Source organism: Cupressus sempervirens, chromosome 10, assembly GCF_028749045.1.
Source record: "Cupressus sempervirens isolate cs-2001-9-10 chromosome 10, ASM2874904v1, whole genome shotgun sequence".
NCBI classification, from domain to species: domain Eukaryota; kingdom Viridiplantae; phylum Streptophyta; class Pinopsida; order Cupressales; family Cupressaceae; genus Cupressus; species Cupressus sempervirens.
In genome coordinates, this window is record NC_143127.1 from 380,767,228 (window position 1) to 380,839,316 (window position 72,089).

A 72,089-nucleotide genomic window follows, 5' to 3' on the forward strand; every position below is an offset into this window, starting at 1 on the left:
TTTTAGTAGTTGTTAAAAAAATGAATGTTGGATCAATGTGGTTTTCGGTTTACCATTAAACCAGAATCATATTGCTCTAAGTGTGTTGTAATATTTTCAGTGGAATCATATCCCCCTGTAGGGAGGAAAAGGGTTCTATGGGACCCGCATAGTGAGTATCTTGATTTTGTCATTCTTGTAGGCTTCCGGGAGTAAGCCTAATCCCAAGGGGGGTGGATGTAGTGCATGCCCCTGGATTGCATTTTGTTATCATTGCTGAACTCTTTTAGAGTTAGTTTTATGTTGTTGGTTAGCAGCATTCTTTTGAGATTATCAGATGTTGTGCTATGGATTCAGTTTATTATGTGATGGGATTACTTAGACTCTACATTTCATGTATGTATGATGATTATTACATAATTTCAATTTTTGAGTTGACTAGTGATGACCAGTCCTAGGTTGTTACCAAAGGCTCAGGGGTTATGAGATGTGATGGCATGTTGATTTTATTTGGTCTCGATCTTTATAAACCCAACCATGGTAATGTGATCGTATGCTCTATGAGATGTTTGTATTTACTGATTGTTTTTGTTCATCAGTCTTCATGTTTGAAGCTGAGATGTATGTGTATGAGACACTTGAGCTAATCATTTTTGAGTCATCGATCAGTTATCCTTGGATTATTTTCTAGTCGCCATGATGGGACTGAAATGTTGATTTATTTCTTGATGATGTCATGTTGTCACATTTTTTGACTCAACCATTTTGGAGTCTTCGATCAGTATGATTTTTGAGATATTATTGGTTGCTTTGTTGAGAACCAATGGATATGGTGATTTATTTTGAGATATATTTGGGTTATTGAGAACCAATGGATACTTATGATTATCAGTGATGCCTTCAGTTGCCAATAGAGAACTGTTGTGGTCATGATTTTCTATGGATGTTTTTCAGATGCTCATGGAGATTTGATGATTCTTATCTTGAAGATCTGATGATTGTTATGGATATTTGATGCTTCTATGCATATTTGATGATTTTATTATGGATTATCTTTTGTGATTTTTGAGATTTATGATTCCATGAGCTTAGGGTAGGTTATCTACTTGTAGTGTCAAGAAGTGGCTTGCAATGGGGGCTGGGGCCCTAAGTGGCTACCAAGGTAACTCATTGTAAGTTTGGTTAATAAGTGATAACATTTACACACTAAATGGGGATTAAATGAACCTAAAAAGATAATTGTTGGTATTCTCGCCCATGTCTTGAGTGCTTGTACAGGCTAGGATGGGAGTAGAGAGAATGAATGGTTGCGACCGTGCATTCCGTAGTATGTCTCGTCAGTATGAAAGGATACTAGTGGCCGCATGAGATCAGTATGGACCCATGGAGTTTAGCTAACTGTCAGGGTAACTTGTACGCGATAAATGCGATGACACTTTTCCGCTTGCATAGTAGGTTTCCTACATGTCATTGTGTGCCTCTGGGAACTAGATGTCGGTTTTGTGATTGGAACCTTTGAATTAGTATACTTTTAGGATTCCTGAACTTAAAAAGTGATTATACTTTGTGGATTTGATAGCTTGTTTGGGACTTGAGATTATCTCCTCAGCACAGTGGGAGTGGACCACTTAGGTTCCACGCGGTCGAGTGGTAGTGTTTTTTCACTCTTATCATTTGAGATCCGTCCGAGACACCGCGGCTGGAGTATTCTTGGTTGGTATTTACCTTCATTATGTTCTTGGATCATTATGATTGATAATATACCCTATGATGGATGTATTTACTGGTATGTTTCTTATATTGATGATTTGCATATGTTAGATGACGTTATCTTATGCTTTGCATGTTGGATTACTTTCTGCATATGATGTAGTATGTTTTAGGAGTGACATTCCTACTATATAAATAGTCGATGATTTCTTCGATGCTTTGGAATGTTACGCACGGAGGGATGGTTAAAATCCACGATGGTCTAATGATGCTATTTACGGTTGGGAGGAATCGTGCACTTAGTTATTTATGTTTGTGGTTTATGGTTATCTTTTATGATGGATGTTTATATCTTTTGTGATGATGTATCATGTATGATATGTGGATTCATTATGTTATTTCATCAGGGATTAATATTGGATGATGATATACTTTATTTACATGGATGTTTATTCTTTTAAGCTTTTCATACCCTGTGATATGTATGGTGGATGATTGAGCAATCTGAAAATATAATTTATAAACATTGGATGTTTCATTGCTAAGCATGTGATGTTAGAGGAATAGTTAATTTAAATGTAATTCAACGTTAAGGGATCTTTAAAAAATGTAACCTGTTATATATGTTATGTTTACTTTCATTTGAATTGTTGTTATTGCTTCCGTTACTATGTATAAGTTGTGAATGATTTATCTTTCATGTTTTAAAAAAAAAAAAATTGTTTGACAAACTTAGTGAAATTCTTTGGATCCCTTGGCGGGGCATTACATTAAAAAAGTCATCCTAAGGTTTCGTTCAATTCATACGAGTATGATTTGAAAATAAGCTTGTTCCCAATTGCATATCATCTGTGTTTTCTTTAGTTAGTGGTTTTAAATGATCGAAAAGAATTTGAGTCAACATAAATTTCTAATACATATCTGAGTATGATCAGAACACAGTGTGTCTGGAAAATTTCAAATTGCACATTGATCTGCCTGTAAGATACTAATGATGTGATGTGAGAAAAAATGACTCCAGTCTGGCCGCTGCTTATTTGCTAACACAGTGGCCAGAAGAAAAGAAAAAAGTATGAACAAGACAGGAATGTGCATTTAGGGAACTATGAAGTCATCGAATAAAGATAACATTGAAGAAATACAGCGCTCCAATTAGACAAAGAAACAGGCAGCCAAGCTACCAAAATGATTCATTCATGAAAAAATAGCAAATTTTATTCTACAGTGAAGACTATGATATCACTCATCATAAAGGAAAAGTTTAAGCAAAATCCACATAAATAAATTAGGTCTGGTAGTGTTGAACGCAATTACTAAAGTCTTTTGAGTTTTTATAGCCTGAAGGAGATGTAGCAAAAGTTCTCCTAAAAAAGTAAGGGAGAGAATTAGGATGAGAAAGGCAAGCGAATGCCTCATGTTTCCACAAGCCTTTCTCATCGTCAAGCTTTCATGGAAAGGAAGCCAACCATGCAAGAGGGGTCTGAAAAAATATATTGAAGTACTTGTTTGGGATTTCCATACCTGCTGCAGATGATCAATAGAGTGCAATTAAGTAAACATAAGACTGTGCAGTCAGATACAGTCAACAGCACTTGCAAAATCTAAGGCAGTATAAAGAAGTAAATGGAATAGCATGTATTCAAAAGATTAGAAAGGAAACCCTTATGGAGATAACCCACCACCAAAAGACATTCAGAGTTATATTATTCAAAATTAACCAAGATTCAGTACAAGAACTTTTATCAACCAATCAAGGGCATTAGTCTTTTGCAGTCACTCTAATGTTTCACACCAAAGAATGTTCATGTTGTCTAACCTTGCCGCCTTCACAAGAGATGTTACGTATAGATGGAAACATGGGACACACCAACCATCTAATCAACCAACCAACCCAAAAATGCCTAGAGTCACGTGTCACGTGTATCACCGAGTTAGATGCCTCCATGTAAATAGCCACCTTGTGTACATAACCGCTACTGCACTCTATAAATCAATAATTACAACCTTAATTCTATTGTGCAACCATTTTTCTTATATAGCTGCGACAACCATCTCCTTGCTTGCAATTGCACATAAAAACATAATTGTGCTCCATGAACTTGTGCTCTGAATGATTGTTCATGCTTCTTTTCATGTATGGTTTCAGTTCTTCCAAATGATTTGCAGTTGTTGTCACAACACTACAGCATGTGAACAATCCATAAATGTTGCACCACAACTTACTGCTAAAGCATCACCACATGTACATAATGCAATACAAACAGTCCCCGTCTTTCACCACATTGTACTCTGCAGTCAAATTCTTTATACAAGGATCCTCCACAACTGAATATAATCAGAAGTCCCAACAAAAAGCTGAAGAACAAATGAAACAAAAACACATGCATAGAAGCAATAGAGGTAAACCTACACTTAAAGCATCGTGCAAAATTAGGAGACAATATTATGATGCTTCCAAATAGAGCACTAACATGTAAATTTTCAGAGATTCAATTCTCTCTTGACAATCTATATGAATTGAAACAAAAAAAACAAGAAGACAACATATTGGCAATTATGTTTTACACCACAAGAGATGCCATCAAGAGAACTAGTTAAGATTTTATTGTAAGCATTAGTTTGAGTTCTAGAGAAAGCCTGTTTTTGGAAGTGCTGGGACTTTCCTGGGTATTCAATATATAATCAGGTCCTACAAGAAGAAGATGGGTGCTGCCAATTATGCAAGGATCTTTGTAGATATGGAACTAAAGCATCCTTCTTCAAGAAAGCATTACACTGGGAAAAATGTTACATGCCAGAATTTGACTATGCATCACATTGGAACAAAAAGAACCAACTGCATAGTGGAAGCAAGTTGAGTGGAAGAAGGTGCTGATACCAATGCAATTGATGAGCCAAGTATGGATAAGTGGGATATCCTTTACAAAGAAAATGATGACAAGATCCTCATGGAGACCTGGCAGGAATAACAAGGTTCATGTTGCAGGTGCAATCATCTTCCAAGTTACCAGAACTATTTGGTTTGATGATCAATGATCTTGAGAGTGCTCTTTTTGAGGGGTTTTTTGCTACCCTCTCCCAGGAAATCCTTTGTACCATGTGTGGCAACTTTGCAACAAGCTACAATCAATCTTTGTGAGAAAATGAAACATCTGTGTCTTAGCGGCTAGTGCATCCAAGGATGCAAATGGTACAAGTTCATTGAATGATGAGGACTATGAAGTTGCTGTAGGACTTGTCATTGAAGGTCAATGCTTTGGGTTTGTCCTTCAACTAATGTATGTGGCCCTATTGCTCAAGCTGCAATGAAGGGGTCCTACTCTTCCTCATTGACTAAGGAGTTTCTCCTGAAAGTATCTCCCCACCCCCCAAACCCCCAGACCAATGTTGTATGATGCAGATTACATTCCTGTCCAATTATGGAGGGGCAAATGCACACAATTGCCATACTTGACTCTCTCATCAATTGATTGGCTGCTTGGCTTAAGAACTTGATTGTTGTAAGATTTTGTGGTAATTATCCCAAAATTGATGTTAGAAAGATGGGCTGTTTGAAAATAGAAACTAAGAGGTCGTGGAAGTTACTCTATTGAATAAAAGCCAGAAGATTGCTCTAAAAAAATTCTGGAAGGTTATTAGTTTTTGTGGTAGAATGGCCTCTATCCCAAAAATCGGTCTCGAACTTCAATCCAATAAAAAATATGATCATCAAATTTCCAGTTTAGGTTAGATTTTTAGGGCTGTCCTTGAAATATTAGTATGAATAGATTTGTTATGAGCATTGCCAATACTTTTGGGTAGTATATTGCAATAATTATGCTCACAAAATTCAAGAAACACTTGTTTGTTAGAAATTGCTTTCTAATTGAGGATTCAAGGTTAGATAATAGGACTCAATGTGGCCATATTGATCTTCCTAGTTTCAAAAGGAGATTAGAGAAGATGGGGTTTAGCACTAAGAAGAAGATTGTTGTGGTGAAACAAAAATCAGTGGAGCAATTTGGCTTCAAACCAACTTTTGGTTGGTCATCTGTCAAGAATAATATTGCCCCTTTGTTAAACTGTTTTTAGTTGCGTTTTTTACTGGTTTCACATGGCTGTACTTAAGTTTGATGAGCTTTTTAATACTCAAATACTTGTAGTTTCACATGGCCCTTTCAAAAGCAAGCATTTACACTACAAGGAATTGAGTATGAATAATATTCCTTCCATTATTGAGCAAATCATAGGTATGGCTGAGTGCTCACCTATCCCAGATCACCAACATTCTCTTACAAGAACCAAAAAGCATAAAAAAGCAAGAAAGTTAAAATGCACAACAGTAAATAGGGTTTACAGAAACTTTACAAAAATATAGTTAAAAACAAAGCAAATCAAATGGAAGGAACAGAAATGAAAATTATTGAAAGAGAGACTTCACCAAAAAGTGAAGGAAAGTCTTAGATACGAAAGTTAAACATATCATATGAAACTGACTACAAAGCAAGGTCATCATAGAAGATGGGGAGAAAGCTAACAACAGCTCTTTCAGCAATCAAATAATACGAAAAAAATGAATGATACTTAAATGGAAACACACAGATTCTAGAGAAGTACAAAGAACAGTAAAATCCAAGGCTAAGAAGAAAAGTTGAGGTACAATTAAGGGAAAAAAGGCAGAACATCCAGAGATCAGTTTTTGCTCTAGTGAAAGTAAAATCCAATGTATGATTACAAAGAACAACCCAATAAAGTTCAAGGGAAGAAACAATGCTTGAGAAAACCTTAAAAAAATACTGAGGCTTAGCTCGCTTCTTGATATAAAAAATGTTTTCTACGTGATTTCAGAAAGTATAATGTTATAAAGACTTAATTTGGTAGATACCATTGGGGAAAAAAGCAACAAATCAACAGTCTGATTTTTGAAGCTTGGGAATGTAATGTCCACTGACATACCTCAACAAAAACTTACACTCTTTTATAGACAAATTAACAAACAATTTGCTTGGACCTCCATTCTCAGAAATTTGATTAAATAAGAAAATTTAAAACAGCTTAATAAACTCAGAAGATAAAAAACAGGGATATTTACTCAACCAGCTTAAGGAAAATAAAAGATCACAATAGAGAAGTGGACAATAGAATTTCTGAGCTTTAGTAGCACCCTAGCATACTCAAGAGTGTATTTTCTTATTTCAGTTCCCATGTTGAAACTTTAAAAAATATCACCAATGTCTGTGATGGCAGGCCCAGTAATGACAGCCACTTTGCATCTAATATTTGGACCCAGCTTACTCAAGCTCCAATTCCTTACAAATCACTAGCTTCCCTGGTGATTTTCAACACTATCACTTGCAGAAGTGACGTCAATCCTGGTGTTTCGGTTTGCTAGAGCAACATGATCTCAGACCTGAGAAGATATGCGTGGTAAAAGGTCTCCATCCCTAACTCTGTTGCCTTGGGATGATGTAATTGTAGCTGGGCTTGTGGACCTATTATTTAAATCAGTAACCCAAATAATGGAGGCAAAATGCAAATGGATCCACGAGTTGCACATAGGTCCTCATTAAGGAAAAGTTCGCCACAAGTTACATATGGGACCGGCCTAAAGACGGAGCCAAAATAAAGGGGCATGACACTGGAGTACAAAACAATCTAAGATTGCAAGGAGAACACAAATGAAAAATCTACAGTGGGACATAATGGTTGTGTTAGCCCCTAGTTACCTGATAATCTCATTTTAATATTGTTAAGAAAATATGCAAATGATCTAAAAGTAGCTAGGATTCAGAATATTCAGTAGGATAAGATCTTCTAGTCAGACAACTGCAACTTTTCATGAAAATTAACAAAATTTTGACTTCAAATACTTCCCCTTGATCAAATTACATTGGAAACTCTCAAATGACTCCCCCATTCAATGCAACCAAGGCCATTGCTGGGAAATAACAAGAAATCTCTTCAACAACCTGAATCATGCTATTATAAATGTCTTTGACTTTACTATTATGACCCAACTCTTCAAACAATCTTGTTCATTTCACAAAAGATTGTTACAAATAATCACGAAGCTCACCACTGATCCAAAAAGCGCATATGTGGATGATCTTGTGAACCCCAACTTCAAAATGCATGTTGGTTAGTTGTGCCATTAATACAACATTCAAAATTAGATTGCTCTCTAGTCTTACCTACGTCCACTATGTCTACTTTTGGACTTGTTCTTATTATATTGAAAATTGCTGCCATGGCATTGATACTGAGTGCCATAATGTGTTGCAGGCACCTGCACATGTGACTGAGAACTTGGAAATCGAGGTTGCGTAATGGGGCATCGGAATTCTGTGGCTCTCTGGGTTCGATTATAGCTTTGAACTAATGGATACACTGTGTGACTTGGGTTATAACTTGGCTGAGGGGGTGCATGCTGAAAGTTATAACCACCATGCATGTGCCATCGATCTTGTCCATCATTTATATAACCTTCCAACTGGTGTGGGGGAAAGTTTGAATCAACGGCATTTCTACAATACATATTGTTGCTGGTATAAAAGCCATTTTTATGTCCCTGGTCTGCTTCGAACTGTCTTCCTGGGAAATAAGAAGCTTGGCTGCCACCATAACTACTTTTTGGGGCATGACTGGAAGTCCAGCGATTGGAATTCAAATGAGAGTTTGCTCTAAAATGAACGGGCTTATTATGATGACCTTTATCTCCATATCTAAAACCATTGTGATCATGAAATTTTCTACCTGTTACTGTATAAGGCTTGTTGCCACGATGATCTTCATCAGTTTGTGCAGCCATTGCCTTGTTCTCTACTTCCATGCCAGGAACTGAAGATTGATTGGTGCTAGTAGCTAGACCATCTCTGCTCCTCTTTTTCCGCTTGCCACTCCGCGAACTTGACTCTGACTGTTGTCCACTGCCACAACGATCTTTATCAGTTTGTGTAGCCATTGCCTTGTCCTTGTTCTTGATTGCCTTTTCCACAATGATGACACTGTTCTCTTCTTCCATACCAGAAACTGAAGATTGATTGGTGCTAAAAGCTAGACCATCTCTGTGCCTCTTTTTCCGCTTGCCACTCCGCGAGCCTGATTCTGACTGATGTCTGTTGCCCGACAGTAAATTCTCTTTTCTATTTTCTAAACTCTCTTCCATATTGGACATTGCCACATTGGCAATACTGTTCTCTTCTTCCTTACCGGGAACTGAATATTCTTCGGTCCTAGTACCTAGACGATCTTTGTGCTTCTTTTTCCACTTGTCACTCCGTGAGCTTGATTCTGACTGTCGTCCATTGCCAGACTGTAAATTCACTTTTCTATTTTCCAAAGATATACTCTTTTCCATATCAAGCATTGCCATGTTGACCATGACGTTCTCTTCTTCCATATCAGGAACTGAAGATTGATTTGTGCTCCTAGTTAGATGAGCTTTGTGCCTCTTTTTTCGCCTGCCACTCCGCGAGCTTGATTCTGACTGTTGTCCATTGCCAGACTGTAAATTTATTTCTCTATTTTCCAAAGTTCTATTCTTTTCCATATTGAGCATTGCCACATTCACTACACCATTTTCTTCTTCCATACAAGGACCAGAAGATTGATCAGTGCTAGCAACTGGACGATTTCTACGCTTCTTTTTACGCTTGCCATTGCATGTGCTCGATTCTGAATGTTGTCCATTGCCAGTGTGTAAGCCAGCTTCACTATTTCCTAAAGATATACTCCTTTCCAAATTGGGAGTTGCTGCATTGACCATGTCATTCTCTTCCTCTTCCTTGTAAGTAGCTGAATCTCCCATGGGTAAGAGAATATTTCTGAAGAAACTCCAATGTCGACTTCCTTTGCCGATTGGTAGCTGTCCAAATGTGTGATGCTTCACATAATGCTGAACACTTGAAGCAGATGCAAGCCCTTCCAAATATTTCCGCAGTGCCCCGCCTACATAGAAAAATATAGATTTTCAGGTTAAAACAAGAAAGAAGCTGAGTCGGGATTGTTTTGATTTTCATCTTTACGGACTTAAGTTATAATTGGATAAATTGTAAATACCTTGTTGACAAGAAATACTGACCTAAACTGTCATCAAATTTGTTGGAAACCTTATATGGATCAGGAAACACTGCAGTATATGGCTGTTAGAATATAAGACCAACATGAAGAAAACCCCCACAGATTAGATGATACACAAAACATAACAAAAATGCTATAGTGGAAAGTTTAGGAGCCCTAACATGCAAAGGATGTCTGAAATTTACTATGCAATTACTGTTCTGAAAGATTTTGAAATTTGAACTCACAGGATTGCGCAAAGCTTTGTAAGGGGAATCATCAATTAGTAAGGTGTTAGATGGTCCATATTCTCCTTTTTCCCATGGAAGATCCGGCTTCACATTATTCCATAATTTGGATAATTCTTTTAAAAACACGGGCTTAAATCTATTTCCTGGAACTTTCAATCCTGTATCTGTGCAATCAGCTTGATGCTACACAAAGGAAATAAACCACTGGCGATCAACAAATGGAGTGTGTATATATATATATATATATATAGACACACAGACATAATGAAAAAGATAGTTGTAGCCTTTAGTGATAAACTGGCATATATATTCAGGATAGTTTCATGAAACAATTTTAATTGTAAATTTGTAACAGGTACCAAATCTATTTAGCAATGTATTGGTTCTTTAACAAGCACATGTTTTAAACTTTTTGGATATCATTATGCTTATTTGAAAACAGTAATAAAGCTAAAGATTGAGTTACATTTTTTAATTACTCTGATCCACATATTGATGTCTCAAGTGTCCCCTTTTTAATTGAAACTGTAAATTTGATTGAGTAGACTAGCAGCAGGGATGTAGCAGTTAGTTAGAATGATAGTTAATTTCAAGATGGAAACTTGAATAATGGAATAAGGCAGCTGAGTGTCTCACACATATCTGTTAATATTTTGGCAATTGAGGTGTGATATTGTCTGTTAACTTCTGTCAATTGAGGTTGGAGGTCATTATCAGTTAACTGCCATGAATTGAAGTATAATAAACTGCCACTAATTGGGGAAGTATAGAAAGCACTAGGAGGAAAAGAAAAAGGTACTTCTCAAAATAAAAAATAAAAAACAATTTCATAATTCATTCCCAAGAGCAGGAAGGCAACCATCCTACATGACAATCAGCACATTTTGAGGATGCAAACCCTCAACAAGCAGTTGGTCAATGGTGTGCAGATTTCAATGCTGTGTCTTCCCAATAAATTGTATCAGATTGGAAGATTCCAATTGAATATTCAAAAAGTACTAAAAATAACAATAAAATTAAATTATTGCTGAAGAATTCTGTATCTGTTATTTGTGTAAAAGTCGGGGTTTTTTAAGAGGAATAAGAGCTCAGATCTAGCCATCATGGGGAAAAGTGTGTGTTCGTGTGTGTGTTACTTCATTTCAGTGAGTGATAGAGAAATCAAATACCAAATTAGCTTAAAAAGAAATCAGAATGTCAATTGCAGATAAGAGAAGGAATTTTTCAATGGGATGGAGATCCTTAAAGAATAAGCTGCAATAAGCTCATTTGTTTCTTTGTCCAGAATATTTAGGGTAAGGGAACCAAACCATGCCAGTGTGCTCCAAGTAATGGAGCTGACAAGAAATCTACAGCTTCAAAAGCAAACCAAAAAGCCCCATTTAAATCAGTCACTACTAGTCAACTACAGTGACTACCAAGGGTCATTTTCTTGCAGGAAACAGCCATCTTACAGAAAGAGAATATGGATGACCAACAGAAGGAGAGCTAGGAAGCTCCACAAGCTGAGTTTAAATGGGTGCAAAGGTGGACGCAATCATTTTAAAAACCCTGCTTTAGCTCCTTTAGCATTAATCAATTTAAATGGGTGCAAAGATACATACAATCAATTTAAATCTGTGAAAACAAGGACACATCCCTCCCCCCAAAGCCCCTAGTTTCCAGTACAATGATGTCCCATGGACTTTCGTACAGGTACTTGGTATACCCCACCGCCACTCAACCTCCACCAAAGTGCAGGCACACCCAGGAGTCCCCTGAGCATCTTGTGGATATCCAGGAAGTCTCCTGTACCAAGATATTTAAAAAGCATATTTTCTTAAATTCTTTTTTAATATATTTGCAAGCAAATCAGATATATACATATAATTTTGGTTGGTTTAAGGACAATTTAAGATCATTTGCAAATAAAATATGGGCAGTTTCTGAGGATTTGTAGCTGCTATTACAAACATTATTTCTAGTTATGCTGGCAACCCTAAATAAAAATCAGAACATAAGTTTCTATTTTGATGTCCCTATGTTTGCAATTCATGTGGTGCTACTGACATATTTTTGATATAACTCTTCCATTTGCAGATTCAACAATTTTATTTAGTATTCTAAGTTCTAATAGTAACTAGTAATTCAGTATTCAATATATAAAACTTCAAGTGTCCGGTAGTCTGTATTTAATATTTGGCATTTGCTATTTTATTTCTTACACTGCTATGCATCTTTAAATGACTGGCAGTTCGGTGATTGAAGTTTGTACAATTGTATGGATTCATATCGTGCTCAACAGCCATTGAACTTGCTTAAAAGTTCAACAGAAAGGCACAAGCGAACAATGAACAAAACTAAAAACTCAACAATTTAATATTCAGAACCTTTAAAACTCAATCAACAACAAAACTCAGATGACAACCTTCTGCTCACCGATGACCATTTTCAAATGTCAACAGCAAATGTTTTGACATCATTAATTTGACCTCTCAAACCCCCAACCTTTTTTTCAACACAATGATTACTGTAACAAGGCATGATATATTTTGTTTGTTGATCTCAAGCTTGCACCTTGCAAATTCCATTTCAAGCCCTAATTTTCTCTAAAGAAGTTGCTTCTTTCTTTATGGTATAACTTTGGCAGACTATGTTAGGTTTTTGCAAACAAAATATCATCAAGAAGTTGATTCTGCATACTTTCTAGTGTGGGTAACATCATCAAATTTGTTATCAATATATTTTATAGCCCATTGAAATCATTTTATCACTTTCTAATAACAAGCTCACAATGTTTTTCTCGTGTCTCCATTTTCTTGTGATTTTTGAAACATTGGAAAAATATTTTAGAGCTCTTTAAATCTGTCCATGCGTCTTTTGAGAATTTGCCCCAAGAACTTTTTATTGAACCTGTCATTATTTCCCATTGTATTCAAAACATCTTGGCACTTAAAAATATTATGTTTGCATAAGCTGACTTTATTTAGGCTACTTACATGCATTAAGGTTATTGGTCACTAGCTTATCATTTATGAAGGTACCATTGGTTTTTTGTTCATTCTCTTGTGGCAATCTTTAAAAGCAGATGTCTGTCAGTCATGACAAAATCCTAATACATCTCTGATGATTCCATCTATTTCCTAATCTTTAAGGACTCGTATCCTGAACTAGATAGAACAAGAATTAGATCAACATGGTAACATCATTGACTATGTTGTAAGATTGTTTTGTTTTATTGTTGATCATGACACTATGTGATGTATTAGACATTGATTGCCCCCACAAGTATTGAACTAGAAATTGGAAGATCCACGGAATCCCTCGTATCTCACTATTTCCAGAAGATCCACGTTCAGATTGTTAAATCCCTTTTGATTATGCAAATCACGTATGCATGGTAATGATAATTCAGAGGAGTCTGACATATCACAGGTTTTGCACATTTTGATGGTTCAAAAGACTTATCTTCTTGTTCCCACGCTTCATATCATGGATGTTGTTTTTCTAAAGCAGTGGAGAGCTTTTGATGATTTTTTCAGTATGGAACTCAACACTGCATCAAGGGTTTGTTGATTTTTCCACAAAATTTTAGTGTCGTTTTACAACAGCTTTTCACAATGTTTGGCAAAATCGCGAATTTCAAAATATTTTGCCAAATTTTTATCAACAAAATCAGATTTTTTTGAAGCTGATCTTGGTTTCTGTGTCTCTAGATAAAGGGACAGATGGCTTGCTTATCCAACATCAAGTTGGAAGGCACTCAGCTTGTTCCTGATCTTGGTTGATCAGAAGTCCAGTCAGAGAGGATCTCAATTCTTATAGCCTTGCATCCGGAGGTGGATTTCGTGATAGGGTGTCTCTGGCTTTTGAATCTGACAAATACAATTTGGAGATTTCATTATTAGGTAATCTTAGAGCAGGTTTTCATTGAAAGTAGAATGGGCATACCAAAAAAGAGTGTCCGGGGTTAAAAAGGAAAAATGAAAATGCTTTGTTTAGCTCTCAGAAGATGTACTCTTCAGAGTATCTGTCTAAGCCTTGTGAAGGAAATAAAAAGCAGGGAGAGGAAGCAACACATGTTGCTATTAATTCTAATGAGGCTAACCCTAATAGCATAAATTGGAATTCTAATTCAGAAAGCGAGGGTAGAAAATTTGTCACACTTGCTAATCATTTTTTCGAGGAAGATTTTGATGTCATCCCAGCTTCTGGGAAAGAAGGTAATCCATCCATTGACCTAGCTAGCACTTTACCAGGCAATGCTAATCATACAGAGTCCGAGGTTACCCCACAGAGCAGAAAAAATCTTCAGCAAATAGCCTTAGAAATCATTAAAGAAAGGGCTGAATTACTAAAAAAGACCAATTCCAATTCCTTGTCTCACCCAAGATCCTCACTTGGAACCCTTTCTTCCATCTTGGTTAAGGATTCTAATACTTATACAGCTGTTGGCAGTTCTAGTGTGATACAGGGTGATGGTCAAGAGCCGTTTATTGATGTTGTCAGTAAAGCTCAACTAGAAAAGAGAAACTATGGATAAACAAGTTCAGTCTGCTAATAATGGTAGTTGCAAACAAAACAACTCAGATATTCCCGATTGTTTTAATAGACTTTACAAGAATCAGAAATCTCCTTCTAAATAATTAACCCCTAATTATAAACATTCATAGTTGGAATATACAGGGGTTGGAGATGTCTGATAGAAAATACATTGTTAGAAGATGGTGTAATGGGCTGAGGAATAAAGACATTGTTTGTTTGCAAGAAATTAAAGTTATAGGATATAATGCATTTAACACTCTGAAGTTTCTTTGGGAATCTGCTACTTGTCTTTTTTCAGGTCATGATAAAGGAAAAGGGAGGGTTGCAATGTTAATTAACCCTAATTGGGCTGATAGGATTATTGATAATGCGGTATCACCTTAAAATCAAGCTTTGTGGACTTCTTTCAAATTTGAAAAATCAGTGATAGGTATTTGCAGTCTTTATGCTTCAAATCTAAGTTGCTGGTTTGGATTCCGGCATGGATGCGAGTTCAAGATTCAAGTTCAAAATTCATCTAAAACTTTTTGGGCTTAGCTTCAGATTCGTTGTGTGTTCCATTTGTACAAAAAATAAGTTTTTTAAAAATATGTATATGTGTGTGTATGTATGCAACATAAAATAAATCCATACTTGAAACAGCTAATAGTAAAGGAACGTAGCAAAATACACCACCAAATCTATGCTTTCAGTTCAATAGGACATTAATTGCATCATTTAGCAATACATACAACTTGATACACTAGCTTGGTCACATGCATGGAACATATTTCCATATCATGGGCAGAGTTCGAGAATGAAAGGAATTGTCAAAAGACAAGTGCAGTTATCAGAATTTTTATTTTGTATTGGTTAGAGCATTTCTAACCAGGCTATATCAAAAGGTGAGGAACACATTTGAATTCCTGGATTCAAAGATATCATATCTTTTTTAAGAAATTCCTCTATAATCATCAATTTAGATGTCACCTATTGTCAATTTGGATTTCCTTTGTAAGCAAGTTTTCATTTTCATACACAAATGCATACATGACATATAAACATCTTTTTTGGTCTTTTTAGCGGTCACAATAGGGTTGAGAGACCCAAAAACCACTTTAAAAAGTCTTAAAAAATGTTCTCAGAAAAAATTCAGCCCAGGTCTAGACAGCAAATTCTTCAAAATTCGCTGCAAATTCTGCCTGGGTTCCTCTGACAGAATTTGAAACAAATTCGTAGCTCTGCAAGAGAATTTGGAGAGAATCTGACAAGGACCAGACTGTGTACAGAACTGAACCAGACTCTGAGGGTTGCTGGAGAGAATCTGGCAACTTAGCTTCAAATGATTACGGAGAAAGGGCTCAATTGTGGGATTGGCTAACTGATAATCAACCTAATGTTAATTGGATCTTCGCAGGGGATTTTAACATGATAGAGTACCCTGAAGACAAAAGTGGAAGATATAAACATGCCTGGAAAGGTAATGAACGGTTTCTCTGGTTAGGTTCAACAGGAAGTTCAAATTGCTTGACCCTCTCTAAAGGAGTTAAAAAGACTAACAATATTTGGTTCAGATGGTACAACAATTAGTTGGGTAGTCATAGGGTCTACTGCAGACTGGATAGGTTTTATGTAGATGGATCTATTTTCTCTTTTTCTGCTCACAATGGTCAGGCCCCCATTGATATACATCCCACCAGTATGTCTGATCATTACCTCATTTCTGCCTCCATCATCAAGCATGACATGTTGTACTATGTCAAAGGAAGTAGGCAACAAAGTGTTTTCAAACTGAATTTTTCTCTTCTAAAAGATCCTGATACTAATGATGCCATTAGGAGTGTAGGGGAAAAAGATGCCAAAGATGGACACAAGGAATAAGAATACCTTCAAAGTCAGCTGAATGATATAGAATTGACTATTCAGAGGCATGGTAATTCTGATATTTGGAAAGATTACTTTCACTCACAAAAAATGAGCTGAGGAGGATCCAAAACTATAAAATTAAGGGCCAGAGGATAAGAGCTAAAATGAATTGAATCAAGGAGGGTGACAAAGGTTCTAAATACTTTTTTAATATCATTAGGGCTAAGCATAAGAAGGAGCTTATTGAAGAAATCCAAATAAACAATGTTAACACAAGATTGCAGAGTTATCAAAACGCTTTCTTCTTTTTTTATAGGTATCCAAAATGCTTTCTTTGAATTTTATAAGAATTTATTTTCTTCAGAATTTGATGACAATAAAGATCAAGCTTTAAAGCAATGCCTGAAACTGGTACCTCATAAGATCTCTTTTGAAGATTATAAAGCCCTAGATGTTGTGATAAGTACGGAGAAAATTGTGAATTCGATTGGATCAATGGCCAATTGGAAATCACCTAGAATAGAGGGAATTCCGGTTGAGTTTGACAAAGTCAATTGTGATTGGATATGTGATCTATTGCATGACTTATATTTGGATGCATATGATCAAGGCTCACTAGAGAGAAATATTAACAAAGGTATTATTAGGCTGTTGCCAAAAAGTGGGGACAGGACTCTAGTTTATTACAAAGTAATTGGTAAAATACATGTTTCTTATTAACAATGATCAATAGATCAATATATATAGAAAGAACGAATGATGTTTCTTTAGGAAACGATCATAAAGAATAGAAGCATTCTATTCTAGCTTACAGAAAACTAATGGTTAACTATTGGCTAACTAAATGTTAGAAACATTCTAATATTTACAATACATTACAAATAGATAACCATTAAATAATAATGGATAATAATAGAAGCTATCTAATATCGTAATACCCTCCCTTAATGGTTAATCTATCCACAACACCAAGTTGTCCTCTGAATTTGACAAACTTATCAAGACCAAGAGGCTTGGTGAGAATGTCTGCAGTCTAATATATCCCAAAGCCTATAACCAAATTCATCAATATCATATCCAACAAATATACATTTATTGGTTCTATTTTCAGAATCTATATGTGTAAAAGTTTCACAACCAAAGGTGTTGAGAAAAGAATAACTCACCTTCTTACCAGTCCATGCTTCCTCTGGAATAACAAAACCCAAAGGAGTAGAGGAACCTCTATTAATCAAATATGTAGCAGTATTGACAACCTTCACCCACATGTTTAAGGGCAGCCCAGCATACGACCTCATGCTCCTTACCTGCTCCATTATTGTCTTGTTCATGTGTTCAGCCACTCCATTTTCTTGTGGAGTCCTTGGAACAATTTTCTATTTGTGAATACCATTAGTGGAGCAATAATCTTCAAATTCATAACTACAATATTCACTACTATTATCAAATTTGAGACATTTTAATCTTTTACCATTCTCATTTTCAAACAAGCATTTCCATTTCTTAAAAGTTTGAAATACAACACAAATTTGTGTTTAAGGAAATAAACAATGTAATGTAATAATGATACCTGAGTTGGTCCCAATACATCTGTATGCACAAGCTCTAATTTCTCATTTTTCTTTTCCTTCCCACTTTTCACAAATCTCACTCTCTTTTGTTTTCCATACACAACTTTCACAGAAATCCATATTGACACATTTTAGACCTACTAAAACTTTCTTTGAATGAAGTAATTTCATATCTTTCTTATTCATGTGCCCAAGTCTGTAGCGCCATAGTGTTGTATCAGAATCTACAACAACTGTTTGTTCTCCTTGCTCAACTACAGCAACTATTCCTGAACATTCATTTTTCTCTAAAACAATTAAAGTAGAAGGAACAATATGACATGTACAAAGATATAAGGTGCCTACTTTCACACCTTTTGCTACTACAAGGGAACCTTTTGAAACCTTCCAATTTTTGTCATTAAAAGTAACTACACAACCCTCATCACCCAATTGCCCTACTAAAATTAAATTCATACTCATCCTTGGAACATATCTTACCACTTGCAATAGCCAATAATTCCCATTCTACAACTTAATTTTTTTCTTTCCAACAATTTGATAGGTTTCATTATCACCTAAATAAACAAGCCCAAATTCCCCTTGGACATAATCTAGGAGATACTTCTATGGGGAGTAGCATGAAAGGTAGCCCCTGAATCTAAAACCCATGAATCATCAACACTTTCTAAAGAAAGAAGCAAAGCATTCACTTCGGATTTATTACTTACCACATTTGCCTCCTTGTTACTTTCTTGTTTGTCTCCTTCATTGTTCTTTCGAGTCCAACAATCTTTCATGTGCCCTGGTTTTTCATAGTACCAGCAATCTTTTGGTCCTCTTCATTGAGACCTCCTCCCTTTTGATTTTCTTCTTGATTTCCCACGTTTTCCAGAATTGTTTCCTCTCTCAATCATTTTGCCTCTGATTTGTGCATTCAAAACACTTCCCGATGTAGATCCAATTGGGCTTTTTCTACGAGTTTCCTCACTCAAAATAACATCAATCACATCATCAAATTTTAGGGTATTAGACACAAAAAAATAATTACTCATGGCCATGACCAAACCATTTCAACTTTCAGGCAAAGAACACAAAATCAAGAGAGCCCTAATTTCTTCATCAAAATTAACATTCACAGAAGATAACTAACTAGTAACCGTATTAAACTCATTTAAATAATCTGCAACAGATCTACATTCTGACATCTTTATATTAAATAAATGCTTCATGAGAAATACCTTGTTTGAAGTGGAGGGCTTTTCGTACAATTTCACTAGGGTTTGCATCAACTCTTCGGCCGTATTTGTTTTTGTAATATTAAACATCACCAATTGCACCAGGCATAAACGAATACTTCCAAGTGCCTTTTTGTCCAAAATCTCCTAATCCTCATCTGTCATAACGGTTTGTTTCTTAGTTTTTCCTTATAATGGCCATCATAAATCGTTCTAATAAAGATAGTCCTCCACTTGCATCTTCAATAACTGAAAGTTTTGCCCATTAAACTTCTCAATCTTCAACTTACCCTCATTTGCCATCGCTACCACTCAACCGTGAGACTTTCCTACACAGGATAATTAAAACAACTAGGCTCTAATACCACTTGTTAGGATTTAAAGAGATGGAAATAACAATTACATGCAAATATAACCAATATCATAAAATAATAAATCACACAAAAGAGAACACAAGACATAGATTTAACGTGGTTCACCGAGTCCCTAGGCTATCTCCACCAACAGCGAGTCCAATATTTTATTAGCCAGTGATTACAGCATGATTACAATCTGTAATCCCTTACAACTCAATACCGTTGCAATAAGCTATTATCGCATTACACATGAAATCCCTAACCCTAAGCCATTTTATACAAGTATTTTTGTCGCTTTAGGGTTAAAATTAGTTACAACATGTTGGCTGAAAAATGCCAATAAAATAGCCCCCCAAAAAAATTCTCAAGGATGTAGGCCAGCCCCCAAACCCCTACTCGAGGCCTAACCCGGCCCTGAACTCCACCGAGGAATTATGGAGTATGTACAATACTTCACTCATCAATCACCACAAACTAACATGAAGCTATCTCTCCCTTTTGTACCTCTCATTTGAAGGACACAACTTTTCCATTCATGTCACTTGACCTTTTGCTTAACATAATTAATATTTAATTATTTTAATATCATTCTTTTATATTTTTAATTTAATTATTATTGTCTATTATTTAATCCTATTTTGAGGAGACATGACAGGTATATCCTTTCCAAGATTGTTTTTCCTCAATCAATCATAATTTCGAATGGTTTTATCAGAGAAACACGTTAGTTATGAACCAGACATGTATCAAACACATAAAAATATGAAGCACACACGGATATATGCAAACATGTAGCATTCCCAAAATAGACATATGAATATAACTAGGCACAATGCATATGCATGACAAAACAAAGCATAAATATGTATATATGTAGACATAGTCCACTTGCCCAACATGAGGTAGGAATGTCCAATTGGGACCAGATTCATCTCTTGGGGCAATTAATTCATCATAATGCCCCTCAAGCTGGAAGGAACATGCTTTGATACCACTTGTAATGTCCCCTAATCTTAAATTCCATCAAAATGAGAATTGTAGGATGGCTATAAAATGCATTTTAACAAGGTAAACTAGGATATAGGTCTTTTGAACACTAAATAAGGAATAAGTATACAAAAACTGACTATATTGTTAGTCTAATATAATCTGCTTATATGGTTAAGGATTCTGACAAAAAATCTTCCATATGCATACTAACTATATTGTTAGTGTAATATAATTTGTCTATATGGTTATGGATTCCAAATAATGCCTTTGTATAATGTAACTCATGCCCATTTCACTGCAGGCCTTATTCCTTTGCCTTTGCATGATGTAGCTCATGTTCATTCTACCGCACGACTCTTGCTTTTTGATGATGTAACCCGGTCCATTTCACTCCAAGCCTTATTCCCTTGTCTTTGTATGATGTACTGCATGCCTGTTCCACAATAGGGCTCTTCCCTGTGTATGATGTAGCATGACCCATTTCACCACATAACTATCCCTTGCCTTCATATGATGCAACGTGGTCCTTTCCACTGTAGGATTTACCTATCTCGCAAGGTCTAAATTCCAATTTTCAATGTTGTCTTTGAGAATAATATATCATTCTCCCACTTGTTCTTCCATTTTTTATTTCTTCATATGGAACCTTCTCCTTAATATCTCCTTTGAGTGTAGAGTCACACACTTTCTTTTGCTAATGTTGTTATGAAAGGGTCACACACTTAAGTTATAAAAAGATACATTTGTTTGACAACAACTATTGCCCTTTTCACTCCATATTTAATCTTCACCTATCTCTCACCAATCAAATCTATCTTTACTACTTTTCAAATCACCACATATCCCATTTAAGATCTGCATATTCTCTTCTTGTTATCTTCTTCCTTCTCAAGTCTTATTTCATATCCCTCATACTTCTGCTCTAAACCTGCATTAGATCTCCTCTACTCCTTTCTTTCCCATTTTATTTGATGTATGCCTTTTAGCAAGAGTCACAATCCTTCGTGATCATAACCCTTTCAAAGATTCAAAACCTTTATAATTATAACCATTTCAAAGAGTCACAGCCCTTACAAATAGTCTGAATCTTTCACCTTTTGATGTCACTTCCTTAATTTCTTCCTTTCCTTTCTTTTAATACCTCCTTCATTCATATGCTCCACTCTTTCTTCCTCCTTCCCTTATTTTCCTCTAATGAAGTTCTCATCTCTCCCTTTTGTACCTCTCATTTGAAGGAGATGCAACTTTTCAATTCATGCCCTTTAATTATTTGTTTAACTTAGCTACTATTTAATTTCTTTTGTACTTTTTAATTTAATTAATATTGTTTATTATTTAATCCTATTTCAAGAAGTTGACATGACTTGTGCATGGTCAAGTTGGAATCGTACAGCCTTGTCCAAGTTGAGATCAAATCCCCACCTCTTCTTGGACAAGTTCCAAGTCTTTACCATTCAGATTCTTAACCTTATTTTTCTTAAAATTTCCCTCTTTTGCATCATTCTCTTACAAATGTAAGAGTCTAGGCAAATTGTTTTAATTTATGAAATGAAGGACGACAAGTATGGTAAGGGCTAGTGTATGTGTCAAGCCCTGGTCAAATTTCAACCAAGCATCATTCACTCATGATCAAAGCCAAGGCAATGTTTTAAGTTTCGAAATGAAGGACAACAAGTATGGGAAGGGCTGGTGTATGTGTCCAAGCCCTAGTCAAGTTTTGACCAAGCCTAGGTCAGAACTGACCTGAGGTTGGTCAGAATTGACCTGAGATTGGACAACATCTAAAGTTACCATTGCTCAAAGAACTCACTTTCTCACTTCGTCTTTTATGCTCACCTTTTACAACTCAATCCTACATGGGCAAAATTTGGAGGTTGGATTCTTTGGACATTTAGTCCAAGTTGGCATGTGTGTCTGTCGTCATGGTGGAACATAAAATACAAAATTTAAGAATAAGTCCTTATACTTCAAATTATATTTAATGTATATACTATGAAGATGTTTAAGAGTGGTTTCAAAATTCTAGGAGTTATTATGGAGAATCTAGATTTTGGGAGATCCTAAAAAAATGCAGGCAGCCAAATTTCAGTAATCAGCAGACTTCCATCAGTGTTATTTTTGAGGTTAAAACTTTGTCTCTTCTTAATTTGCATCCTTGATCCTTTTACACTTTGGACAATTCATTTCATCACAAGTCTCTTGAATTCAATTCCACATTCTTGACTAGCTTGGCTCTGCTCTCACTCATATCCATGATTGACTTTACTCCCTAACAAGCCAAAGTTACTCAAACTCATCTCTTAGACTGAGAGACTTGAAATTTGCCACCAAACTTGAACTACCTGGGATAAATATGTCACTACTAAACAAAAAGAGGAAGTACCTATTTGAAATGGGGCAATGGTGTGAAACACTCACAAAAAGACCTTGCATTATTGTTTTAGACCAGTCTCTGTATGTGGATATAGAGTATTTGCAATTGTTGTAGTGAGTTGTAAATTATTACGTCAATTTTTATTGTTTATGATTAAATATACATTTGTCAGCAATTTTACCGTAGTACTATTCCATTTCTATGTGATTGATTTGATTTAACCATGTTGGGTTTTTGGTTACTTACTTATTTCATTTTGGGATTTTAATTATTAGTTAAATGGCTTTTATCTAGCTTTTTCACTATTGAGAAAAATGTGACTTTACAATTTGAAATCAGAACTCATTTTGTTATTCGTGCATTTTGGAATTCAAAAATTTGCTCAAACCCTCTTTTTCAGCAGTTGATCTTTTGTTGGTTGGGAAAGATTGTTTTGGTGGTTTTTTAGGGCACCGGTCAGTTGGAACCATGACAAGATTGCATTATTTTGTCTAACTTTCTAATTAACTTTGTCAAGTTTTCAATTACCATCCTTCATTCGAGTATTTGTGCTCCTTGGTGAGTTAGGGACTCTCTTACCTCTCTTAAATTTGAGTATTTTTGTTCCTTGGTGAGTTAGGGACTCTCTTACCTCTCTTATTTCCTCATCTGTTGGCTTGTTGATTATCGCAATTAACTTATGGGTTATCGTATGTATTTGAGAATTTGAATTTGAATGTAAAATACTACGATGTGTTACAATGCCCAAAATTATGGGAAAGGATACAAATCGGAATAAATGCATTTTTGTGGTGTTGGGAATAATTGGAACCAAAAGCTACTTTTAGTTTTTCGGTTTTTGAAACTTTTTTCATGGCTTTAGTGGCAAAATTGTTTTTGGACTAGTTTTTGGTCCAATGAGCATTTTGTAAGGTGTAATATGTTTGTTCTAATGAATGATTGTTTTGTGGGGTAATAGATTTAGTATGTGAAATGTTACTTAAGAGATGATTCAAGACTATTTCCTTGGTATTTGGGCGACGTGGGCATACTACAATGCATATGCTTCTACTTCTATTTTATGGCTCATTTTTGCATTTTGAGTGTGCAATTGTAATTGGTTGGGTAATGTTGTTGACACCACACCCTAGCCTATAAATTTATGCCTCTTGGACATATCCCACAAAACATGTACTCTTGGTCAAGGACCAATTGAGTGCTCATTGTTTTACAAATGGAGCTAAGAGCTTTTCAAGTCTTTTGCATCTTGTGTTTTTAGCCCTTGCATTTACCTTGTTGTGATCGCTATGATATGCCCATGTATGGTGTTTAGACTACATCCTAGAGCATAGTTGGACTATGCCTCTTTGACGAGATCTCAAGAGAACGTTCTTGTTGGCTAACAACAGTCAAGCTTATCTCTTCACGACTTTTAAACTTTGAGTCTCACTTGCATTAATTACATTGATTTCCTGATACAAGATGATTTTGTTAATGTCTAGGTGGAGTGGAGTGGCTCTCTAAGGTAGGCTAGAACACAAAGGGGTCATTGAGAAAACCCTTAGAGAGTTCTTAATAAGAACTAATAACTTAATAAATGTGCTGATTTTGTTGTAGCCATGTTTAGATTCCTTCAGGGCAACATAGATAACATTAAGATTGTGAAAATATAATTATTGTATTGACAATAATTATATTATATATTTCATTAAATGAAAAATATAACTATTTTATTAATGATAAATTAAACTGAAAATATAATTATTATATTAATGATAATTATAATTTATATATTATATTTATTATTAATTACTATATTATATTATATAATTATACCATAATATGATTATTATGGAAAAGTGGTGCCCCTTGGTGACAAGGCACCACCAACATAAATCTTTGAAGGAAGAATGAGTCTTCCTCCAACAAATTGAATAAAATATACATACTAACAAAATTCAACATGGTATCAAAGCAGGTTTGAATTTGGGGAAAATAATTGATTTTATTTGTGTCTATGGTAATCTTTCCTAAGATGTCACCCATTGAGGTTTTTGCTAAGGAAAATGTGCACACGACAAACATGACTCGTCAACTATTCTTTGGCAATTTTGAAGAATAAAAAATTGGGTTCTACAAAAGAACATCAAAAATCAGATTGCCGCTCGAAATGTTATGCATGAGATTTGTGCTTCAACTTGAGAAATTTAAACCACACTATTGGGGAATATGATAGTTATTCTTTGGAACTTAAACTACTGGCCTATCATGATAGGTTTACAACTTTACACAAAGTAAAAAGTTAACCAAGAAGCTTTTTGACATAATTGAAGATTCAAAAAAACAGAAGAGACAAAATCAAGGAGCTTCAAGTCCTCAAGTTTGAGCCCCCCAATTTTTAGAGAAATAAACAATTAGGTTGTCCAATTCCCATTCCAACTCAATGGAAGACAACACCCTTTATAGTGTTTGGATTGAATGTTGTTGTCATGGTCAGGACTAGACTGGATTAGGTAAAATTGCAACGTTTTTTTAATTCCATTGCTAGAGAAATCGAACGGGCATTCACTCGATGCTATAGTGAGGGCACTTGTTCTTTCCCCAACTACGGAGTTGCCACTTCGGATTTTTTAAGTTTGCAAGGAGCTCGATCGCTATACAGGTCCCCACACCGTTGAGCTTGTGGGTGGGGATAGCATAGAGACTCGATCTGAAGAGCTACAATTTGAGGGCTTGAAGATAGCACATGGCTTTAGGTGCATAAGAGCCCACTCTCTTGGGAGGAACCATTTAAAATGATATCCTCTACGGAAAGGAGAATGTCATTGATGCAAAAAAGATCGAAGTTGTGCTGGAGATTATATGCATTCCAAATTACTAAACCATTGAACATGATTTGTCTATTCGAACAAGGGGCCTATTATCAAGTCACAGTGGTGAGAAATATATCAAATTGAGTTTGGAAAAGAGGTGGCCGGTGATATTATTATATTATAGACACATGGTTGATGTGTTTCTCGAGCACAATGAATCCATGTAGTTATGCTTTAGAATTGTGGTTGAAGTTTTGTATATTTTGACAAAAAATACGAGTGTGTTTCTTTCGGTTCTAACTTTCAAATTGATTTGGCTCCCTCTCCATAAATCACTGAAGATTTACCAGTCATGTTATTGCTATCGTGAACCATGAGGTATCAATTGAAGGCATCACACATTGCATATGGTAAACTATTACCAATTTTTTTCATCGGGCTCAATATATCATTGTGCTACCTACTGTCAAATGGGCCAAGAAACAAATGGGGTGAAGACCAATTTATAACACATTGAATTTTTGATAGTGTTATTGAATTCGGTTCTAACTTTCAAATTGATTTGGCTCCCTCTCCATAAATCACTAAAGATTTACCAGTCATGTTATTGCTATCATGAACCATGAGGTATCAATTGAAGGCATCACATATTGCATACGGTAAACTATTACCAATTTTTTTCATCGGGCTCAATATATTATTGTGCTACCACTATCAAATGGGCCAAGAACCAAATGGGGTGAAGACCAATTTATAGCACATTGAATTTTTCATAGTGTTTTTCACAAAGTGCAACGATGAAGATTTACAATAATGCAGAAAAGAGTATAGTAGCGAAAATACATACAACAAAAAAAAGAATCAAATCGAAGGTGAAAACAAAGGTGCAACTATTTTTTGAGGTGGCTCCCAAGTAAGTCAGAGAGACTTTGTATTCTTTGTATAGTATAATTTGGGAATCTTTCCTGAGTTTGTATCTTCCCTCTATGAAGATTATATGAGACTTGTATGATAGCTTTGATTTGTAACAAATCTATTAATAAAAATTCATATAGTTGACAAACAAAGAGCATATTGTAGAAGGCATCAAAAGTTATGGATAGTATCACAATAGCGACGTAGAGGCATGAGTTAGTGTTGGTGTAAATAATTATTCACTATTTACATTTACTTAAGTTTACTTAGGTTAATTCATTATTTTATTATTTATTTTTGTGAGACACTAAGGAGTTTGCGCACCTTTATGCGTTGTCATGTTGACAACACAGAAGTACGCAACTCTAATTCAGCACAGGTGTCTACAACACTGGACTTTGCATCATTCACTGAGTTGTCATGTAGACAACACAATTATTCGCACTCCCTTTTTAGCACGTCTACAACATAAATTTGCGTGATACGCCTTTGTAGGCTTATCCTCTCATCATCGCACTTACTTCCGTGCTTAATGGAGGACAACCCGTATTTGGTGGACATGTGCCTGGTTGTATGACTTATCATGATGTTGATTCTTAGGCATTCTAGATGCATCTTAGAGGCCTTTATATACAGGCACTCCTAGTGTACTTTCAAGCTGCATTGAATGAATATATCATCATTTTGATCATACTCTCTCTAGTCTACAGTTGTGCTTGTGTTTGAGTTCTTAGTTCTTGGGTGAATTTTACCCTAAGGCAAATTCTTACATGGTATCAAAGCTCTTGGGAGAATTTCTCTTCACATAGCCATTTGAAACCATCTTCTTGCTTCAGTACCTCAGCTCGAATCCAGAGTATCGCAGAAATTGGGAGCATCTAGAACCAGATCTGACCTCGTCATTGCGTCCAGAATGTCAATTCGGTGAAAATCGACTATAAAGTTGCCTACCCTAGGCAAAGTTGATTGTGAGGCAAATTTTTTTGCAAACCGGCACCCGAAGGACTGATTTGCAGAATTGGTATGATCATTTCAGATCTGTATATTTAATTTTCATATCTGCAATTTTTTTCATTTGCATTTCTGCTTTTATTTCAGATTTGCATTATTTTCCGAAATTTTTTTAGCCATCAAGCTATAGGAGAGATGTTTTGCAAGTGAAGATTGGTGCTTGCTAGTGCAAATCAAATATTCGCATCACATTCAGAAGGTCAAAAAACCCCCTAATCGGATTTTGTTTCATCCAAATCAAACATCTAAGGCAAACTCTAGAGCCATTTGATTTTTGGAGGCACGACGACAGCAATTCAGAAAAAATAGCAGCAGCAGCGATTTTCAAATAGTGATATCTCCCTCATACGGACTCCTTTTTGTGAGCAATTTTTTTTGTTTTGGGGTAGAATTTCATGATCTACACATTGGTGCAGGTGGTTTGAGATCTCTGTTCCTGAATTTTTTCGCAGCTCACAAGTCCCGATTTTTGGCACTTAAAATGCTTAGTACAAGCTCATCTGAACTCCAAATCAGGTTCCGTTTTTTTTGAAAGTGCATTTTTTTGTCTACTTTTCAAATCTGTAATCATATTATAGGTTCTGTAGACAGAAATATTGCTTTCAGAAATAGGCCCTAAATTGGCAAGTGGTTACCAAGTGCCTAAATCATTCATTTTGGGGGGGGGGGGGGGTTTAATTCTTTGGGGGTTCATTGATTGATCTTTTGTGTTAATTCTTTGTAGACTTTGACAAGACAAGTGTTCTGATTTTCAGATCAGTCTGATCTAGATGCATGAGTTCCCTTAAGTATTGGTCACTAGAACATATTTTCCCCTCTAGACAGATCGGCATCTTCCTTGTGCCTTTTATAAGCCTTCTTATTTACTAGTGTGGTTAGTTAGTTACTAACGCCCTAAATTGGCAAGTGGTTACCAAGTGCCTAAATCATTCATTATGGGAGGGGTTCTTTGATTCTCTGGGGGTTCATTGATTGATCTTATGTGTTAATTCCTTGTAACTTTGACAAGACAAGTGTTCTGATTTTCAGATCGGTTTGATCTGGATGCATGAGTTCCCTTAAGTATTGGTCACTAGAACATATTGTCCCCTCTAGACAGATTTCCTTGTGGCTTTTATAAGCCTTCTTATTTACTAGTGTGATTAGTTAGTTACTAACCATTAGTAACTCTTGGAATGGGCACCAATCTTGAGGAAACAATCATGTTTTGAAGTAGGTCGACCTAGAGAGGGACATGTTCATTCAATGAACATGCCCCTTGAGTTAGGTATAAGGGAGGGCTAGATTGCAAATTAGAAGACACAACGAAATCCATAAGTCTGCTCTTCTAGCAATCTACCCAAATAGGATCATCTATAGCAGTGTAAACATTTGCAGAAGATCCATGATATTAACATGGTATCAGAGCCAAACTGTAAATGTAAGGAAACAACTTGTTTTACAAGAAGAAGAAAACATGTAATGTTTATATTAAAACCTTTGAAGAAAAGCCTAATAAGGAAAAGATAGAATCATCATCTACCAAGATAGCGGTGCAAGGAAGTAATATTGATTGCATATGAATGATATAAATGGTGATCTTTATAAGGCAACTTCAAACACAGATTCATCTCTAATTAGACAGCATAAATAACTACTAAAATGAAAGAAAAATACCAGGCCTAGGCAAGAAAAATTCTCTACAGGCAGTGATAGTGTTCAGGCAAGCCAACACTTATCTAGACAATGACAAATGACTAGAAGGCCTTCTTGTACGAACCACTCCAGAGCCATCTGTTATAACAGAGAGTTTAGTTGGAAATAGAAGACACTGATGGAGAGACTTCAAACCCGAATGAAGACCAATAATCTCTGCAGCCATAGTTTGACGAAACCATTGAAAAGCCATATTAGCATCAATAGAATCAATATTATGGTATGAAGAAAAGAAACAAAGAGAAGGGTGCAGCTTCAATATGTGTAAAGATGATTGAGAAACTAATACATATAAAGTTGCACGTCATAAATTACTTAAGCATGCAGACAAACTGAAGACAAAACGTTTTTGTCTCATATTCAAATCGAAAGGAGACATAAGGAATGTATTGGGACACCAAAAAGGGTATAGGCTTGCCCTTAATTAACATATAAGTTAAGTGACGTTGTTGTGGTTAATATATGTTAATCTGGTTTATATATGTTGTGACACCATTGTGTCTCAAGGACTAGGAACGACATGTATAAGGGTAGGAATAATGGAGGAACATGGGATATATAAAAGAGAATCAATAAAAGATATAATGTCAACTGCAACTGTATAGACGGCATACATAGCCGGTATCAGCAAACGACTACTACATAGCAGCATGGAGGGATTATCATACATTAAATTATTCTTTAATATATTTTGAGATTATATTGATCCCATCCAATTGAAGAAAGAAGAATAATATCTACAATATATTACTGCGAGGCATACCCAGCCAACGATATCTGAAACAGATTACTATATTGCTGCAAGACTAAGCAGGATTAACGTTACCGCAGGAACAATGTGGTCTATAAGATGGAAAATCAAGGCGAAGGAAGCAGATGACATGGAACAAAAACCATAAGAGTTGAATTACGTATCATGCACTCTGACATTTACGAGGGCAATGTAATCACCATATATCTATTATGCCTTACAACGTGACCCTCCCTTGATAGATCGTACATGATGCACAAGAAAATAAAGATAAGCTTTCATGGCTCATATTATATATGGAGAAGCCATTTGAAACACTTTGTATTAAATAAAATTCTGGGATACAACTGCATGCAGGAAAAGACCTTGTTTAAATTACAAGCTATAATTTAAAAGGGAGAGCAAAATTATTCGATATGCATGTGTACCGGTTGAATGCCTATTTGACTTGTAATAACATTTGGCAAAATCTGAAGTATCGATGTGCACAGTGGATTTGACTTTTGTCCTACCTGTAGATTGCCTTTATACAGATTTTTTGAAAAAGATAATATCTCCATTATCAATATTGGCTATAGACAGATTTGAGATGATCATCGACAGATGTAAAACAAAATAAGTAGTTTATTAAGGCACCATATATTCTTCAAAAGTAACATATGGGTCTTACATGAAATGGTGAAAAGTTTTTCAAAAGTAAATAGTATTTTGAAAAATATTGAATGCCATATGTCGGGCTAAACTAGCAAAGAGGAGAACCACTTTTGATATGTGAAACAGTGAGACTTGTGGGAATGGTCTCATTTAATCAACACCCATAGCAAAACAAACAAAACACAACCAGATTAAGAGGATGATTGAAGATAAGTGGTAATGCGAATGATTAATTGACGTACTGAGTTGATTGATGAATTCCATTCTGTGATCAATAGTATATGGAATTGTTTATCAGTTCTTGGTAATTGCTTACGTGCTCTTCCAGAAGGGGAGATGGCATCAAGTTAGAAAGTTTTCTTGGCACCCGTCAAGACTCAGAATTAGAGAGAGTCAGATTTTTTTTAATCATAGGATATGGAGACATTTGGAGAATTTACAGTGAGTAAGCTAAATGCCGCTCTACTGAAAGCAAACTCTCATTCAGAATAAGTTTGATCTACTATAAAAGGGAACCTTGGAATAAGAACAAATCATTCTATCATCTTAGACAAGCTCAATTATTTTGTTTGAGAGGGAGCTCATCAATGAAGATAACTCGTGGATAGAATCACTGATGAGATGCACATTGATAAGATTACATCATGAGACTACAGATCATTAAGATAAACATTTTACTCAAGGCATTTCTAATCTTCCCTCAAGTCCAAGAGGGAGTGTTAATGATTGTGGACTTAGAAAAGATGCATTCTATATAACCTTATGACTATTCAGATTATTAGTATTGGTTCTCTTAGAAAGGAGGGAATAAAGTGACATCATGTTGTGACATTAAGATCATGGATATTAGCATGGTATGCCTTATTATTAGTATTGGTTCTCTTAGAAAGGAGGGAATAAAGTGACATCATGCTATGACACTAAGATCATGGATATTAGCATGATATGCCTTCCTGACAAAAGGAGAAGTTAAATGATTTGCAATGGTGAATGTTGACTCAGAGGGAGTAGACCATGCTTTATTGATTCCCGAGTAATAAAGAATTTGTAGCAGAGAATCATAAGTATCATCTTATAAGAAGGTTATATGTCAGCGAGAGTACCTAGAAGATCGAGTTGACTCCCCAGGATCTAGGTTATACAAACTCAGACTGAGCGTACCATGTCAAGATGGTGTACACTCAAAGTACAAAAGCTTTCATCAAGGTTATGATGGAAAGATAAGTATCTATTGTACTTGAGCTCTTCTTTTACCTTATGTCTATAATATCTTTCATTTGTATTTTTTATAAGAAGAGTATATGCCTTGAATTTTTTTTCTAAAGAATGTTCTTGTAGGAAAGAATTTTGGATTCAGAGGGAGTCTGACATCTCATCAAGGCAACCTGGAATAAGGAGCTTAGAAGATTTGATATCCAGTAGGAGTCTGAAAAATCTAAAGTGAGCAACCATCTAATGGGCCTGCTTTTATAAACATCATGGTATGAAAGCATTTCTTAGCAAACAGTCTTGCAACACCAGTTTGCAATAATAGAAAACAATCCTCTACCACGAATTTGCAGTGATAGCAAATGATTTTATGGTGTTTTTAATCAGTAGAGGACTACTGGCAAATCTTGAATAGACTCAAGATTGTGTTGTGAAAGAGACATTTCAATGTCTATGAATCACAACTTGGATATAGAGAGAATTTAATTATTCTCTAGACTTTATCCTTAAGTACTAGAAATTAGAAAGAAGGTATTCTTATCAAACCTCTCTGAGAGTGATCATCTCAGGAAAGATCCAGGTATGATTGAATTGTTTTGTATTCTTATGATAATTTATATTATTGTCAGGATATTGACTGTTATGGGGCTTCACCATTTGCATTTGTTATTTAAGAGGTGATGATCTCTGAAATAATGAACACTTGTATAAAGACATTATAAGAGGTGACGATCTCTGAGATAATGTTCTAACCAATAGAGAACTACTAGCAGATTTGGATGAATTTAAGATCATGTTGTGATGGAGGCATTTCTATGTCTATGAATCACAACTTGGATAAAAGAAGAATTTAATTATTCTCCGAATTTTATCCAGTGTAATGGCAGATCTTAATTCAAATCATGTTCTGTGCCTATGAGTCACAACTTGGATAAAGGAAGAATTTAATTATTCTCCAAATTTTATCCAGTGTAAGGCATTCTAGTAATGGATTGCCGGTAGAATCTAGATCTTGGATGAAATCAAGATCATGTTGTGACAATGACATTTCTAAAACTCCAGACGTCACAACTTGGGTAAAGGGAGAATTTAATTATTCTCTAGTCTTTATCCTGAGTATTGCATTCTATGCAATACTGTTATCACAAGCTCAAGTAATACTTCATATCACAAGCCTTGTCAAACACCCTGTGTTACAAGCCTAGGTGATTTGATAGTTTGTATTACGAATGATACTTAATGATTTGATCACAAGCTCCAATGATAACTCATATTACAAGATTTGTAATATGATGTGTTTTACAGGTATCATTTGTATAATGATACATCATGCTTGAAATTCAGAACAGTATAGAGAGTATATCTATGCTTAATCATCTCTATTGATGTTGCAAGATATGTTTCTAACACTTATCTTATCAAGTTAAGACGGAGTGTTAGTTCCTTGTAACTTTGACAAGACAAGTGTTCTGATTTTCAGATCAGTATGATCTGGATGCATGAGTTCCCTTAAGTATTGGTCACTAGAACATATTGTCCCCTCTAGACAAATCGGCATCTTCCTTGTGACTTTTATAAGCCTTCTTATTTACTAGTGTGGTTAGTTACTAACCATTAGTAACTCTTGGAATGGGCACCAATCTCGAGGAACCAATCATGTTTTGAAGTAGGCCAACCTAGAGAGGGAATGTACATGTCCATTCAATGAACATGCCCCTTGAGTTAGGTATACCGGAGGGCTAGATTGCAGATTAGAAGACACACCGAAATCCATAAGTCTGCTCTTCTAGCAATCTGCCCAAATAGGATCATCTATAGGAGTGTAAACATTTGTAGAAGATCCATGATATTAACATTATGGAGTCTTGTCAGATATGTCAGTCTAGTATTAGACCATAGTTGACAACAAGGAACTATCACAAATGGGGTGCTTTGATACTTGATCATCTAAGAGGACCATCAAGAATTATTTTCTTATCTCTATTCATTGCCACCACATTTTAATTGGACACATCTTGTGCACCTTCATCACTTTCTATATAACAGTATGAGTAAGGAATCTTTTGCTCCTCTTAGAAAGGCAAGTTTTCCCATGATATTTGGATGTCTATTTGGGAAGCATATGGAGATCCATGTGTTCCTCCATCTCCAGAGGACATTCTACATCTGATCACTCCAGCTATGGTTTCTTCAACTCTAGATGCGATCACACCTCCAGATGCTCCTGTTGCTCCTATTGATCCTATTTCAGCCACAAATGCTTCGTATTCAATGCAACAAGACCTTTCATTTCTTCCTACTTTACCTTCATGCAACGACTTCCTTCCAAGCATTGCACAGCTATTTGTGGAGACTCACATTGAAGATGTGGGGGACATCCTTGATGATATTCGTCATCTCTTTGCGGCGAATTCTTCATCTATTGCCACAGTGATCGATTCATGTACTTCAGCACAGCAGGGTACACTTTGTCTTCCAGTTTCAACCTCAGGTGATGACTTCTTGACTGACATTTCAGGTTTATTCATGGAGTCACACATAGCAAATTTGGAGGACTTCTTTGATGATCTATCGCTTCTCTTTGTTGAGGACGATCCTTCTACAGTTGTTGCAAGGGCTCACTCTGACCCTCATGTCCATTCTCTACATGATCAATCTTCACCGATTGGTGTGATTGTGGATTCTTATGTACAGCAATTGTTGGAGGTCTCTTTATCAATTGAGGAGACTATTAGTTCTTTGAAACAGGTTCTACAACAATCCTTGCTAGATCTGAACTTCTTCTCAACAGTTTTAGAAGGAGCCACCATCAGTATCAACACAAGGACACTTGAATAGGTTTCAGGGACACCTTACATCATCGAGATTCTTTCTCCATACAGGGGACGCATCTCACCTATACCTTTGCCATTGTTTCTTCCAAAGGGGAGGAACATTATTCAATGGTCATGGATCAGCTTCTACGTTGGAGCATTTCTCACTGGCTGACACACTACCTTTCGGGGGGGGACTACCTCGTCTCCTTCTTCTTTATGGGGGGGGGGACTTTTTCGTCTTAGGGGGTTTTGTCCTTCTCCCATTTCTCTATTGTATATACTTGATGTATGTTGTAATGGGGGGGTCTTAATTACTCCATCCCTCCATGCATCCCTTTTTCATCTCTCTTTTTGGGGGAGAGTTTTCCCAATGAGGTTTTCCCTCTTTCTCCACTTTATGAGAGACTGCATTTTCATTATGTACATGGGTACCTAACATGGCCTAGTAGTCGGGACCCATTTTGCATTTTAGTTTTTGTGAACTTAAGTGCATTCCACTAAGTTTCACTTAAGTGGGGGTGTTGGTGTAAATAATTTCACTATTTACATTTACTTAAGTTTTCTTAGGTTAATGCATTATTTTATTATTTATTTTTGTGAGACACTTAGGAGTTTGCGCACCTTTATGAGTTGACATGTTGACAACACAAAAGAAAGCAACTCTAATTCAGCACATGGTGTCTACAACACTCGACTTTGCATCATTCACTGAGTTGTCTCGTAGACAACACAGTTATTCGCACCCCCTTTTTAGCACATGTTGTCTACAACATAAATTTGCGTGATACACCTTTGTAGCCTTATCCTCTCATCATCACACTTACTTTCGTGCTTAATGGAGGATATCCCATATCTGGTGGACATGTGCCTAGTTGTATGACTTATCATGATGCTGATTCTTAGGCATTCTAGATGCATCTTAGAGGCCTTTATATACAAGCACTCCTAGTGTACTTTCAAGCTACATTGAATGAATATATCATCATTCTGATCATACTCTCTCTGGTCTATTGTTGTGCTTGTGTTTGAGTTCTTAGTTCTTGGGTGAATTTTGCCCTAAGGCAAATTTTTACAGTTAGTAAGGATTAGTAATGATCACAACATCAATCAATGTGATCACAAACTTATTGGAGAAGACTCTTACACATCAACAAATAAATGACTGAATGGATTGTCTAAATATCGCTTACTACCATCAATGCATAATCATTAAATTATGTCATGCCCAAACTAGGGCAAAACACACACACGAATATGTATATATATATTTTTAGGTTAAAAATTAAACTACTCTAAGTTTGATATGTTTGTGTTCAAAGTTAAAGTATAGGTCCTCTACCTTACATTTTAAGATTATAAACTAAAGGAGAAATAAATCGTTAAATAGAACTCTCGCTATAAGATTGATATAAAAATATGTTTCATTAATTCATTAGTCTAACATAACCTCGTTTTAAAACAAAACATACTTATTGGTTAAAAACTTTACTTTATTGCCAATAGTGGCATGTTGTGATGGTTAAGTTGTTGCGTTGTTATCCTTGCCATCAAGGTTCAAATCTCATGGGGATGAGGTCCTTCCTTTGTGGCCTCACTGGTTCATAGCTGGGTCAAAGCATTTACCCCTCTTTTAAAAAAAAAAAAAATTTACTTTATTAAAACTAATTTCTAGATAAATTGTAACGTCTCTGATTTCAACCACACTATCCTTTGAACTAAGCTAACTTAATTTATTAAATTTTATCATTTAAGAGGGATACTTAATTACACTAATATGAAAATATTTAAAATTGAACTAACTAACAACATGCATACCAACTATACCATCTAAATATATATAAAGAAAAATACTCAACTATCTTCTAACAATAATTGTGATAATTTCGAAACTTACTAACAAGAAATAATAACAACTAAAACTTATACTACACTATTACCTAACTAACTAATAATCACAAACATATTTTAAAAATATATCCTAAATTAACACTTGAACTAGAATAATAAAACAACTTGCAAATATCAAAATTACCAAATGATACTAGTCACTAATATTTAAAATGTTACAAATACAACCATGAAACTAATTAACTAGTCCTAACTAAATCAATTTTAAAATCAACATAGTACTAGACTAACTTAATTCAAAACTAGAAGAAAATGACTAAGCTAATTTAATAATTTAAACTTTAAACTAACCTAACATTACCACTACACAGGCTATACATGCTAACTAATTCTAACAACTATGCTAACAAAAAAAAAAAATTAATAACTACTAACCTGATAAAATGAATTATATAATAAAAGAAAACTAATAACAATACTAACTAAGCATTCTAAGTAAACTCAAATGAACTATTTTTTAAAAAAAACTATTAAAAAAAAAAAAAGCTACTGAAACTAACTAATAACTACCCTTAGCAACTTGCAATCCATACTACCCACACCCCCTCCTAAACCTAACTCCAAACACTTGGCACGTGGCCTTGCCATCTACTGACGCCTCCCAAGACCTGTCAGGCCTGGCACGCAGCAGTACGTTGCCCCTTCCAAATCTGCAAGCGCAGACCTCTATCTCCCTTGCGTGAGGGATAAAAGAACCAGTTCCATTCATAAATTTTACACCCCAAACTAGTCACATCATGCCCCCACTAGGTGCCATCCAAGACACCATACTCGCTGCCCAAGGCAAGAAGGAGCGCAGACTAAATGGAAGATTTTGCGTCAGGTCTGCAAGGGGGTCATAAATTGGAGAGGACTATTGGCCGGCTACTCAAAAACCTTTTCAACCAATCTTACTCCATTTCTAAGTGCTGCCAGTACTTGTAGTGACAGTCTGGACATGGGGCGCGTGATCCCAGGTTGCTTGGTGGAAGAATTTCGCAAGGGCATGGGCAAGGGCAAGTTTACTATATAATGAAACAAGAACAAGCTTCCCCTTTTACGTAATGGCTTGCTGACTTGGTGGCCAAACATAAATTGCAAAAAGGACAAGCATATCCCAATACGCCCAACTCATCGTGCGCAGGTTCTTCTGACATGGGGATGGCTTGAGAAGTGGGGAAAAGTCTTGACCACACCAGGGTAGGGGAGTGGTGCATTTACTTTATAAAGTTTATTAGGTGGAGGAGAAACTTAGCTAAATATATATATATATATATATATATATATATATATATATATATATATATATATATATATATATATATGTATATGTATATACATATACATATATATGTATATGTATATACATATACATATATATATGTTTTCAACATATAAGACCTCTTTTTTGGTGTTAATGTTTTCTTTTATTTATGCATTTAAGAATTGAACATTTAATGAGTTAAGTGGATGATGGGAGAATCTTTTTAAGATTCTCTGTACTCAAAGGGAGATTAAAATTTCTCCATACAATTTCCAAAGAGTGTTTTTCACTCCTGGAGATGCATTTTTGAAGCCAATTTTTAAGTGATGATACTTTTCTTGCTATAATTTCTAACCTTTCGACTTGCATAACCAAATGTGTTAGTGTTGCATACATTTTCTTCATCGTTATACATATTTATAAGCATTAAATGACAAAATCAAATAACTGAAGTAAGCATCACACATCGTAAAATAGCTTAACAATGTTCAATGTATCCAATAATGTTCTGACATAACAAAGCATGAGTATCAAAATAATAATGTATCCTCGGTGCTAGGATGGGTCGGGGCGAGGCCTCACATCCTCCCCCACTACGCATGAACTTCCTCCTGGAGTTCATCAAAAAGATAAGGGTACTGTGCTCGCATCTGTGTTACATCCTCCCAAGAAGTCGTAACCTCATCGTAGCAATCCCACTGGACTCCAACCTGGTCCAGCTCTCGACCTCGAAGTGCTAAGGTCCGTCGGACAATAATACGGATGGGCTGTAGCGCTAACTGGCCGTCCGACTCCACCTGCAAAGCATCCCAATCTATAATATGAGACTCATCATAAATGTATCCTCTAAGTATAGAAATGTGAAACACATCGTGGATGCATGACAGGCTAGGTGGCAGGGCGAAACGGTAGACAACTGGTCCTATCCTCTCTAGGATCTCGAACGGTCCAAAGAACCGTGGTGCCAACTTAGAGCCCTTTCCGAATCGGATCGGACTCTTATGTGACCGCACCCTCAAAAAAACTCTATCGCCAACCTGATACTCCCGATCTATCCTCTTCGCGTCTGCATACTTCTTCTATCGATCCTGTGCCTCTCTCAGGCGTTGTCTAATCAGAGTCACCTGCTGCTCCATCTCCTTAACCAACTGAGGGCCAATAGATACTCGGTCCTCGATCCTGTCCCAACTCAACGGCATCCTGCAAGGTCTTCCATACAAGGCCTCAGAAGGCGGCATACCTATGGAAGAATGGTGCCCATTGTTATAGGCAAACTCGACAAGATGTAGGTATTCCTCCCACTTGACCTGATGGTCCATCACGTACATACGCAACATGTCCTCCAAAACCTGATTCACTCGCTCGGTTTGCCCATCGGTCTGAGGATGGTATGCTGTACTAAAATTGAGCCTAGTGCCCAATGCCAACTGCAACTCTCTCCAAAAAAAAGAGGTGAACAATGAGTCCTTCTCGGAGATAATCTTACGGGGAACGCCATGAAGTCTGACAATATCCTGTAGAAACACCTACGCTGTGTTTCGTGTTGTATATGTAGTACGCACGGGAGAGAAGTGGGCAACCTTGGTCAACGTGTCAACTGTCACCAAAATGGCATCATGGCGATGAGACGACAAGGGAAGACCAACAATAAAGTCCATAAATATATCATCCCACTTCCACTCTGCAATCTCATGAGGCTGAAGGAGCCCATCGGGATGCCGATGCTCTGCCTTCACCCTCTGACACTCAAGGCATCTCGCAATTATGTTAGCAATCTGCACTCTCATGCCTGGCCAGTGATATAACTGTCTCAAATTTGCATATAACTTCTTAACACCAGGGTGCGCTGCATAAGGTGCTCTGTGAGCCTTGAGTATAATGAACTCACGCAATCCCCCAGTGAGGGGTACATGCATACGTTCTCTATGGCGCAAGAGTCCGTCGGACTCCAAGGAATACTCTGAATACTTCCCTTCTAAGGGTCTCTGAGAACGCACCACCTGACTGACCTCTGAATAAAGTTCATCCGTTGGCAAGTGCTGAAGAATCCTTTCCTTCAAATCAGTACAAGTAGTCATAAATGATAGCTCATGGCGCCTTCTACTTAAGGCATCTGCAACTACATTCTCCTTCCCCTTGATGTAATGAACATCAAAATCGTACTCACAAAGGAACTCCATCCACCTTCTCTGCCTAGCGTTAAGGTTCAGCTGCGTGAATATGTACTGTAAGCTCTAGTGGTCTGAATGAAGCTCAAATCTATGACCCAGTAGAAAGCGTCGCCACCTCACTAAGGCATGAACTACTGCCGCAAGCTCTAGGTCGTGAGTAGGGCAGTTGAGTTCATGAGTCTTCAACTTCCTAGACTCAAAGGAAATGGGTCGGCTACCCTGCATAAGAACTGCCCCTATACCATCCAAAGATGCATCTGTGCACACCACAAAGTCCGTGGATGGGTCTGGTACTGCAAAAATCGGTGCACTCGTGAGGGCTCTCTTGAGCTCTTGAAAAGCTCTATCACACTTCTCTGTCCACTCATACTTCTTTCCCTTCCTCTGAAGAGATGTGATGGGATGCGCCAATCTAGAGAATCCTGTAATGAAGCGTTGATAATACTCTGCTAGACCCATAAAACTCTTCACCTCAGTGACACTGGTGGGTGCCAGCCAATCCATGATGGCCCTAATCTTCGATGGGTCTACTGAGACACCATCGCCTGATATGACATGACCCAAATAATGTATCTCAGGTCTAAAGAATGCACACTTCGACAAGCTGCCAAACTACTGGTTCTCCCTCAATTTCTGCAAGACCTGCCTCAAGTGCTCTTCGTGCTCCTTCTCATCACGAGATTATATCAAGATGTCATCCAAGAAAACAACCACAAACTTATCCAAAAAAGTACGAAATACTCCATTCATGAGGCTCATGAATACAGCTGGAGCATTTGTGAGGCCAAATGGTACTACGGTGAACTCGTAGTGACCATACCTAGTACGAAATGCAGCCTTAGGAATATCACTATCCACAATCCTCAACTGATGATAACCTGACTTGAGATCGATCTTCGAAAATACTCGAGTGCCCTGCAACTGATCAAAGAGGTCATCAATCCTAGGAAGAGGGTATCAGTTCTTGATGGTTACTTTGTTCAATTGCCGATAATCAATACACAACCTAAGTGACCCGTCCTTCTTCTTATCGAAGATCACTGGTGCACCCCAAGGTGACACACTAGGTCGAATATGCCCCTTCTCTAAGAATTCCTCCAACTGAATCTTAAGTTCACTAAGCTCATGGGTAGTCATCCTATACGGTGCTCTCGACACTGGCTCTGCTCCTGGCACAAGATCAATATGGAAATCCACTGCTCTAGGTGGAGGCCTACCAAGGAGCTCTGAAGGAAATACATCTGCAAACTCCTGCAAAATAGGAAAATCATCAAGGGATGGCTCCCTCTCAAGATCTTCCTCCCTATCGCTGATGGTGATAGCGAACAACTGACATCCTTTTCGCATGCACCATTTAAGCTGCATAGCGGAAATCATACGAAGGGATATGGGTCTCTTAACCCCAAAGATCACTCTAGAGATACCATACTCATCCACACATTCCACACCCTCTTTTGTCGACAATCCATCTTGGCGCTATGGGCATACCGCCAATCCATGCCAAGAATAACATCATAAGAACCTAGAGGGGTAATACATAGATCAGACATCATGGACATGTCTCCAATCTGAATCGAGCAACTATGCACCATGGAACTGACTGACACTCTGGCTCCTGAGGCTAACTCTACCTCCCAGCTGACATCCTGACTAACTGCCACTAGCCCGCAACACTCCACAACGAAAGGAGATATAAATGAATCAGTAGCTCCATAATCAAATAAAACAATAACCATGCTACCTCGTATACTACCTGTAGCCTCAATAACTGTGGCCTGATGCTCGACCTGCAAAAACTCTGTGGGATCTGCCTACGTCGCCAACTGTCGGCTCTGAAAATGCCCCTCTCTGACCACTAGAGGACTGTCCCTGAGAACACGCTCTAGCAATATGCCCCATGCCACCACAAGTGTAACATGGTCCTCGTGTATAGGATCGGGCACCCTGTGATCCAGACTGCTGTGGGCCTCCTGACCTGCTAGATCCACTGAATCCACCCCTAGAAGACTGCTAAGTCTTCGCTGGCTATGACTGTGCGGCCTGTACTTTCTGATCCTGCCTCGGACCCTGTAAATGCCACTGCTTGGGCTTGGAGCCCTGATAACCCTGTGAGGGTTTCTGCTGCTGCTGCTGGGGTTTTTGCTGCTGAGACTGTTGGCCCTTAGAGGACCCTGCTGTGTAGTTCTGATTCCCTTTCCAAGGGGGTTTCTGCTGGGTAGAGTTTCGGTTCTGAGACCGATCTCGTGACTCCTGTCTACCTCAAGTGTCCTCTGCAACTAGTGCCATCTCAACAACCTGTCTGAAGGTGGTAGGAAAGGCCATACGAACTGGACCCTGAAGTGAGAAATTCAGGCCCATGATAAATCGATGCACTCGCAGTTTCTCGTCCTTCATATATTCAACATAAGGAAGGAGCTCGAGAAACCTGCTCTCATACTGAGCCATGGTGAGACCCCTCTGATGTAGAGAATGAAATTCCTCTATCTGCTTCTGCCTGAAGTGCTCAGACAGGTACCTCTCCGTGAACCTCTCTAGGAATGACTCCCAGGTGAGGGTATCCATGCTCACTCCTCCAATGGTCTCCTCCTGATGCCACCAATTGGAGGCATCCCCTCTCAACTGATGAACTGCTAGTCGTGCCTTTAGATTACTCCCATACAGACGTAATTCAAAGCACCGCTATAGGCTCTGTAGCCATGCCTCTACTACTGTCCCCTCAGTGGAACCGGTAAATAAAGGTGGCCCGAGTCGAATCAATTCCCTGATATCATCTCCTATATGTCTAGGAGGTCTGTCAAGTGGGCGTCCTCTCTGGTGTATTGACTCTTCCTCGTGCTCACCCTGTCCCTCTAACTGTCTCGGCGGGGGACTCCTAGTCCTCTCTCTGACTCTGGGTCCACCTCCTCCGGGTCCCTCTGCTTCCACAACTAGAATCTGCTAACCTGGCTGAACTACTGGTACTACTCTCTGCTGAACTACACCGATCAAAGTCTGAAGTGCATCTATAATGTCCTGGTTCAGGTTCGGTGGTGGTGGAGGTGGAGGTCCATCCTCCTGTCCTGCTCTACCACCTCTCGCCCTACGACCTCTACCTCTTCGGTTGCTTCGTGTAACAGGAGGCATCCTACACAATTAAAGTTTTTAATTAAGTTTAGAAGCATAATGGTTTTAAGTTCCTAGTGTTGAAACACAGGCTCTGATACCAAAATGTCATGCCCAAACTAGGGCAGAACACACAAACGAATATATATATATATATATATATATATATATATATATATATATATATATATATATATATATATATATATATATATATATATATATATATATATATATATATATATATATAGGTTAAAAATTAAACTACTCTAAGTTTGATATGTTTGTGTTCAAAGTTAAAGTATAGGTCCTCTACCTTACATTTTAAGATTATAAACTAGAGGAGAAATAAATCGTTAAACAGAACTCTCGCTATAAGATTGATATAAACATATGTTTCATTAATTCATTAGTCTAACATAACCTCGTTTTAAAACAAAACATACTTATTGGTTAAAAACTAAACTTTATTAAAACTAATTTCTAGATAAATTGTAACGTCTCTGATTTCAACCACACTATCCTTTGAACTAAGCTAACTTAATTTATTAAATTTTATCATTTAAGAGGGATACTTAATTACACTAATATGAAAATATTTAAATTTGAACTAACTAACAACATGCATACCAACTATACCATCTAAATATAGATAAAGAAAAATACTCAACTATCTTCTAACAATAATTGTGATAATTTCGAAACTTACTAACAAGAAATAATAACAACTAAAACTTATACTACACTATTACCTAACTAACTAATAATCACAAACATATTTTAAAAATATATCCTAAATTAACACTTGAACTAGAATAATAAAACAACTTGCAAATATCAAAATTACCAAATAATACTAGTCACTAATATTTAAAATGTTACAAATACAACCATGAAACTAATTACTAGTCCTAACTAAATCAATTTTAAAATCAACATAGTAATCGTTAAACAGAACTCTCGCTATAAGATTGATATAAACATATGTTTAATTAATTCATTAGTCTAACATAACCTCGTTTTAAAACAAAACATACTTATTGGTTAAAAACTTTACTTTATTAAAACTAATTTCTAGATAAATTGTAACGTCTCTGATTTCAACCACACTATCCTTTGAACTAAGCTAACTTAATTTATTAAATTTTATCATTTAAGAGGGATACTTAATTACACTAATATGAAAATATTTAAAATTGAACTAACTAGCAACATGCATACCAACTATACCATCTAAATATATATAAAGAAAAATACTCAACTATCTTCTAACAATAATTGTGATAATTTCGAAACTTACTAACAAGAAATAATAACAACTAAAACTTATACTACACTATTACCTAACTAACTAATAATCACAAACATATTTTAAAAATATATCCTAAATTAACACTTGAACTAGAATAATAAAACAACTTGCAAATATCAAAATTACCAAATGATACTAGTCACTAATATTTAAAATGTTACAAATACAACCATGAAACTAATTAACTAGTCCTAACTAAATCAATTTTAAAATCAACATAGTACTAGACAGACTAAATTCAAAACTAGAAGAAAATGACTAAGCTAATTTAATAATTTAAACTTTAAACTAACCTAACATTACCACTACAAAGGCTATACATGCTAACTAATTCTAACAACTATGCTAACAAAAAAATAATATTAATAACTACTAACCTGATCAAATGAATTATATAATAAAAGAAAACTAATAACAATACTAACTAAGCATTCTAAGTAAACTCAAATGAACTATTTTTAAAAAAAAACTATTAAAAAAAAAAAAAGCTACTGAAACTAACTAATAACTACCCTTAGCAACTTGCAATCCATACTACCCACACCCCCTCCTAAACCTAACTCCAAACACTTGGCACGTGGCCCTGCCATCTACTGACGCCTCCCAAGACCTGTCAGGCCTGGCACGCAGCAGTACGCTGCCCCTTCCAAATCTGCAAGCGCAGACCTGTCTCCCTTGCGTGAGGGATAATAGAACCAGTTCCATTCATAAATTTTACACCCCAAACTAGTCACATCATGCCCCCACTAGGTGCCATCCAAGACACCATACTCGCTGCCCAAGGCAAGAAGGAGCGCAGACTAAATGGAAGATTTTGCGTCAGGTCTGCAAGGGGGTCATAAATTGGAGAGGACTATTGGCCGGCTACTCAAAAACCTTTTCAACCAATCTTACTCCATTTCTAAGTGCTGCCAGTACTTGTAGTGACAGTCTGGACATGGGGTGCGTGATCCCAGGTTGCTTGGTGGAAGAATTTCGCAAGGGCATGGGCAAGGGCAAGTTTACTATATAATGAAACAAGAACAAGCTTCCCCTTTTACGTAATGGCTTGCTGACTTGGTGGCCAAACATAAATTGCAAAAAGGACAAGCATATCCCAATACGCCCAACTCATCGTGCGCAGGTTCTTCTGACATGGGGATGGCTTGAGAAGTGGGGAAAAGTCTTGACCACACCAGGGTAGGGGAGTGGTGCATTTACTTTATAAAGTTTATTAGGTGGAGGAGAAACTTAGCTATATATATATATATATATATATATATATATATATATATATACATATATATGTATATGTATATACATATACATATATATGTATATGTATATACATATACATATATATATGTTTTCAACATATAAGACCTCTTTTTTGGTGTTAATGTTTTCTTTTATTTATGCATTTAAGAATTGAACATTTAATGAGTTAAGTGGATGATGGGAGAATCTTTTTAAGATTCTCTGTACTCAAAGGGAGATTAAAATTTCTCCATACAATTTCCAAAGAGTGTTTTTCACTCCTGGAGATGCATTTTTGAAGCCAATTTTTAAGTGATGATACTTTTCTTGCTATAATTTCTAACCTTTCGACTTGCATAACCAAATGTGTTAGTGTTGCATACATTTTCTTCATCGTTATACATATTTATAAGCATTAAATGACAAAATCAAATAACTGAAGTAAGCATCACACATCGTAAAATAGCTTAACAATGTTCAATGTATCCAATAATGTTCTGACATAACAAAGCATGAGTATCAAAATAATAATGTATCCTCGGTGCTAGGATGGGTCGGGGCGAGGCCTCACAGATTATAAAGATGAACAAAAAAAAGATTACTTTGTGATTACAAATTGTAGAGTACAAGTCACAGATTCATTCATGTAGCACAAGCATTCTCTGTCAAGGTTTGAGAGAGATTAATTCATGTGTGCAGCTCTTGGTTGGTGTAACAGAGTATCAAAGAATACAATTTAGCCTCATTCTAGGTTACTAGGTGAATTAAAGAATGAATATTGGCATACCATGGATAAGTTTAGACAAATGGAAAGTCATATTTGCTGCTATTGCTAAGCTTAATGGATGTTCAAACCTTTATTGGATGAAAGGACAAAACTAGAACTTGAAGACTACTACTCAAAAAGAAGAAAGAAACATATTTATATCAAGAAGGATGTTGATGAGATCTTGCTAGATAAGAATTCTCTCTTGTGTACATTTTTTCCTTTTTATAATTTGTAGTCAGCCTCTATCTGTATCCCTTTTTACTATAAGAGTCATTTACCTTGTCATGCTCTTGTTCTTGGTCCCTAGGGATATTCTTGCAGGAAAAGAAGAATAGTGCATTCGGAATATTGCCAAGGCAATTATGCAGGAGATGGTAGCATCAAGGATTACAAAGCAAAGACAAGATGAGAGCTTTCCAAGTAAAATGGAGTAGACTGTAAAGGTATTTCTATTCTAATCTCATATGATGAGAAAGATATCTTTCATGCTTGGGACTATGTATACTTTTGTGATAGAGGGAGCAACTAGAGGATCTACTTTGATTGACATTCAATGATTATATTGGTTTAGATGAAGAGGACAATATCAAGATGGTTTCTCTAGTGATTAGTCGGAGAACTATGATTCATGTTATGGAGTCCCATGAATGTAGGTTGGAAGGGCTTTATGCAGACATCGAGGTTGTGGATAGATGGATGCTTATTGGTTTGAGGAGCATTAAAGAGAAGAGCTTGATGCATCTTGTGTGAAAGTCGTGTGGGTTGAAGAATGAAGACACAACTTGCTAAGTTGGTGGCATATATCTAGATCAGTTCTTCGAAGAGGAAAATTTAACAATTAGAGGGAGCCAAACAATCCATTAGACGCAACCTAGGACAAATAGGTCAAAAGGTTGAAATTAAATTCAGAGGGAGTCTAAAATTTCATCAAAAGCAACCTTGGATGATAAGGTCAAAAGATTGATATCAAATTTAGAGGGAGTTTGATATCTCATCATAACCAAATGAGATGAGAAGGTCAAATCTTCTTAACAAGTCCTTTTCCATGAAGGAGAGATTTGAGGTATAATCCCTTGTAATATATTCTTCTATGTAAAAGAAGTTTGAGATGAAAGCTCCTATTTCATCCTCTGGAGAAGCTCTAATGGATTCACCCTTTGATATGGTTTATGATGAATGCCATATGTGTTATGCCATGACAACACCACGTGGGAGAATCAACGGTGACCTTGTGGTAAATATCTTTGTGAGTTGACGATCTCACAATGATAAAAACACAAGTACATTTTACCATCTTTGTGACATGATCTCATAATGATGGTTAATATCTCGTGAAGTAATGTTTAAGGATAGCAATATTGGTGGGGATATTACATGGGGTGATATCTGAGGAGATGTCATAATGGTGGACCTTACATGTGGAGATATCTAAATCCATAATGGCGGATAAAACATAATGTGATATTTAAGGAAAGTCGTAATGGTAATATCATGTGAAGTGCCATAATGGTCAAAACACGTAAAGTGATGTTTTGGTTGATAATACATGAGGTAATAACTTCATCAAGTACAAATGTATCCATTGTGACATAACCTATATGGATTCCTCCCGAGCTAAGAGGGAGTGTTGAAAATAGCATCGGGAAGACATACTAGAAATTATCAATAATGATACTTCCCTAGCTAAGAGGGAGTGTTGATGTTATTGTAGTTATGGTCGAATTCCTTTAGGCCAACATAGATAACATAAAGGTTGTCATTAGATTATTGACAACATAATTATTATATTATATTAAATTGAAAATATAATTATTATATTAATAATAGTTATATTATATATTATTATATTATATACTATTATATTATATATAATTATAATATATACAATTATAATTATTATTTTATTATATACTAATATAATTACTATTATATAATTATACCATAATATGACTATTGTGGAAAAGTGGTGACCCTTGGTGATGGGGCACCACCCACATATATGTATGAAGAATGAATATTTCTCCAATGAACTAAATAAAACTATACTGATGCAGAGCCAACTGGGAAAAAACTTAACTTTCATGAATTGACTCAAGAACTCTTAATGGACTCCCAAATAGGCTCAACACCTTTAGGAAACTTCCCAACTTGAATTTCACTCTACTACTGATTTCAAACTCTTTAGGCTACTTTCTCCAACTTATTTTGCAATGTGTATATAGGTTCTATAACCCCAACACCTGATCTCAAAACCCAACTCCAAACTGAACTTTGTTTTCAACTCCAAGGTCCCACTTAGGTCTCTCAAACCTGTCATAATACAATTGATAACATAATTATTATATTATATTAAATTGAAAATATAATTATTATATTAATGATAGTTATATTGTATAATATATAAAAATTATTCTATTATATAGTAATATAATAATTATTATATTATTTTATTTATTAAATAATATAATTATTATATTCTATAGTTATATAATTATACCATAATATGATTATTATGGAAAAGTGGTGTCTCTTGGTGACAGGGCACCACCAACTTATATGTATGAAGAATAAGTCTTCCTCCAACGTATTGAATAAAAATATACTGATGCGGAGCCAACTGGGAAAGAAAACTTTAATGAATGGACTCAGGAGCTCTTAATGGGCTCAACACCTTTAGAAAATTTCCCAACTTGATTTGCACTCTCCTACTGGTTTCAACCCTTAAGGATACTTTCTCCAACTTATTTTGTGATGTCTCTATAGGTTCTATAACCCCAACACCTGATCTCAAGGCCCAATTCCAAATTGAACTCTCTTTTCAACTCCAAGGTCCCAATTAGGTCTCTCAACCCTGTGTTAACACTTTTCACCCAGCTCTTCGAAAACACTAGAAGATTAAATTGCAGATTCAAATAACCTTTTGGACATATTCTAACATATCCCGAATCCAGGTCAATTTCCTTTGACAACTCTGTATGATAAAGACCAAACAGTCTCAATTTTAGGCCTAATTAGCCCTATTCCAAAAGCAACTATAAGAAATATTCAACTTCCAGACCCCATACTCTCAACAGTCTTTAGTTTCAATGCCAAACCAAGGATTTTGTAACAATTTTGCTCAAATGACTCTCCCTTGTAGGCTTTCCAACAAACCCTCCTATTTAATGGCACAAAACTAGGGCTTCCTAGATCTCTGACTTTCCGACACTTCTCAGACTCGAACAAAGATCCAACACAATATTTAGGACATGCCCTAACACCTTCAAGTATAAAAATTCCCCCTTGTTAATGTAGATTTCCTACTGCTATACCTGTAGCAGCATTTCACACCCTTTTACCACACTCAACTCACGGTGATCTCTGGTCAAATGCTTCTCCCTGCACTCAAATAAGTTAGTAACATTTGTAAAATGTCACAATAGATCCATCCTACAGGAAACAGCAATTGAACATCTATAGAATGGATCACTGTGCCTCTTGGACTCTTGTAAGAGTCAAATTAATAATCCCGTTCTGTATCAGTCAGCAAACTCAGATCACTTTTAATGCCTCAAATTTCTTTAAGAGAGCATAGAAATGATAGTCTCAACCCTATGCCATAACAAGATAGTCAGATTTCAAAGTTACAATATGAAAGCATTCAAAAACAAGATAAAAAATGCAGGAAATGTGAACTTTATTGAGTCAAAGTCATGTTTTTTCCGTGGAAATGTGAACTAATACTAAATTAACTCCTATTGATCCCAAATCAATTCCAAGGCCTCTCAATGGACCTCGTTACCTTATTGAATTACTCTAAAGCCCTACTAGAACCTTTCCTATCATAGATCCATTGAATACATCAGTTTGATCCTATGGTCCCTTTAGGACCATTAGGATACTTCGCTGGTACATCATGATTATTACATGCAAAAGCCATAATTGGCTTCAAGACATCATAATTGATCCCTAATGCCTTTGTAACGCCATCCTTGACCCTTTATGAGTTCTTATCTCTGTCCTGTCCATTAGGTGCTCCTGTACCTTATACATACTAACAAAATTCAACAAAATGAATTGGTATTAAATATAATTACAAGTGTTAGCTATAATTGTCTCTAAGACTACATTGTCATCTGTGAACATTAATATGGTATATCTTTGCCTTGCCTTGTTTCTAAGGACATTGATATGACATAGTACCTCGTCATTTGTGGATGTTAATATGGTACAATACCTTGTTGTCTAGGTATGTTGATATTGTACAGATTTAATCTTGCCATAAGTGGATGTTGACATGGCTTAGTAGAGCTTCCTTGATGAGAAAAGTATTGCTCAAAGCTGCATGGACCACCGTGTTCCATGTGATGGCACTCCCACTCTTGAGTCTCTGGATCAAACCTATATTTAGATCTCACTAGTGACCTTGTGCACTTGTGGTATGTTGTACTTCAATCTCAGTGATTGCATTGGGATTAGTGTGCCATCCCCAAATTATTGCACTTGTATAGTGTGTGCGTAAGCCTACTCTTTATACATGCACTATGTTTGTTTGGGTCGTGTAACTATCTCCGCAAACATGTTAAGGTGGACTTGAGGGTACCACATATTTGGGTGACATGACACATCAAAGTTGGGAACTAGCATACATGTGGCAAACTAATTACCAATTGCATTGCATCGAGCATGATGTAATATTTTCTATCCCTATGCACTTACTTTCATTGGTTATGCTTTCATGTTACCATGCTCAATACATTAGTTCATTTTTTGTATATGTTGATCTTAGAGTGAATTTGGCCTTGATTTTATGTTTCTAATACTCCTAGGTGCAGATGGCATCTCTTTTTGGCCATACATTGGTGTTGGCACTTAGTTTTTAGTTATTTTTCTAAAGTCTTCATGTTCCTATGCATTTATGCAATTTGGTGTTATGCAGGGTCGCTATTTGGTGTTGTACAGGGTCTAGGTAAAAACTAGCTAGGTTTTTTAATATCCTTTACTAATTCTAATTCCAATTTTATGACTTTTGATCTTGTCAAACACTTTACACAAAGGGATATCTTGCCGATTGCTTCTAATATGCTTAACCTCAATCGGTAACAATGGAATTGCTTGCAAATGTCTTCGAAAACATCTTAACATTTTCTTATAATAAAAATGCAATTAATTGATTACAATCATTGAATGATGTCCAAGACTCTTGGCTTAAAAGGGAACGTTCTTTACAAGCTCTCTTGTACCAAGTTAATCTCCATGAAATCTGAACATAATGGTACCAACATGAAGGATTGCATATCAGCTGCAACCCCTACCAGGATCTTTCACCACCTCAAATAGGTTTATCAATGGGAGTGATCGTTCCCAATGACTAATGGAATAACTTTGTAGAAACCATAGTTACACCACCCTGGGGGAGGGGGGGACGGTGGAACAGGGGACAAGTTTCCGAGACGAGGAACAGAGGGGCTTTAATCTAGGGACAGCGGGGGGATGGTGGCAGGGGACAAGAGGGGGTGTGTGTGTGTGTGTGTGTACATATGGTACTTTATGCTAGTTATGAAAAGATGTATTGCAATATAAGATATAAAGATGTAAAAAGGTAATTCCTTGAACATCAGATTGAATTGGAAAATCGAACATTAAACACAAATAGTCGAATCAGCAAATAGTCAACATCGAGGTATCCCCCATCCTTGGCAGAGGTGATGGAATCTAGTGGCGCCACTGGGGATGGGGAGACGGGGTCCCCAAGTCTCCGGGACATGGGGAAAAAGGGGGGACACATCCCAATGTTACTATGGTAGAAAACCTTGGCTCCACAAATGAACATATGAAAGCAATTGTCAAGAACTCCATGAATAGAAACTTAATTGTCCTCCTATTTATACTTTTTCTCCAAGAGGAGGTGGATCCTTTAGAAGCTTTTAAGAACATGAGTAGGTGGATCCTTCAAGAAGCTTCTTGAGACATAAGGAGGTGGGTCCTTCAAGAAGCTTCTACAAACACGAGGAGAAACTTCTAGGAACATGAGGAGGTGGATCCTTCAAGAAGCTTCTAGAGACACGAGGAGATGGGCCCTTGAAGAAGCTTCTAGAACCATGAGGAGAAGCTTCTAGGAACATGAGGAGGTGGATCCTTCAAGAAGCTTCTAGAGACATGAGGAGGTGGTTCCTTCAAGAAGTTTCTAGAAACATATTTTATGTTGTTGCTTTATTACAATGATTAATATTTTGTTTTGTGGCTTTATTATATTAATTAAATATAAGGTTACCTTTTAATATTCAATTAATTAATAACCTTACAAATAATTGATTGATCTCTCCTTATTTCTCCTCTTCGCCTTTGGGAGCATAAAGGCTAGGATGATAACTATGACATGGCTACAAGGAAGGGGACATTACATGTTTGGAATACCCTTTACTCTTATGATCATTTTGATGTTTTCACTTTCCATTTTCAGTCATTTAGGTCATATTTTATTTGGGTTTTAAAATAAGCTTGGTGTAGTTGGTATAGAGGACAGATTGTCCCCTCAATTGATGACCGTGGACACTTATCTAATCCAATCTCCTGAGGTTCGTAGGACTTTGTCCAAACTGTAGCAAGGTATCTTGTAGGATGTGTACGTCCGTTTTGTATTTGTGTTCAGATTTGTCATGGAACCCTTGGAAGTTATTACATCCCTTCCTCTTGACCATATTATTTTATAAACATAATAACTATAACCTATAAAATGCAACTATGGCAGTTGATGGATTTCAGTTGATTTTGGCTATGTTGATTTTCTATCGAGAACAGATGTATAAAAATTATTTTAGGGGGAACTGAATTTTCATATATAGAAAATATGAAAATGAATTGTTGATGCATATTCATGTTAATTTGATAACATGAGATTATTACAATGACATGGAACCCTTGGAAACAATTACATCCTTTCCTCATGACTATATTATATTACAGCCATAATAACTATAGCCCACAAAATGTGACAATGGTGGTTAGTGGAATTCAATTAATTTTGGTTTTGTTGATTTTCTAATGAGAATAGAAACGTATATGTTGTTATATCAATGAAACTAATTTTAGGGGGAATTGAATTTTCATATATGGAAAATAGGTAAATGAATTGCTGATGCATATTTATGTTATTTTGATAGCATGAGATTATAACAATGGCATGGATATCTAATTCCCCCCTTGTCAAGAGATGCACGAGCAAAATTATCTCGCAAGCAAGGAAAGAGTATCATTAGCATAGGAGTGTAAGAGCAAACAATGAAAGTTACGAGTGTCACCCAAGCTAGAACCTTGACCATTGTCAGTTCCCCAAGAAGTGGCTTGTGGTACTTGGGTGTCTAGGTGATTTAATTATGCTAGGCATTCAATTTCGTTATCAATTTTAACAACCTAGACAATCATTAAATATCCTTGTATTAAATTTTTTTTATATAAAGATGGATAGATAGATATTCATACAAATATATTAATTTAGCATTTGATTTGCCTTTTGTTGTGTGTTTGGCAATACTACCGTTATGTTTTTGAAGTCTCACAAATATAAATACATACAAATATATATATAATACCATTTATATGTTTACACATTGTACTCTCATTTGTTATTCTGATCACATAGTAATTGGATGATATGTTTCACATTTGATTTATTTTGGGGAAGCTCTTGACGTACGTGGCAAGAGAAACTCCCTCTTGCTACCTTGGCAAGGAGATCCTTTTGCCAAACCAAGCTAATGATCAGCACCGGGAGTTCATTCTTCCTTTTCTTGTTTGCAATTTTGGAGAGGGCAGCTTGTTAGGATTTTGGTGATAAGAATCATTGGTATTTTGTCTTTTTTCGCTGCTGTTGATAGTGCTTTCAAAGGAGGATTTTACTTGTGGTCTGATCTCTCCTTGATTGTATAATCAAGTGTGTGTTCTTATTTTGATTTCTCTTAAATTTGAAGGACAGTATTCATGTTTCAATGCTTCAAATTGAAACACATTTCATTTGGAATGAATGCCCAACATCATGGGCATGGTTGTGATGATGATTGTCTCTTTGATTCATAGTTATGCACATCCGTGCATGGCTACATATATTTGCATCCTGGCTTTTACATTTGCAACACAACATTTCATATCTAGATCGTGGCTTATATTTCTGTAAAATGGCATTATATATATCTGAATCTTGGCTTTTTATTTGCAGCACAGAATTATACATTTGCATCATAACTTCGTAAATCTACAACAAGGCATTAGATAATTGCACAATGGCTTTATATAGATGAAACATGGCATTATAATATGCATCATGACATTACATATCTGCAACTTGATATCAAATATCTGCATTATGGCATCATATATCTGCATCTCGGCTAGACGGCAATATATATTTATATCAATGCATTGTTAATCTGTCTAAGTTTGCATCTCAATTTGTGAAAGAATAATCTGCATGCAACAATGTTTTGATTATGCATCATGGTAAAATCCGCATGCATGTCATTACGTTTTGTACTTATTGAAGAAATAATAACTTATCTTTGATAAAGAAAACTGCTCACCTCTATAAATGCAGTGAATCCTTGTCTATTTTAGGAAGGAAATATTGATGTTTATGCTGATATGAAATGATTTCAGTTAAGGTCTGTCCTGTTGGGTTCCCTCTGAATATTTTACTGTCTCTCTGGATTGCAATCAGACTGTGAAAGAAACTGAATCTTTGAATTTTATGTTGAACCAATCAATAGAAACTCCTTAATCTGTAATGGACTAAACTGATCAAGATACAGCCCTGGGATGGGTATAACATAGTATTAAAAATTTTAACAGTGTATTAGGGTCTAAGCCATCAGGATTGTGATATCCAATGTACCGGACCAGGAAGTCCATGGAACAAGTTGGGTAGTGAAATTGATTGCACAGAGTACGTGCTTGTACTCGCAAGACATTGGCCAAGGCAGTACTGTGCTATGGGTAGTATATGTCAGTCACTAGAGCCTCTAACTAGGAAGGTCACCTAGCAGACAATAATGTCTTTATGATGACAAGCTATGATGGTTGTGCGATCTACATCAAGTCTCGGATGGCAAGAAAATCGAAACCATAATCGTGTACTCATGGGAAGGGCTGGCTACTTCCTATTGAAGTTGTGCAGGTGGCAGTCAAACTTGAAAGATCCATGGTTAGGTGGTAAAAACCCTAGATGATACTTTTTTATGTATTTATTTTAATTATGTTAGTAGAATTTTTGGTTGTTACAGAAGCGTTGTAAACTTCTACTTGTGCGCAATTGTTGTTATATTTCATTGTTGTAAACTTCTGCTTGCACACAAATGTTATTATATTTCATTCCTGCTTATGCAATGTTTATTATGATAATACACTCTTGTTATTAATATTAATATAAATGCCTGAAAAAAAAATTGTAAGTGCATGTATTACCCTAAGTTATGAGGGTTCCATGATGGAGCATTACACATGCCTTTTGCAATCAAGGAATTTTTGCTTGTGTCAAAAAATTGTATATCTGCTCATTAGTCTATGCCCTCTCACTACACGCTAGATATCCATTACAGCTATTTAGCATATTTCAGATTACTAATAGAGGCATTCGAATTTGGAGATGATATTTAAAAATTCTTGATTATTGCTTGGACTTGCAATGACCAGCAACAATGAATTAAAATTCTTGATTCAGAACCAAAAAATTTGGCTTAAGTTGGGTCAACAATAAACACAATAGTTACTCTAGTGTACATATAATATATCTAACAATTGCATTGAAATATATTTCATGGAGTGAAGACAATATCTATCAATCAAGAATCAATATTGTTTTAACAGTTAAAGACCACCAAACACGCAGAATTTTCAAAGAAAATTCACAATACTTACCCAAGAAAATAGCAATTTATTTTTCAAATCTCCAAATATAAAATTGATAAATCCGTTGACATTGTGCCTGCGAATACAGACAAGATCAGCTCAACTAATAATTATATCAGAATTCTAACAATAATTAACATATAATGCTCAGGAACATACTGTTTAGAAGATGACCATATTCCTATTTCAAAATTCTCGAAACAGAATTCAATGAACTCGTCGCAATAAGGCCTTCTGTAAACTGTAATTTCAGAGAGAAAATCAGCATCAACATCGAGGCAAGAAGAAATTTTGTAATAAGAACTTCCTATAAACTGCAACTAAAGAAAATTAACTGCCCCATGAAGATTCTTAAACGGAAATTTGATGATGTGAATGCAAACAAGTTTACTACAAGCATCACCCAAGGAAAAGTCAACACAGACAAGAGAACAGACAAATTTTGTAAAATCCACAAAAATCTATCATTAACTTTGTCATGTTTGTGTATTTAAAGCTTAAAAAACCTTACCATGATGCTTGTTGACTTTTCCATCAGCAGGACGGTTAGGGCGCTTTTCATTTTTGAAGTAAGTGTCTAAAAGTAATCCATTCACATCAAGAACAAGCAGTTTCTTCTTTGCAGGAGCACCCATTTTTGTCTCTGCACCAACAGCAATTTACTGCCGCACCTTAGCCTTCTAATCAAATTACCTAGAAAACTTTTTAATGCTGATTTCCTAACTGAAACTTGTAAAAATGCTGCCAATATTTGTTTCTACTTTAACTCAAAATTACATAGCCAATAACATTGTCTGGTCTCTTCCTGATTGAGAACACTGCAAAAGGACCTGACAGAGTGACCTACCGATGTACCACTCTTGCCAAATAACCAGCACAAGGTTTTACACCCTCTGGAAGAAGAATCAAAAAATTTCACAGTTGCAGATAAGCTTTATCAAAATTTATCCCCCTTGCTTTGCTTCAAAACAAAAACAGAATTGATTTCAGTGCATGGATGGAGAACCACTTTCTTTAGACCAGGCATCAAAAACACATAATGAAATGAAATCAATGCTATTATTGCTACAAGAGAATTTTTTTTTTAAATCCTCTATAAACACTCAAAACTACAAAATGTATTCAAAAGCATTATATATTATCAGTCTCTTACAATTGTCCTTGTTAAATTCCAAGAAACTAAATTCAATAAAGTTATGAGTATGACTACGGTATGCTTGCAGCTTGCTGGAAAAATATAAGTTAAACAAAAAAAAGGGATAAGAGTCCTTGGTAAAACATTCAAAATAGCTACTAAATAAACCAGAAACATCAAAGAGCTTAGAGAACATATGTTGCTCATTCTTTTTCCCCAGGTTAGGTAATGTTGAGATCAGCCCTAAGCATTTTTTTCCTCAGATTTGGTGCAGTTGAGATTGACTGTTTTCATATATATAACTGTTTGTTAGGTTTTTTATAACTTTCTTTGTATTTAATTCTTTGTTTTTTTTTATAATAAACAAAGTTTTAACAGCCTGTTCCCAGATTTATCCTTCATCGAACTAGGCATGTCCATTCAACCCCACCCAGGCCTCTTCATTCGGCCCTGGCTGTGATATACCCTATTTGTAATATCAGTTTTATATATTTGATCATTAACTAAAAAGTTATTGAAGTTAATAAATGATTATATTAATTATTAAATAAACAGACAAGTTACAAATGGAAATATATTTTAACAAAATTATTAGTAAAAATATATATACATGCTCCAACCTGTTCACACTAGAGAAGAAAAACGTAAAAAAGTTCAGGTTTCTCTTTAGCAACTGTATAACCTTGAAGAAGGAAATATATGTAAAAACAACAAAGTAAATATCCGGAGATAAACGAAAATTATTTCTTCTCAATGAGTTTTCGCGAATAAAATCAGAAATTGAATGATACGAGCTCAACATTCCGAGGCCAGCCTTTAAAAGAAGACATGCATGCTCGAAACTCACGAAAAAGCCTAAAGTCTTCACTGTTGTCTTTCCAAAATATATCTTCAAAATATTGAAAACAAGCGTTTACAAACAATACTCAACCTTAGCCTATAATAAAAGCTTGAATAAGAAATGAGAAATCTCTATGTACTTACTTGGAATCCAAAGCACTCCATTGGCCGGGCCGACAAGCACAAAATCCTTTTCCAATGAAAAGAAGCGAAGGAACCAAAAAATAGAAGACCACGAACCGCCAACAATAACAGATCTGCTGCTTATTTGATGGGTTCAATGAACAAACATGTAAACTTACAATTTATTTTCTTCCGATGCCCGAAAACTAACAAATCTGGTGTCTATGGAATCGTCACTTAGAAGCCGTTACAGATTTAAGCAGCTTCATATTCAGAATCTCGATGAGCAGATAAATCGAATGTCTAACAAAGGAAAGAATTTAAGGGTCTGTAACCCTATCGAGATTCCTCAGAGTTTGGAGGACGTCCTTCTGCAGCAAGAATAGAAAATTACCGAATCTAATTTTCTCCAGTTAAAACACGACATTTCTTTTTAGCAAATTTTATTGGGCAGAATATCAGATCTACGCCGTGCACCGTCAGATGAACATGCTTTAGCACTTACACGGACTGACATTAACTTCTTTTTACACAAATAAATCTTAGTGATACGCATTGAAGAAGGTATAGCTGATTTCAAAGCAAGGGATAAACTTTTGAAAATATTTAATAGAATATAAAATATTATTTTATTTAATATATTGTTATTATAAAATATTAAATAATGTTATTACTATTAGTTCCTTTTATGGCAGGTGACTATTGTTTTCGTTTGAAGTCTATTTATATTTGTTAAAGCTTAATAATTTCATTATATTTTAAAAATCTAAATATTGCTATTTATTTACTTCTAATTTTTGTCCTAACTACTCATTTTGAACAAATTCTATTAAAATGTCACTAGAAGTTTCCTTCTCCCTTATGTTTTTGGGCTTTCACAAATGTCTTTAGGTTAAGAGATATTGATGTATAGGACTTTCTTAAGGACGAAAATTAAATTGCACCAAGTTATTTCGCTACACAAGGATTGAAAAACTCGTAATTTTTACCAACTACTCTTACCTAATTTTCATAGGTTATATTGAACTAGCAAACGCTTTTGAACCAACAATTTTAAACATAGTCGGAAAGCTTGCCTTCAATGAGAGAAACTAGCAACTAAATTTCAAAGAGAGCTTGGAAGGCCCAAGAACTACTTTCTAATAATGATTCCTATTTTTTCAAATATATTCTTTCTCACAATGTGTTTTAGAAAATACCTAAATAGAATATTGGGTTTGTTATTTTCCTTTTTTATTTATTTTGAAAATGTATTTGGCAAATACCCGACTCGAATTTGTTATCTAATGTGAATTACGAGTGTGTTTTTTAATGCATGTGTAATTTAAATAATGTCAAAACACGAGTATTGACAATCATAATCTCTATTTTAATTTATTTCAGGTTCAATCATGTTATGTGCTTCTCCCTTTATCCAAATATGTGTTTCACCAACCCTATCTTCATTGCCGAAAGCTATACTTGAAATCAGTAGATGTATGTAGTTCTTTAGAGAGTAGGCATGAATATTTCACAATTCAATATGCAACTCATCAAGTTGTCATGAAGCTCTACCTCTTTAAATAATCATTGGTTTGATCTTGTGTCTATTTGAGTCTCTGTAACACAAAAATTGTATATGTATACTCATCTTCTTTATTTTTGCTATCATCACCTAGGCTTCTCTACTTGTGAGATAGATACCATTCTTTGTTTTATATACTCTTGGCATGTTATGAAAGAAAACTCCAATGAATCCTCGAACACATCTTTGTTGGTATAAAGGGTCACTTAGAGTATTTTTCAAAAACGTTATAAGAACCATTCTTTATGTTTCTTTAAGTTTTTCATGCTCATCTTTGATATGGTTAAGTGGGTTTCTACTGTCATATGCTTTTAAACCATCACTTGTATCTATGGGGCCTGGACTTCTCTAGTTATGAGGATAATTTGTTTCTTCCTTTTATATACTCTAGGCACATTGTGAAAGAAAATGCCAATGAGGACTTTGTAAAAAAAATTACTTTATGTGCATGCTTGAACCCATCTATGCTAGTATAAAGGGCCACTAAGAGTTTTTGTTTTTTTTTTTTAAATGGCATAAGAACCATTCTTTATGTTTCTCTGAGTCTTTCATGCTCATCTATACTGCAACTCAAAGTGTTTCTATTGGCATATGCTTTCAACCCATCACTTCTATCTATGGTGCTTCATAAAATATAACCACCAAACCTAAACAATGGAAAATCTTGTGCTAGAGTTAATCGATGATCTTCAAATAAGCCTCTTAATCTTTCATGTTTCTAGACAAAGAGTGCAACTTGAAATGTTTGTAATCTTACTAATGTGAGTTGTTGATATTACTATTCTATTGACTTTTGATGACCAAATTGAAATACATGTGCTCTATTTTGTATACCATACTTTATGTTGTAACTCCAATTTGACAACCCTATTACTTGATTCCTTTTCCTTTGATGTCATGGCTTGTATTATAAAAAATAACAAGAAGTTTCTTAGAATAAAAGAAAATGTTTTTATTTTTTAATAACGAATGTTGAAGCTTAAGATTTGGACTGCATGATGTTTATTTTATGTGACATATGGAACCCTCAAACTTTAATTTTGATTATGTATCATTATTGTTGGTATGTATAAGATGCATGCTCTTTAATGAAGATTTTCTTTGAAAAGATATCACAATGCTTTCATGTTTCATTTATAAACTATAATCTATGATATTCTATGTTTGTATGATTGTGATCATCGAAACCCTTATATTAATGTAATATATACTCATTCCAAATGTTGAGCTGTCGTTTTGCATGATGCTTAACTGAAGAAATCCTTTCAAACTCCTCTCTTGAAAAGTCAATCTTGGGGATCAACTCCAAGGTTCTGGGCAATCTTGTGACCTACTGGAATTTGCTCAATTGAAGATAAATGTGAATGTTCACGAGGAAGCCTTTGTTGGTTCTGATAACTTCGGATAAGATGTAAAATCTATTTGTTGCTTCAAAAGAATAAAACACACAAAAAGAACTATGTTTTTGTATTTTTCTATTTTATGATGAATGCAATCTAACAAGGCAACTAGTATGAATTCCTAATTTAACAAGGGGTTAGTAAAGCAAATAATGAAGATAGGGTGACAAGAGGTTTAAGCAAATAACATGAAAATAAAATTCTAACAGACATAAGCTACGGAAAGCTAAGCCTTTGAAGAAATCAATGGGTAACCAATGAAAATAGGAGCAACACTTCCTTAATTCCACTAATGCAATCGTTGATGGAAATTCAATAACCGTAAGATGTTTCACTTTTCATCAAATTGCAAGGCCACGGAAAGTGCACTCATGCGAGACAAAAAGTTATGCAGGAACACAATGGTTGATCTCTTCTTGAACTAGATATGTCAGAAGAATTTGTAGAATCATGTAATGCCCCGCCAAGGGATCCAAAAGAAATGACCTAAAGTTTGACTAAGTTTGCCAACATTTTTTTTTTGAAGTAAGAAAGTATAACATGCACATCAAACACATAGTAGTAAAAGCAATAACATACAATCAACTAAAGCATACATAACAAGTTACATTTCTTAAGGATCCCATGACGTTGAATTACATTTAAATCTAATCTAATTCTAAGTCTAACAACTACCACATCCACATGAAAGAATAATCAGAAAGTCCAATGTCCATATTCTACATTTGTTCCAAATGCCTCTTGGCAAATCAATTCAGAATGTTTAATCATCCACTGTGCATGTCACAAGGTATGAAAGGCTAAAAGAATATACATGCGTAGAAACATAAATACATCATCCTCTTCGGATCCATGATACAAAGTACAATAAAGTAATGAAACCATCTACCATACATGATACATCCATTCATCATAAAAGATATAAACATCCAACGTGAAATACAATTATCCATCATAAAACACAACTAACTAAGTGTGTGGTTCCTCCCAACCGTTAATAGCATCATTAGACCATCATGGGCCCTAGCCATCCCCTGCGCATAACATCCCAAGCTACCAACCAAATCGTCGGTACTATAGTAATAGGGACGTCACTCCTAAACATCCTACAACATAAGCATAAGAAAATCTAACATGCTAATCATCAATATAAGGAAATGCATGAGTAAATAACATCATCTGAACATGATAAACAAGCATCTCAAGAAGCTCTAGCCACTGTGACTACAACGGATCTCAATGGTAAGAGTGTGAAACACTACCACCTGATTGTGGGGAACCTAAATGGCCCACTACCACCACGCTGAGGATATAGTCTCAAGTCCTAAATAAGATATCAAATCACATAACACAAGTACTCTCTAAGTCTAGGAAATCCTAAAAGTAATCTAACTCAAAGGTTCTAAGACAAATCAACATCTAAATCCTAGAGGCACACAAGACACGTAGGAAACCTACCATGTAAGTGGGCAAGTGTCATTGCATGAATCATGTAGAAGTTACCCAAGTAGTTTTCTTAGGACTCCAAAGTCCCTAGTGATCCCCATGTGGCCACTAGTATCCTCTTGTACTAACAAGGCATACTATGGAATGCAAGGTCACAACCAAGCGTTCTCTCTACTCCCATCATAGTTTGTACTAGCACTCGAGGCATGGGCGAGAACATACAATTATCTTATTAGGTTCACTCTAATCCCCATTTAGTGTAATGTTTTTCACTTATTAAAACAACTTACAATGAGTTACCCTAGCAGCCACTTAGGGCCTTGGCCCCCATTGTAAGCCACTTCCCAACACTACATGCAAATAACCTACCCTAGGCTCATAAAATCACAAATCAAAAATCATATAAAAATCACCTCAACCCTATACAAGTGACTAAAAAGCATCAGAAAGATAATCCATAATAATAACACCAGTTCTCCATAAGCAATTGGAAGCATCAAATGATAAATCACAACATCCATCGGTTCTCAACAAGCAACCGGAAAGTATCCCAATAATATTGATCAAAGACTCAAAATGGTCAAGTCAAACATGTCACAACATGACATCACCAAGATCAAAGCAACACTTCAGTCCCATCACGGCAACTGGAAATTAACCCAAGTATAACTGATCAAAGACTCAAAAATGGTTAAGTCAAGTGTCTCATATACATACACCTCAGCTTCATAGAAGAAGACTGGAAAGCAATAACAACAGTAAATACAACCATAACATAGAGTATGCTTAATCAAATTACCATGGTTGGGATAAAAAGATCGAGATCAAATCAACATGACATCACAATCACATAATCCTCGAGCCTCTGGTAACAACCTAAGACTGGTCAATACTAAGACAACCTGAAACCCCAAAACATAGATAACACATAGAAAACAGAACAATCTCACAGTTAGGTTTGATTGATAATATTTTGTTGAGTTAATGTTGTAAGGGTTTCAGTTTCTTGTTTAATGTATGTTTTCAAGTAAATAGTTTTCGCAGTTCACCCTTATAATTAACTCATTCTTATGTTTGAAATGAAAACAAAATTACCCCCATTTGATTTTAAGTCAAAGTTCCTAAAATAATCTAAGGGTAATTCCTTATGGTTAAAATATACTTATTGATATTCGAATAAAAAGCTTATAATTTTATCAATTAAATAAGTTTATAACTTAATTGAATGCCTTTCTTTATTAATTAATCTTAATTAAACCTCAATTAATTAAATTAATTAATACATAATTTATGATTCTAATTTATTTTAATAATAATTTAATTGAATATTCTAATTAAATATTATCAAAATTTAGTAATCTTTACATAATAATATAAATTTATTTAAAACCTTTAATTATTATTATTAACTTCCTTAATTACTTATTCTATCGATAAACAATTAATTATCATTATTAATAATAAATAACGTTATTATTATTAACTAGCATATAATATTTAACATTTAATAGATTTAATAACTTTAAAACGTTTAATAATTTTTAATATATTAATAAATTTTAAATGTTTAATAATTTTAATTTAATTATTTTTAAAAAAATTAATAATTTAAAATACACATTAAAAAAACATTAAATAAAATTACTATGCATATAGGCATTTATTTAAAGGCCCGTCGGCCTTGGCCTACAACGACAGGCTTTACTGCTACCGCAAGCAATAGTATAGAGTATTGTTGTTGCACAACGCTTACGGCCGCAACCAGGGGTGTAGGGAGGTGGGGGGGTGATGGCCCCGCCTCCCCCCAAAATTTAATAATAATTTTAATTTATTTATATTACTATTTTTTAAAATCGATTCCAATCAAATTTATTTTATTAAATTTTTTTTATCATAAAATTTAAACAAAACAATTTCCCAAATAAACATAGTAATATATATTTTTTCTATATATATATATATATATATATATATATATATATTAATAATGTTTGTAATTTTAATCTGATAGGAAAAAATACATTTAACCAATCAAATTTCTAATTTAAAAAATTTCTTTTTATATCAAACCCTTCCCGAATCAAATTCTAATTTCTTTCAATTGTATAATGAGGTTTTCTAAATAGTTTTTCAATCCAGATTTATAGATGAAATCAAATAGCAAAAGGTTATGAACGAAGGGTGGCAAGCATTTAATAATTTACAATATTAAAATATTTAAGTGTTCATCACAAAGAATTCAGATTTACAATCCACAGGCATGAAGAAGACAGGAAAGGAAAATTGTGTAATTAATCAGTAATCAAAACACAAGACCCTACCTGAACCTGATGCTAATACGCAACCACCCAACAATTTTGAGGGAATTCACTTCTATCTAAAAATCTCTCTCTCTGAAACTTTCCTAAAAATTCCCTTCCAAATTCGCTTCCAAATTTTTTTCCAATTTTTGCGTCCAAATTTGTCTCTCTAAAAAACGAACCCTCTAATTGTGATAAAGAGTTCTCTCCTTAAATTAGGGCACTAATTGTGCGTTCACCTAGGTGAACTCCTTGCTCACAACTTTTAACTCATAAGTAACTTTTCTTAATCTTTTTCATGCACGTTAAATTGAATTATTAAATAATTTTATTTAATTTTCCACTTGACTTGCTTTTAATTAATTATTAAATTCTCAAGCACGCATTATGCAACTCTTATTAAATTTACTTGTTTTATCTTTTTAATTAGTTTCTTATATTTTCATCTCATGCATACATCATGCGAACTTACAACTTTTAATAAATTAATATCTTTTCACTTTTAAATTTATTTTTGAAACTTAATTGATAAAATATTTATTAACTTAAATAATAATAATATTTAGCATTTATTTAAAAATGAACTCTAAATATATTATTATTAAATTAACTAAATATTATCACGTTCTAAAATTATCCTTATAACTTTTATCTTCAAATTTAATTCTTTTTATTTAATTAATTTTTCAATTAATTAAATATTAAAATATCATAATAATTTTCTATTAAATTAAATCATTAATTTAATCTTTTATTTAGACTTAATTAATAGAAAATTACCAAAGACTCATAAAACAACATACAAAAACCCACCATAGCAAAACACATACAAAATCAAACTAAAGGGTTATAATCACGAATTAACATCATCTAACGCATTCGGAGGGTACTTGACTTAGATAGTTGTCCTAATTATCAATTATGACAAATGGCTTTAAAGGTTTAGGATTTGGACTTAAGAATTTATCTCCCTTCTCTTACCATTGAGATAATGCGATAGGGTATGCTCATCCTTGCAATTCAGGGAAGTCTATACCCGATACCTACAACCTGCATAAAATTCACGCATGTACAAACACAATATTCTAAGCTAGACAGACAATGGCAAGAAGTGGTGCATCGTGTAGATCTCGACTAGCAGGTGACTATGACTCCCTTCCCTAACCACATCAGAAATGCCATACATAAAGAAAACAAACACGCACACCATACACATGCAGTATGGGGTAAGTATCCATAAGAAAACACATAGGATAAATAAACCATCTAACTAATCATCATCAATAACTGAAAGCACTATAATAATCATCATGCATATATGAAATATAGAGTACCAAGTAATCTCATCATATAATAAATTGAATGTAAAAACAATATCTGATAATTTGAAAGTAATGCTACTAGACATCAAGCATACACTGGCCTAAAAGAGTTTGACATTGATAATAGAAATGTGAGCTAGGGGCAGGCACTACAAACCGTAGCAAACACTAGAATTAAAAGATCGCACAACTAGACATAATGCAATAAAACTTTTGGCTCAATTACACTTCATGAACATACATTCACAAAATATAACATACCTAGGCAAGAATCACTACACTCCAAATGCGAGCACCAAAAGCATATTATTATCACAAAATAACAGTGGCCTTGATTACATATTACAATCCCATATTCATATGAAATAATCTCCTCATTTTTTGTTGAGAGTGAGAGACATCTTCATGCAATCATATGCTTCTAAATTAATAAAACAAACTAATTATGTACAAATTGACTCTCTAATTGGTGCTAAATAGGACTCCATCCATTTTTATATCATTAATTGGGTGTATGAGCCTTCACATGTCATAAAACAAAGAAATCATGAGAAAATAAAAACAAAAAAGCCTTCATTTGATGTAGGAGTGTCTGGAAGTATCAAAAATAGAAGCTCCATCTTTACTAAGCATCTATTAGAGTTAAACTGTTGTCAGAATGTGTTTCTGATGCATGGAAAGCTCTAATTTTGGAACTGGCAGTTATTTGTTGATGCACCTCTAACTTCTTCAAAATCTTCCAAAACAATGTTGCAAAAAGCGCACCAGCGCACCTGGCGCAGCAATGCACCTCAGAGATGAAAAATGCAAAAGTTTACCAAGTGTCAAAATTGAAATTCTAGCATCTGGGTTTTGTTCCCCTTTATCCCAGAGCTGTGTTTGGATATTTTCCCTTGAATTTCTCTATGATCTCAGTGACCTGAGCTCCATTTGGAAAATCTTAGACTTCATATTTATCTTTTACTTTCTGCTTGCAGTTATCCACTTTTATGCGGGTCTCTACAAAATCCCTGAGTTTCCTGTCAAGCTCTAATAGTGCCTCTTCCATTCGGAATGCCTGCCTGATATCATCATTATTGACAACTTCTTCAAAAGTCCTTCAAAATCTCTCAACTACTACCTCTACTAGAATTAGTTTCTCCCATGCATCATCCTTAAAAATTTCTAAACATGCATCGCTATGATGTTTCTCAGCTTCCAAAACTTGCTCTTAGGCTTTGTCCTTGAGCCTATGGATCTCCAGATGTAGTGTTTCCATCACTTTATTATATTCTACAATTTTCTCTATCTAGTCATCTATTTTATCCAACTCCTCAACTGTATATACATCCAGGAGCATTCAATACCTTTGGCCTTTAATTGCTTGTAATGCTTGCAAGTCTTTTCCTTAGGTATGCACTTCATCCATTAAACCAAAATCTTGATTCAAAATTGATCCTAACTTGTTTGCATTATCCTTCATGACATGTAATAAATTTAAATTCCCTCAGATGATCAAAACACCTTTTTCTTCAAAACTTTCCTGCCATTGCTAATAGGCATTCAAAAGTGGGTACAACTGAACTACTCCCCTATCCCTTCTCTGAATTGCCGCATTCAAAGTCTCTTCAAGGTTATCGGGATCTAAGGGGCCAGCAACTTCGCTCAAATATCCCTTAAGGATTTCATTTTGTCGTCAAAGTGTTATCAATTCTATACCATCATGTTCCAAGCTTTTGAAAACCTCCTTCATCCCTGTAGTGACCATCAGAGTTGTAGCTTCCAAGGTTGGCTTACCAAGCATAACCTCTTGGATTTGATAATCCCTAAGAGTCAGTTCTTCAACATTTGATTCTGGAGGAGGGATAACCACATGAGCAAAAAGGTCTTGATTATGATCACTGATGACAAAGGCTAATGCTCATGCATCCTTTGGAGGTGAGTTGGGTTTCCTTAGTACTTCTATTAGTACCATTCTATCCTCCTCTTCAGTAGTGAACTGTTGTTTCTTGTTTCTGGTGACTTCTTTTCTAAGCCACCTTGGAATATGAACTGCACTATGGATTTACTTTTATAGGATGAAGGAGTTTGTTCAACTATACCTTTCCCCTTATCACTCCTTTCTAGGGGCTTCTCCCTTTGTGAAGGCTCTTCACTAGTAGTCTTTGTTTCTGTAGAGCCCATAGTTATCACCTTTGTATCCTCGGAAGTTTTTTGAGGTTGTTCACTTTCCCATCCTTCTTCTGATATTTCCTTAGTGGATACTTGTTATGGCTCTTCTTGATGTTTTGTCTAAACTTGTTTAATTTCTGTGCCTGGAGGAAGAGGGGTAGTTGATCCCTTGTCAACACAAAATGTGACCTACAATTTGGATGTGGGAACCATTCAAAGTCCCTGTGATTTAGGGGGCATTTGAGTCCAATCCTCCTATTGAGGTTGATTGGTAGGTGTATGTCTAATCTTGTCCCCGACCAACTCAATACCTGCAGGCGTAAAGTCAAAATCTGACATCTTAAAGACATCAGTGCCTTCCACATCCTTTTCATCTATCCACTATTGCATTTCATCCTCTAATGTAGTGGTCTGCATGGGTTCATCAGGGATAGATGAGAGTGTGATCATGGAACTTCTCCTTCATTCATGTTATGTGGCTCTAGCTAAAGGGGTCCTTTGACTCAAAGGTAGATCATCATGTTCATCCTCATCACCCTTGATGCAGGAGCATCTTGCATGGAAAAATTATTGAAAAATAAATAAAAATTTGTGAAGGAGAGAGAAAGTGACAAAAATTAGAGGAAAAATAATAAAAAAATAAAAAAGGGGAAAAAGGAGAAAAGAAAGAAAAAGAGGATTTCTATTTTCGAGGTGCATAGATGGCATAATAGAAAAAAATAAAAAAATAAATGGTTATCATTCCATTTATCAAGGTGTGTGGGTAGAATTCTAGAAAGTTATGAATATTGTAGAAAGTTGTGGAAGTTGTAGAAGGTTGTGGAGGAATTCTAGAAGGTTGTGGATAAGTCATGCATGGGATGGTAAGTGCCTATTTAAGCAATGCATATGAGCATTTCTAATCAAGCTCAAGGAGAAGCTCGAGGAGTAGAAGCTCAAGGAGTAGCTTGAGAAGTGGAAGCTCAAGGAGAAGCTTGAGAAGGAGAAGCTTGGGAAGTAGAAGCTTTGGAAGGAAAGCTTGGAAAGGTGAAAGTCATGGAAGGTGAACCTTGGAAAGCTTGGAAGGCTTCAAGGTATGAAAGAGAAGGAGGAAGTGAAGAGTGATTTTTCCTGAGTCTGTGGACAAAGTGTCGAATGTGAGGCATTTTATAGCAGGATTGTGATAGACTTGTGAGTGTGTAGACAGACCGCCTAATGTGAGGCAGTTTACACTTGGATCTTGGATTAAGGTTAGAGGAGAGGTAGTGGCTACGGTTTAGAAACAAGGAGGTTGCTTGGTGGCTTGCGAGCACAAGTTGAGATCTTGGAGGTTTCTACCAGAGTGTGGATCTGGACTAGCTTGGGTTTGGATTGGATCTTGAGAGATCTTACAGACATGTTATTGTAATTGCTATTGGATTTTCAAGTATAATAAAATTGTCTTCATATTGTTGCATTCTTGGTTGTGAGTTGGTAGGGTGGTGTGGCCCTTTGTCAGTGGTATCAGAGCGTACCTTCATCAAGTGGTATTAGAGTTGTACCTTCATCAATGGTATCAGAGCAATCCTTCATCAGTGGTATCAGAGCGTACCTACATCAACCCTCTTCTGCAATAGATTTGAGGATTAATGGGAAAGGGATCACCTTCTTGATCACCTTGTCTCCTCTTCACTGGAGTCTTATTTTTTCTTCTTTTTGGTGCTGGGGGGGCAGGCTTGCTCTATTTGTCAAGGTGGTGACACCTCTTGTACCTCAATTTATGTTTCTTCTTGGCTTGGTGCAATTGGCGGCACTAGGGGATCCTCTGGGGCTTGTGAGGCCTCTACATACTCCACCCTTCTATGTTTTCCTCTCCTTGCTATGGAGGCACTGGTTCAGCTTGTTAAGGAGAATTCCTCTTCTTCTTGCCCTTACCTTTACCCTTTTGAGCTCTATAATGACCAACTGACCTATCGAGTTGGTGCACCATCTTTGGCCTTACTAGTGACTAAGTCATAAATGTAGGGATGGTGACTTTTTTCCCTCTACCTTTAGCAGGACGAGCTTGTGCATGGAAGATTACAACTTCACAAATTGGATCAAGTTTGAATGGTTTCTTGATCCAATCCTACGTCATTTTGATGTTGTGCCTTGCCCCATGAGTAATATTTGAGTTTTCTTCTCTATCAACCTCGACATTCATAATAAGTCATTTACTAATTTTATCCCTGTTGAACAAAGGATCAAGCAACTCCTCTGATTCTTGTTTCAATATCTTCAATGGAATCTTTATCTTTAAGGCCTTTTATGTCAAATACAAAGTCATCCTACAATAGTCCCTAATACGGACATCATAGTCACTCGTTGCATTCATCCAATGATCTTCGATGGCTTCTTCACATTGAAATGCTTTACCTGCCAATTATTGTACTCTCCCAATATTATCAAAATATGGCCAAGGAGAATTATACTCTTCCAAGGGATATTGATCCCATTCACACTCAAAAGATGGAATGTCTTGTCTTCGATCAACCTGAAAAGGTCTTATAGTCATAGGCCATGTCCAACATATCTTATGTTGCTTTTGAACTTTGTCATATGTAGATAAGAGTTGTCGAGAGATCTCTAGGAGGATGAGTCTATCACTAGGATATCTAGGGAGCTTCTTAGGATTAGTAGTTGTACCCGCTACCCTCAAATATGTGAATATACAAAACTGGATGTAATAAGCTCCGACCAATGATATTTGTGTGGCTGCCTCCTCTGATATTCTCTTCACATAATCCCCTTCTATGAATCAGATCATGGAAAAGATGAAAGCATCATTTACAATTCTATACTCTTTTCTTTTCTCTAAAAGCCTCTTCTTTAGCAACAGAGGGTATACAATATATGGCCATGTGTTTGCATCTTGCATGTGTCCCCTTTTATAAGCTGTGGATAATCTATGGCTCTTACTGCTAACAAGTACACCAAGTATGATGTCATGCAGAATTTATTATTCTTTGCCACCATCAATTGCTCACACAAATTTTGGCTGAGAGCAGAAGCCCAATCCAGTGGCATCTCTGTTTTCCTTGTTGTTTCAATGAAGTGCACCATGAAAATGTTCAGGTGTCCGACTATCAACAAACCGATTACTCTACTCAAGAGTATGATTGAGTATCCAATGTCCTCCTTCATGTATCCTTTATTCATGTCCACTTTGTCAGTTTTCTTTCCCAAAGGAGTCTTCTCTATGAGGTGCGATGATTAATGATCTCAAAAGCCTCTTTCATGTGTTCTTGGTACTACCTCTCTACTTGCTCATAGGTTAGCCTAATGAATTGGTCTACCCTCAGGAGATGGACCACTTTCTCGATGTTCTTGGGTCGAAGATCTAAAATGATCTCTCTCATTATTCTCTTTGCAACCCTCTCCTTAGGGACAAAATGCTCTACAAGTGTCATAATAAGTTTCGAAGACTGTACTGACACTAGGTGTGGTGCTGCATTGATGAGCCCTGACTAGATGAGTGCATAGATCATTTGGGA

General features: G+C 35.7%; 1 protein-coding gene across 1 annotated transcript; it reads right to left on the minus strand.

Moving 5' to 3' along the window:
- Nucleotides 1-7,501: 7,501 nt before the first annotated feature.
- Nucleotides 7,502-58,913, minus strand: LOC149534263 (uncharacterized). Its single transcript, XM_089807007.1, has 8 exons — nucleotides 58,437-58,913; nucleotides 57,165-57,278; nucleotides 56,829-56,960; nucleotides 56,477-56,558; nucleotides 56,327-56,393; nucleotides 9,975-10,160; nucleotides 9,749-9,809; nucleotides 7,502-9,615 (listed from the first exon to the last, which is right to left on the minus strand). The coding sequence occupies exons 3-8, from the start codon at nucleotides 56,950-56,952 to the stop codon at nucleotides 7,856-7,858; spliced, it is 2,280 nt and encodes a 759-aa protein (XP_089663133.1). The 5' UTR covers nucleotides 56,953-56,960; nucleotides 57,165-57,278; nucleotides 58,437-58,913; the 3' UTR covers nucleotides 7,502-7,855.
- Nucleotides 58,914-72,089: the final 13,176 nt, after the last annotated feature.

What these genes read in the sequence shown, in the direction of transcription:
- LOC149534263 (XM_089807007.1), bottom strand. Translation starts at nt 56,952, where the DNA reads ATGGGTGCTCCTGCAAAGAAGAAACTGCTTGTTCTTGATGTGAATGGA. An exon ending in AAAAGTCAACAAGCATCATG is followed by an intron (nt 56,559 to 56,828) that starts GTAAGGTTTTTT and finishes CTGAAATTACAG; the next exon opens with TTTACAGAAGGCCTTATTGC. An exon ending in ACAAAGCTTTGCGCAATCCT is followed by an intron (nt 9,810 to 9,974) that starts GTGAGTTCAAAT and finishes ATATTCTAACAG; the next exon opens with CCATATACTGCAGTGTTTCC.